Source organism: Cyclopterus lumpus, chromosome 8, assembly GCF_009769545.1.
Source record: "Cyclopterus lumpus isolate fCycLum1 chromosome 8, fCycLum1.pri, whole genome shotgun sequence".
Lineage (NCBI taxonomy): Eukaryota > Metazoa > Chordata > Actinopteri > Perciformes > Cyclopteridae > Cyclopterus > Cyclopterus lumpus.
The window spans coordinates 20,641,346-20,693,788 of NC_046973.1; the positions used below are offsets into that span (position 1 = coordinate 20,641,346).

Below are 52,443 nucleotides of genomic sequence, written 5' to 3' on the forward strand. Positions count from 1 at the left end.
TCTGAAAACAGGTCTTCAATATAAGACATAAGAGGCAGGTAAGCTTAAATGGTATTATTGGGTGGTTAATTATGCTAAATGTTAACATAATACAAACAATGTTGTTGCATGAGGTCCATTGTGTTTATCCTTGAGGCTCAAAAAACCTCTTTCTTCATAAAGACAATCGTTTTTTTTAAACTTTACACCCTATGCTCACATGTTTGCCAGCTCGTCGTCTCCTTCGTTCTTGTTCTTGTTTATTTGGTGATGAATGTTTGGTAGAGAAATGCCTGTTGAACTTTTCAACGGCTTTATGGTTAAAGGTAGTGCTTAACTTAAACTTTAAGCTCACCTCAATCGCACTCGTGGCTTTTCTGTGATGGAGCGATATGATGAACCCATGCTGATCCCATTTTCATCACACCTATGTCCTTCTCCCCCGCTGCCTCGCCTGCCTGCTTAACGTATCACCGGCCTCTGCTTCCATCCAGCTGACCGCACCACCTTGATGTTGGGGTAGTGCTTAATTCAGGGCGGTTTGAGCATCAAACAATCTGCAAGTCCAAACAACTACGGACACAAAAGGTCACCTGTGACGGTGACGCCTGGCACTATTGTATGGGTGAGATATTATGCACATGCACCTGACAAATTGTTAATGTTTGCATCATAAAAGATGGATTTGGTGAAAGACCACGAAGCGGTTTGATCAGAGGGGTTTTCTACCAGGTGGTGCACTGCATGCAACCCTAGAAACCACATGAAGATGATCGATCCGAAGCTCTTTTTCATGCACAAAACACTCACTGCTGCCGGAATTCCTCCCCGAGGTCCTAAATAATCAAGCTGAGGTTTAACTGAGCGAGTCCAGCAGCTCACATTAAAGCTGCGGCGCATGGACAGAGGAGGCCCTCCCCACCTTCCTCAGGGACACATTGTGAAGTGATGAAAAATACAAAAGGATGGTCACAGGTTTAACGAGACAGAGGAACTCCTCTTGCGCCTCCATTCATCCTCTCTCTCTTTGCTCTCCTCCTCTTTTCTACAGTCGAAAGGTTTCCTCCAGGGCCAGACTCCCACAGAAGTGCAACAACGGTCTCTTTCTTCTTCTTCTTATGTTATCCTCTCTGAAGAGCTTTAGAATTCCCCCTCTTTAATCAAACAGCGTATCAAAATGCAAGAAACAAATGGCAGCAACAGCAATCCATCAACACATTGGAGCCTCATGCATATCTGATGAGGAGTACAGTACGAACAACACAATGCAACAGCGTTCTGATGATCGTGTCCATTTTTTCTTTCAGCTTCTCGCTTTTCTTTTCTTTTTTGTTTTTTACCATAAACCCACTGACTCATCCAACTTTGAAGAATTTCCACACTTACTTTGTTATTAAAAGTATGTTTTCTGATAGACTGCAGCGGCCATGTTGAGTTATTATAATTGAATGTGTGAAACACGTTGATTAAATATCACAAATTCAATCGTAGCCCATAACGAAGTGGGTGATACATAAAACAGCCTGATGTTTCTCTTAATCAAAAGAGATGCGCTGATAAAAGCAACACGCGACTCGTAAAACATGATTGTTTTTAAGTTTATGGGTGCAATTATTACTTCAAGGAATTGTCTGATCTTTTGGGAAAATATGGTAATTCAGCTGTAGACGAAGACATTGTCATCACTCAGGAAGGCACATTTGAAGCGTTGGCTTATATGTTTGACTATATCTTGGTTATGACCACTTGCACGGCAACCAGCAGAGACCAGAAAGTAATTGCAAGAAACAGCATTTTACCCTACAGTTGTGTACTTAATTAAACAAGCTATACAACTTGTGGAATAGTGTGCGTTAGAGCTGCTGGTAGGTTGATTTTGTGACCTACAGGTTAACCGTTGCCCTGCTCCCATAGGCTCTGGCTTACTTAGAGTAATCTTCTTATGCTAACTTTCTCTCAGTATTCTTATTTCCAACAATGTATATTCTCCTCTGTGTACTCTATTTGTGCAGCGAGGCTGTTGTCGGGGAGCTTTTGAGAGGCTCGCGAGGGCTCCGTCCTCCACAGCTCCCTTAAGCACCCGCTAGGGAGCTCTCTCTGAGCCTCTGGCTCTCACCAGTCAGAGGACATGAACCGGGAGGTAGACGTGCATCAGTTAGCATGGAACCACAGGAGATTACTTCATGCCCCTCCTCTCTAAGTGATTAGTTTTTACAATCAGAGAATGCAAATTGGAATTCACCGGCAGGGCCATCAATCACATCCTGGCTGCAACATGTTGCGCAACTCTCGGCACGTGCCAGTAGACATATCGCACAGTCAATCTGCTCTCGCATTAAGATTTCCATCTCGTAGAGGTGCGCGCTGCTTTGTCTCATCATTTGTTTCAGGAGCCGGTCAACAACTCCGTTAGTGTCACCTGTCTTATTTTGCTCAGCAGGAAAACAATCTCAAACTATTGTATGTGGCACATTTGAATGTTTGGTAAGCTGCAATGAGATCGTGAGGCTAAAATAATATTTGAATGTGACGTTTATGGCAAAATAAAAATACAAACCGGACATTATTATAAAATATATAATAATAGTTGAGCTACGCATGGGTTTGTGCTGTTACAGAATAAAACAAGTGATATCTTTATATATTTTGTGGCATTTACACCACAGACTGCTTGACATTGATTATTTCAGACGTTGATTGATCATATTGAGTTCAGCCCAGTTCACACTGTGGCAGTGCATTGTACACTTTCACAGGTACATAACATAGTTTTGACCTGTCTTCATAATTGCTTTAGTTGTGAAAGAACTATGTTTGTCATATAACTTTAAGGAGAATAGCAGTAAAAACAGCCAGGAAGGAGCTGGGATAACTGTATTAATAGTAAAGTATTTATACGATACACTATATTTAGCAGTGTAGTGAGCACACAAGATGATTACCAGAAGAGGAATTTTTTTAAACGTTTATGTTAAACATGTTATGATTATATTTTTTGTATTTTTCTCTTTTCGTTTTGGAATAACTTAATTTTTTCTAATAACATTCTACTAAACTGCTTGCAAATGCCCTGAATGAGTGCTACTGTTAGCTTAACACGCACCATGAACTGTGTGCTACCTAATATTTAAAGGGCCAGTGCGTAGGATTTAGTGGCATCTAGTGGTAAGGTTGCAGATTGCATCCAACCGAATAACCCTTACTCATCCCTCCATGTCCATGTGTGGCAGAGAACTACGGTGGCCTTTAGGTACCAGTTTGTTTTGTCCATTCTTAGAAACATGAAGAGCTCCCTGTGTAGATAGAAATTACTAATTCTAAGGTAACGGAAAGACAACGATTCTTAGTTTCAGGTGATTAAACAGTATTGTAAACATGGTAATGAATATAACGTATCATTTCGGTCAATAAATCCCCCTAAATCCTACATACTGTCCCATAAGTCAATAAAAACAACATTCCCTAAGTTTTAAGTGCTGCCTCCCGGCCTGCATGCCTTTCTCTTCAGATCACGATATCTATGGTTGGATGACCCTTAAAGCTCCGAGTATCCACAGTGAGGTAAAGCGCTCGTGACGTCTTCTTGTTTTGACTCGAGGCGTTCACAAACACAAGGCGCATTGAGTGGAGGAATGCGACGCATAGCATGCAGAAAGCCCAAACGCGCTCTGTCTGATCGGGGATTTATTTATATTTATGTAACCATTGATGAGGAGAGATCTACCATTATTGAATGTTTAACGTCATATCAGATATTTTCCAACCGTGACAGAAGATGAAACATTTTATTTAAAAAAAACTGTCTACTGTTCAACATCCAGTTCCTGTCATCAAGTGACGTGGTGGGTTAATAGCATGGCAGCAACCAGGCTGCCATCAACTGTGCAGGAGAGACCAGTGGGGACAATGACGCGTAATCTGATAAGGAAAAATATTATAATAAAAGCCTGGAGTGAAAAAATAATAATAATTAACTAGTGGGAATTCCTTGTTTTTTGTGTGCACGAATGCACAAACCGACACACACACCATCTCCCCAGCCTGGGTTCACTGAGTTCACTGTGTCCAGAGGTAGATGCAGTCTCGCTCTCACCAAATCAATGCCAAATCAATACAAAAAGAGGGTGATTAATTATGGCCGGCAGCTGTAAAGGGTCCACATACAGTAAGTTGTCACCAGCGATCCCGGGGGTGTCTCTCTTTGGTGCATAGTTCATAACAGGCCACTCGCAATTATGTGCCCACATATATTTAATGCAATCCAAAAATCTAGGGGATGGAACTTAATTCGTGGTTGTCCATGGCGACTCATATCTACGACTGAGGAGGTAATCACCAGTGGTGGTGAAGTTCAGCCATTTAACATTCTGATCAGCCTCACAGAGAAATCTGGCTGTCGCCGTCTAACAGCCGCACAGAGCCGAAGGGAAGAAAGTGTGGCAATTATTTTTGAAGGAGCAGTTCCAGTCCGACAGCTGTGAAGTCAACTTTGAACAAGAAATCTCCAGAGAAATAATGTCGTGATTTCCCTCGTTTGTATTTCCGTGCGCTCCGGATGGCTCCTCACTTCGAACAGACATCCGGTGAAGAGTCCTTAATTGAGTCCTCAATCCTTCACTAACGTCGGTCACAACTTTGGCTACCGGAGAGACAATAAAAAGAGAAACTAATTAATAGACAATTCATCACCTGTCCAATAAAGATGATTGGTGGTTTAATGGCGCAATTAGGCAGAAGCAGAGAAACGACATCTATCATAATTAGTGCAAGTGGTCTTTTAATGAAAATGAGTAATATGGCAGAGAAGATATGTGTTTGTCCGGGTGGTTAACTTTACCCTCTACTATTATATCACAAGCTGTGAATCACAAGCCAACTTCAGTCTTGTAAATAGACAAATTAGTAGCGCGCTTTGGCTCAACTGCTGCGGTTACAAAGCAGAGCGTGGATGTAATTAGTGATAACCTTATTAGTTGTATAAGTCAACAACTGTTATATTCAGGGAGGGGAAACACACCCAAGGGGCAGGTTACTCACGGACCACGGTCACACTTTGGTTTGAAAAGTCTGGTTTTAACTTTAATAGGCCTTCATCCGGAAGACATGACCCACAAAGCTCTGCAGAACGAGGCCCGATGGACTCGTCTTCAGAACCGGAAGTAAAACAATCGTGATGTTCAATGATCTCGGATCGGAAATCCTTTGGTGGCTCATCGTAATAATTAGAATATATCAGTATACAATTCAGTTTTATTTCCACTGAAATAATTCCACAAGTATAAAATGAACAGAAACACATATATTATTTATATTTATTTATTTAACTGCTCATTTCGGCTTGCTGTAGATTTGTTTTGGGTTTTTCTGCTAAATATATTGGTCCCATTTATTTTCTCGTTTATTTTGATTCTTAGTTTAACTTTAAGCTCCCGTACCGATATCACCAAATGTAACTATGCACTTTATGGAAATGTAAATGAATCTTTTCGGAATAATTTAGAGAATACGTCACATAATAACCCAAAAGCAGTTCTTAAGAAAAGTAAAGCCCCCAGTCTTTATAAACATAACTGGTGAACAGCAGATGGCAGCAACACTACCTACAAGCCTTTTAGAGTCTCTCCACCAGGAACAAGGAAGGGGGAGAAGAAGGAAGAGGAGGAGGAAGAGGAAGAGGAGGAGGAAGCAGTAGAGATGTGATCCTTTTAAAAGGAGGGACTGAGGCAACTACAGGACACAGTGTCATATGTTCTGAGCTGTGAATATAATCAGGTCCACTACATTGTTCAGGTTTGTACTTTTAAACTTTGTCTTGTGTTGTTTGGTGTGAAACTGAAGCCTCCAGCTGTTAGCTAACTAAATGCTTCTGTTCCAGTCACTTGAATCCTAGAGTCTCCATCTAACCTCGCTCCTGTCTTCCTCATGTCCTGCAGTCCGAAGCGGTTGAAGATGCAGCACAGCGGCAACAACAGCGCGACAGACTTCCAGAAGCTGTGGGGGAGATGGAACGGCCTCGTGAGCCGCTTTTATGATGACCCCAAGGTGACAAGAGACTATACCTGCACCTGTCCAAAGAATCGTTCTTTATTTAAACGTGTACATGTTTGCTTTTCTGTGTTTCCTGTCTGAGAATGACCGCTGCATCCTGTCTTTCTCCCTTTCGCAGGTCGCATGGCTGATGGACACGAGAATCGGGCAGTACCTGGGCAGCCAACCGGTCTTAGCTCTGACAGGGTTGATGTTTAGTGCCATGGCTGCACTGCCGGTGGGACTTTTCCTCTCTTTTGCTCTCGTGACCATCGTCATGTCGGCTGTCGGTTTTATTTTCTTTGAAGGTATGTGTGTAATGGTGTCAAAAACAATGTTCTACCTTCTACCATTTAAAAAAAAAAAAAAAAAAAAAAAAAGGTTATTTTTATAAACCCAACCCGTGTTGTTTCCAGTGTTCCTGTTGTTTATAGGAGGGGTGATTCTGATGTGTGTGCTCCCCGGCATCGCCCTCTTCGCTGTCATGGTTGCATTAGTCTCCAATGCGCTTTACGTCACCAGCTCCAACATCTTCAGCCGCTATTATCTCACAAAGGTAATGTGTCATGTCGAAAAGAGAACATTTGACCTCACATGATTTTATTGTGTCCCTGTTTTAACCACACTATCGTCTATACTGAAAAGTGGTAAAATCAAGTCAATGGACACTATTCATCCTCTCTTCTTAAAGGAGAACATAATCTTCACACTTTCATACGCAAAGCAAGTTTATTTATACGGCACATTTTATACACACGCAGCTCAAGGTGCTTTATAATGAGGTTCAGAAAAAAGACAGGAGGAGAAAAAAGGTTTGTTGAAGGTAAAGAAGTCTAAAAAGACACAGGTAGGAAGAGAAAAAGAGTATATCTGTGGGGGCGACTGTGGGTCAGTGGTTAGCATGTCCGTCTTTCAATCAGGGGGTTGGCAGTTCAATCCCCGCCCTAGTCGATGTGTCCTTGAGCAAGACACTTAACCCTGCGTTGCTCCCCGTAGCTGTGTCTACGGTGTGTAATGTAACAAGTGTCTTTGAGTATCTTAAAAAGCGCTATATAAATTAAATGGATTATTATTATTATTTTACAATAAACATAAGAACAATGTATATCATTTTTTTTTTTTAAAAGAAAGGCCAGTGCACATCCAATATATATTGCAATTTCAGCATTAATATCTGTGACATTGTTTCTGTATTGTGTTTATTGTCTGTTGTCCTTCACCTGCCAGGGAGCTGAAGTCCTGGACGACCAGGAAGAGTCCATGAAGAGTGAATGTGAAACAAAGAAACTGAAGGAGACGCAGTAGCTTGATTCTTCTTCTCTCTCCGATGGTCAACTTTCAAATTCGCTGAGCAACCTAAACTCCTGAAGCTCGCGGGATTCAGAGGATTCACAGCCTTGAATGTACCATATTCAGCTAATATTATAAGCGCAAATACTTCCTGATTGTTACTGTATGTCTAAAGCATAAATATTATAAATTCATATTTTTTTGTGTCATTATCTTTATACATATGAAATGTCTACAACAGCCAAAGCATGGAATGACTCATCTTTCAACTGCCTCAATGGTCAAATTCAGAAGATTTATGTAAATCGAATCTGTACTACGTAACCTGCACTATGGATTCATCTCGAAATGGCATCTCATTTCAAGTAATTGAGTGAAAGTGTTGACTCATGGCTGAACAGTGTGATTAAGCCATGTACTATTCCATTTTCTACATTCATTTTTCAGTCTGAAAATGTGTGGCTTGATTATGCTCATCTGATCTGATGTTTATGCCTATTAGGCCAAAATAAATGCACAATAAAACAACCAAAGACGTGCTTAAGTCATGATGTTGTGGACTAATTGATGAGATAATGTAATCAACAGATCTGTAAAACTTCTCTCCATAGACACCACTTCAAATCCTGTGTTCATTTAGAAGTTTCTTGGAAAAAAAAGTCATTTGGCATGAAGAAAAGCTTACAAATTGACTATTGAACCAAGAAATCTTGAAGAGCAGCCCTAAAAAATAAAACCGTTACATGTTTACCGTTGCCTTTAAAAGCACAATATTGTATATTTATAGCTTTGAATAAATGTTTCTCAGAATTCACATCTGTGCTGGTCTTTTGTCCAAAAAGAGATGGAGATATAAAATGCAATCTGTTGTATGGCACAACAGATTGTTGTATTACGACTGTACATTTGTCCTCATAAAAGATCCGTGTGTGTCAGAAGGAACTTATTGCAATTATAAGTGTACTTGACTTTGTTCTGTGTACCATTTATTTAATAGTATAAGAGCCACAAAGGACATTTTTCTGTACTTTTACTACTTTAGGTACATTTTCCTGATTATAGTTGCATACTTTTACTGAAGTAACATTTTCAAAGCAGGACTTCTATAGTGTGGTATTTATACTTTAATTTAGGTGAAGCATCTCAATACTTCCTTCATCACTGTCCATAGCCCTAGTGGTCAAAAACTAAATAATGTGCCTTAAAAAATAAAAGGTGTGCTTCTATTGTCGCATGGTTTCAATAATCAAACAGCAACGGAGGGTGATTCTCATAAAACCTTTAATGGAGGTGATATCATGCAAGAGAAAAGAAAAGACATAAAAAGTGGAAATAATTCTTTAGGAATGACTAGTTTGCATTAGAAAAAAAAACAATAAAGTTTTCAAGAGGCCTTTAAATGTTATAGAAATGCACCCATTGAACACCACTCGGTTACAGACCAGCACCATGTCAAATCCGTTTGATTAGACATACAGTCCACACTTGAAATGTGACAACCAGCTGAAGCATTTTAATGCCAAATATCATTTAGCGATTCCTTATTGCTTTACTCTCGACTTCATTGAGATTTCAGCCTTGAGATAACCGTTTGAAGGTGTTGCTGAGTTTTGGAAATGGGGTTTTCAACCAGGCAGAAACAAAGTTTGTGCTCGATCGACATCAGAAATGTGATGTTTTTTTTTACATTAAAGCTGTCAAACAATTGATGCATTATATACACCCTTCAACACAGTAAGCAGAGGGGGAAAAAGATCAATAAACACACGAGAAGGTTTCATCCCAAATGAGATATCCACCATTTGAAAACACTAATATCTATGTCCAACTGATTGCTGACATTAAATGAATTCATTTCATGAGATGAAACTACAAAATGTTTCAGATTGATAGTTAAAATGTTGTTCAGGGCAATTTTAGAAAGCGATGCATTTACAAAATGCATGCGTGTTGGCGTTTAACTGTTGCTGTTGGCATCTTTACATATTCCGGGAGACGGTACATGTAGAACAGTATATGCAGACTAAAAATCAAAAAAGTAAAAAGAAATACTGTGAGAAAGTGTACATAATCTTCATCAGGCACATTACCTCTTTATCGCACTCTTTAATAAGACTGTACATTTGTGCATTTCATTACCAAGTCAAACAAGGTACTTTTCAGAGTCAACCCTATTTGTAACATTATAAAAAGAAAATTAAATTTCACCTCAGATGTAAAAAAAAAAAAAAAAAAGAAAGAAAGAAAGAAAAAAGCCTTTTCTCCTATTTTGAACAGCAATGAAAAGAAGTTTAAGGCAAGATGCTGAACGCAGAAATTCAAAAGGTGGACCAGCTGGGTTTTTGTTCAGCTCTGGTGTTTGTTGGCATTTACCAGATCCATCAAGAAGACTAGTGTTTTTACCCCCGATAGGTGGCTCTCTGTCTCAGGCATCTTTTGTTGAAGGTCACGAGATGTCATCTCCACACCCCTCAAAGTCAGCTGGGAGTCTCCATCTCCGTCTGCATGTTTTACGCCGGCAGGCTCAGCTTCTTGCCTTTCAACACTGAGGAGATGGAGAGAGAGAGACAGTCAGAAAGCATCCCATAGATGATTCACACCGCTTTGCTTTAAACGGGTCGGCAGTGCCAGAGTTTTTAAAAGGGAACTCGTTGATTTGTGTTCAGAGGTTATAAAAACCACACAAAAGGAGTGCTTAAGACAGAATGTACCCACAGGAGACATAACACAGAGACATGCTGTTTTTTATGATGTCGAGTGAATAGAACGAGACACTCGAGGAGGAAAAAGGAGACAGAAAACGTTTGTCTCCAGTGTGTTATGCATATTCATTTTTTTGCTTTACAACATTAAACAAATGGCAACTTCTCTTTTATTTTAAATGTTTTATTTGAAGTCTGATGTTTTTTTTTTTTTTAGGTGACATTTTTATGCTGCCGTCTTGACCAGGAAAAAAGATGCAGAATCTAAATTGGAAATGTTTCTAGTAAACTGACATCAAAGACCTTCACTAATTTCTTTCCATCGAGTTCCATAAGACGACCCAAAGACCTTTTGGGGGCCAGAAGGAACTGAATTTGTACTCTAGTTGGCTTTTTTCCATTATATACATTTGTATATCTTGTAGAATCGTTGTATTTGTTGTTTTAATGGCCAATGTTAACCTAGTTTTGGGCAACACTGTAGAAACATTTGGCTCTAGTAACTGACATCCAAGTTTTTCTAAACAAAGTAGTGTGAAGAGCGCATGACTAGTGAAGGAAAGGTCTTTCTTGACGTTACTCACAAGCAATGTATTTCTAATTACAAAAAACTAAAAAAATCCAAAGCCGTGGCTTTAAATTGATTTTATTTTAAGTTCAACCGATGCGAATTTGAGGCGACATCAGTCCGAGTTTGTGCGTACTTCCAAACTGTATATGAGCACACATTCCTCTGTGGTTTTCTGGGACAGTGTTTCCCAGCTTAGCTACTGCGGACCGACCGTAATACAAAGAGGGAACTTTTCAATAAAAAGACCACTCGATTCAGCAAGCTAAACCGCTAAAGCCACAAATTAGCTTCAGCTGAACTTTAGGAATGACGTTTTGCTGTAGAGCTCCTTCATCGAAGGCACTCTAGGAAAGAGTAGTTCAGTGAAAACTGGAAAAAGTATTACATCATCCAATAATTCCGTCAACACATAAAAGGCATTTCAGCCCCACTGCTCCGTGATTCACTCCTGAACCCCGGCCTCATGAAATTCATAGAGCCGTACACTCCTGCTACGACTCTAGCATCAGTCACTCTGGTACCGCCAACCCCAAGGTCCTCTTGTTCACAATACCTTGAGTCCTCCCTCCACACAGCCCTCTCCTGGTTCACATCCTACCTCTCCAACTGCCAACAGTTGATTAGTATCAATAAATTACAATACAAATAAACAGCCGCAGTCTCTCAAGGTGTCCTCCAAAATTTGGTACTCGGCCACCTGCTCATTCAACATCATACGCCACCACGGTCCTCATTTCTACTGCTATGCTGACGACACCAAGCTCTACGTCTCTGCCAAATACCCTCTCCACCATCACCAACTGCTCTCCCAGAGATCACATGACCCCAGTCCTTCAAAACCTCCATTGGCTCCCCATGCAGCAAATAATACAGTTCAAGAGTCTCCTCGTCCCCTCCAAAGTCCTTCCCAACCCTAAACTCCTTCTTACCTTTCTGACCTCCTCTGTCAAGCATCGGACCGGTGGTAACAGGGACCCTTCTCTATTACTGCCCCCTCCCTCTGGAACTTTCTCCCCCAGCATTCTCCACCACTTTAAAAATCATTTATTTAAAATCGTCTTTTAATCTGTAATGCTAAGTTATGTAGGTTGTTGTTTTGTTTCGTAACGTTATGTCATCTATCTGCCTTGTTCATATTGTTAATGCTTTTATTGTTTCTGTTTAACATTTAAAATGCCTTTAAGTACCTTTTAAAGCGCTATACAACTAAAATGTATTGTTATTATTATCATTGTGTGCTGTGTTAAGATAGACTTAAAAAGCTTTTTACTGTCGCAGAATAAGGAAACATTAATTGGTCACTACACCTTATTTCATGTGTATAACAAATGTCCCTATTTGTTCTCCATGTATTGTCTGATAATTACTCTCCTATTTCTTTAGTTTTAGTTATATAATGACAAGGAAACTCACCTTTGGTGACATAAAGGTAGAAGAAGTCACAGTAGAGGACAGTCTGGACCAAACCGGCCACGATGGCGATCATGTCAAAGAAGCCTTCGAAGTAGAAACGCCAGATCCAGTTGAAAAGATAGAGGGCTCGATACAGGCCCAGGCAGAACAGGTAGTGGGTGGTGATCGTCTCTGCCTCGCCAGTCTTGCTGATCATGAAGAGCTGCGGCAGGATTGCCACCGACTCCAGGTAGATGGAGAACGTCCACAGGATCTGTTGAAAATGTATATCGTTCATACTAAAGTAAGATAAGACGTTTACAAGAGGACGTTTCTCATTGTGGTGAGCTCTTGTGTGACAACGATGCGAGAGGTCTAACCCACCTCCAGGAGAGCGAAGTCGTGGTTGATGAGAACAGCGAGACCCCCGACGGGAACAACCAGGAACTCCACTCTGAAGCTGTCATGGTTGCCATCGTAGGTGGCCCTGAACTTCACGTAGATCAGGTAGACTGTGGCATACGCACAACCGATGTAGATCACCTGGTGAACAAAGCAGAGCAGCCTGTCTTTGAAGGCGCTGGCGAGGGCCGCATGAAAGGCTGCTGGTCAGCGCTGAGGCGTGACTGGGGTCTTACCTTCATGCTTGTGTTATAGAGGGAGATGAAGGAGGTGAGCAGATCCAAGTAGCGCGTGGTGAACACGATAGCAAACAGGATTTGGCTCTTTCCAGAGATACCTTGAACACAGACATAAAGCAGAGTTAACATTCATGTTGAACCAGCAGCAACTTCAGAGCAGCTTCACAAGTAGTTTGGATGAAAACGTGAATCATAAAAGCGTTCCCTGTTGAACAGTGACATCTACTGGAAACATGATGAATATGTAGCCGGAAAATCAGCAGTCTCAGTCCTTTTGGACTTGTTTTTATAGGCATAAATAGTAAAAATGCATGTATAGTGTACTTTATTTAGAGTCATCTTACTTACGTTATTAACTAATGCTATCTTAGAGAAATAGCACCAACCAGTTTAACAGATTGGCAGGCCTAACAGCCACTGAAGAGCATAGATTTGTGTTCCTTCACTTACGCAGTACATTAGACATAACAAGGAGTCCTGCGAATACAAGGCGGCGAGGGCCAAACAGCCTCATAGAACATCTTGTTGGTCTCAAGCAGAGATGGACATCCCTCACTCATCTTCCCCATACCTTTACTATGCCTAAACATAACAGTGCTTACCTTGGAAATAAGGTCAACATGCTTTAAGAGACCCTGAGTGGCAGAGCGGTGGTCACAGAGCACAACACGCCTTAGCGAAAAGGTTCCTGGTTCGAACATGCCAGCGTCTCCGTGTGGAGTTGTATATCTATGCGTCTATGTGGCTTCTGTCTCCTCCCACAGTGTCAAGAGATGCATGGAAGGCAAATTGGAAACTCAAAATGAAATGCATCGATTGAGCCGATTTTGTCAGCCCTGCGACTTTCCAAAACGTACCCCTGATTCTCAGCCTCATTCATGCAGGTCCTGGTCGATCTAGAGGTCACTGGATCTGTGCGTGTACCCGTCTCTCTGCCTATGCTGTGTACGTATAATCTGAGTCCTATCAGTGCTTGGGAACACTTTGACGTTGATCAATATCTCATCTGATACACATCCTTCATGCATGTGTGCACTTTAATATTCCTAATATTACCATTCTGTTTCTCCATTGTGTAATTGCACTATTTCTATCTACGACACACAATATATATATATATATATATATATATATATTGCATGAGAGCTTTTTGGTAATTGAACCGTGTGGCCCAATTACTGCACTTCAAAAGTAGGATCCACTAGTGTGTCCTCTTGACTACACACCACAAATACTTATTACACGTGTGCTTCAAGGTGCAGTTTACCATTAATGAATATAAAGAGACAGAGAGAACTAAGCATGGTAAAAGGAAAAGCATCTCCTTTAGTTTACCATTAATGAATATAAAGAGACACAGAGAACTAAGCATGGTAAAAGGAAAAGCATCTCCTTTAGTTTACCATTAATAAATATAAAGAGACAGAGAGAACTAAGCATGGTAAAAGGAAAAGCATCTCCTTTAGTTTACCATTAATAAATATAAAGAGACACAGAGAACTAAGCATGGTAAAAGGAAAAGCATCTCCTTTAGTTTACCATTAATAAATATAAAGAGACACAGAGAACTAAGCATGGTAAAAGGAAAAGCATCTCCTTTAGCAGCGTGCTCTGCAGCGCCTCCTAGAACGCCACGTCAGAAGCCAGACCAAACTAATCGAGCAGCGAACCTCAGACTAACAGAGCAGGAGCGAATGGATGGGTGGTGTGTAGAGAAAGAAAAAGCGAACACCAAAAGAGAAGGAAGGAATCCCCCCCTAAGAAAACCTACTGAGCAGCATGCAGCTCGGTTTAGCGACCACGGTTAGGGCTAAATAACTCATACTGGCAATCCCAACAACGTTAACATTAGATGATGCGAAGCTATAGATACTTGCCGATTTCAATATTTAAATAAACCCATTTGTAGTCAAAGTAGCACGTAGTCTGCTGCTATAAGTGATAGCTGCTGTTATCAGCAGTTAGCCCGCTGGCTGCTAACGCTAATAGCCGTAGACTCTAATGAATGAGTGGGGAAGCATTAGCATGAAGCTAACTTTAGCATGGAGCTTGCTTGGTTAAGAGAGAACGCTAAAACGACCTTTTTCGCGAATTAAAGAAGGGCAAAGTGAATCGGCAACGTTCGTAAAGTAACAACGAGGCGTGTGTAATGTAAGTTATAGCTTTGGCTCACCTGCACACGACCTGCTTTTCCATATTTTGAGCAGCAGGATGATGATAGCAGCCAGATGAGAGAGGTCTCCTGTCAGCCTGAAGATGTTCATGGTTGCAGGGTGAGACTAGCAGAGACTAGCTGTGCGGCTAACGCAGATGCCTCTTTTACTCCTTCGAAGTAGATCTCCGTATGAACGCTTCTCCTCTTTAATTCAGCAGCGAGCCGGTCTGCGGGCTTCACCGGGGGTTGAGAACATGGCGAGAGTGCAGGTCGACGTGGAAGGGGGCGTGACCAAACGCACAGCGGGATTGTGATTGGTCCCTCGATGTGATCGACAGCACGAGGAGTTCCGCTCCAACAAGTTGGACGGAAAAGGAGCAACATCTTGATCCCGCGTGCGAATGAGGCGGAGCCCGTTGCATCAAACGACCAAGATACAACTACACGTCGTTGGGTTGTTATTACCAATGTGTTATAACAGCTATGTAATGTTGAAGCGGGTTGAGGATGAGTTCATTTTACAGCAACATATTACATATCGGTTGGTTACATCTGAAACTATTCTCAATATTCCCCTGCAGAGGTCGTACAAAGCAAGTGAACTGACAATGTAATCAATGTCATAGTATTTCTTAATGCTCTGTTTTGTACCCCGTCGGGTGACTGCATGTTTATTACTTTATATTATCAACATCAGAGCCCTAATGCAAAGTGGGGTCCTATAGGCGATAGGGGCCCCTTAAAGTCCCAGGTCCCTTTTACCTCCTTTATGGTTGCTGACCTTATTTTGAGTGAACAACATCATGTATAGTCTCGGCTATATCACCGTTCCTCCACATTGCATATTGCTTTCTGAATTTCCTCCTTTCCTAGATTACTTCAACGCAAGGGGATGATGGTTCACTTCTAACTACTTCTTACAGAAAAAAATGTCATATTTGGAGATAACAGGCGGATTTATATGGACACAAAAATGCATTCTGACCACACATTCATCTGTAAATCTACTTGCACCTGATATCATATATGTCATTTGACTATAAACACAATTAAATGCCTCATGTTTATGATTGTTCAGTTGCAAAGGATAGGAAAATAAGTAGGAACAAAGTCTAGAGGAAGTGCAATATACCCACTTCCCATGTTGTCATGCAAGTACTAATGTGATCATTCACAAGCTGCCAAGCCTCAGACATGGACCGGATGGTTTGGTTCTCTCTCCTGCTCAGCTACCTGCCAGTAACTGGTAAGATGTCATTCTTAGCATCATGTACATTAGACTTTTAGGGAATCAGGTTTTTCTTTTTTGGGAATTCATTTTTCCACATAAGCAATACGAATTAGGCATCGCAGCTTCTTTTCAACGGTAGCTTTGTGGTTTCTCTGAAACACTTTGGGCAAGAAGATGAATGTTTAATCGGTTGAATGTCTCGTCTATTCATTCCAGAGAACAAGCAAAAAGATGAGAGCTGCTTATCGCAGCCAAACGGAGTCATGTGGCAGCTGAGCGGAGAAAGTGCCGTTCTCAAGTGTTCCGTCAATTCAGATTGTTCAGCCAAAGGCCTGCAGTACGAGTGGTTCGCCTTCAGGAGAAACGTCCATCTTCGTCTCCGCCCGAGTAACGAGTCTCTGAAGTACAGTCTGGACGGAGCATCTTTACACATTAAGTCACTTCACGTTAATGACAGCGGGATCTACCACTGTGCTGCAGTATCGAGTGGAGAGCCGGCACCTGGCGCCCAACATGTAGGGTTGGGCACAACTCTTGTCGTGAGGGGTAAGAGTGTACAATTACAGGTGAGGCACAGATGTGCGAATTGGGAGAGACAGCTGTTCTTTTGTTTTTCAGAACAATTTAAAACAATGGTGAGGCACATTCTGTGGGTATCGTGTGTCCTCTTGGCCACCTACAGCTTGGCCATATTGATACTAATGATAAAGAAGGTAAATGACTTTCACGTAATTAGTTTCAAATGTTGTGCATTGTTAAGATCTGTCGAAGTTCACACAAACAAGGCTGAATAGTGAAAATGTAATGTTGTGAAATGTGTGTTCCTCTTTGTTCCAGTACGGCTGCAATATGAGCGTCTGCGGAAGTGTGCTCAACACCAACAAGGTTGGAGAAATCAGATTTTCTTAACAATTTGTGTTTGATGTGTTCACGAAACGGTGGAAAAAGGCAACAGAAGCAAAAAGAGGAAGAGGAACCAACGGCAGAAAAAGGCTCTTACAGCAACTCTTACAGCAGCTTTTCTTAACACCCAGAAAAAAAAGCACTCTTCAAATATCTCTGGTTTATAACAAATTTCTTTTCAACTTTCTAAACAGAAAAACTCAGTGAAAAGAACACAGTTTCGTGATGTGCTGCAAGAAATGTACAGCAAAAGGAACTTGGGCAATAGCAAAAAAACTGAGAGCAGGAACCGTTCTCAAGCCGAGGTAAATGATGTTGCAGCACGTTCGATTTAGTCTACAGAAAGATTGAGTAAGCGTGGCACTTCTGCATAGCTTGTGTTACAGCATGTACGTCGTCTTGCCATCATTTTCATCTAGAATGTAATCTCGTTGCAGGCTGCAAGCACGGAGTTCAAGAACTCAACTGATGACGTCTATCAAAATGTGTTATAAAAGGATATTTAATGACAGTCTCAGACCTCCATCTTCCGGACTGAGAGGACATTGTAATGCCATGAAACACCTGAGAGACGACGCCGTTATGTGACAGAGAAAGTGAGAGAATCATCAAAGGCTGCAACTAAATCGTGTGCTTGCTCTCCTTTTTCTCACGAAGTGAGACATAACAACCACAACACTTTTTTTCCTTTTTCTCACACAGCTCCCTCTTAAGGCATTAGTTGTTTAATTTATGTTCTGTTGATTGTAATTAATGTGGGAGAACTTTCAACCTTTTTGAAAACCCGAGACAGTGTGAAAAGAAATAAAGAAAATCCAGTTCAATCCAGTCACATGATTTTAATTTCTCAATTTAATTTCTTCTATATATTTGTGATGGTAACACATCCGATAGAAAAACAATTTAAATTTACGGGAATAGAAAGTAGCACACGTAATTAATATTTTCAGGAAACACAGATCACGTGGAAATTGGAAAGTGGAAATGTGCAACAGTGCAAATAAGGCTCTTAGAAGACAACAACAAATCCCTTCAAAAGATTCATAATGGTTGATAGCAGGTTATCAACATTGCATCACAAACTCGTCTCAACATTCTGATAATAGTTGCGTACAAAACACATTGTTCAGCCAAATCACTGGAAATAAAACACAACATTTCAAATCAGAAGAATGTGTATCATAAGATCATTTTTAAACAATGTAATGACATTAGAGGCACATGTAAGCTCTCCTCAAGTATTGGTTATAATTTACAGAGACACACAGGTCTGTAGAGCCCCACATATCAAGAAAAGAAATGCAGGTCAGAGCATCACGTTGAATTACTTTATTCTGGAGCAAGGCAGGAATTAAATCTGCAACTGTTAATGTTGTATATATTTACAACAAAAAAGTCACTGAAGTCATACAACCAAAAATCCACCCTGAAACACAAAAGTCCTTGATTGAACTAAATATATATTTGTACTTAATCCTTGTAACGATGTGCTCCTATATAGGAGGTAATCTTGGACCTTTTCCTTTGAAGCCCGGCACATTGAAGTTAGCCGTCGACGTACTTTGTGTCGACTGTGTGACTGTTGCGTATGGAAAACGGCCTCCAAGCGAGGGCTTGCAGAGCAGCGACGCACATGGGCACCAGGCACACCAAGTAGAACATGACGCTGTGGAGACTCTCGGAGGCGCTGCAAACAAGGAGACATTGTGGTTGTTTGTTCAGTGTAGGCGTCACCAGTTCACGTGTCGTCATGACAACAATGTGAAACTGTAGAACAACCTCAGCATGTTCGGCAGATGATAAAGAGAGATAATGTGTTTCTAAATGTTTTTAGTAAAGTGAATATCAGGCCTTCTGTAAGCTTTTACATACTTGCCTGTTGGTTTTTTATTTTTTTTTTCTGACTCAAAAGAAAAATGTTTAATGGGCTCCTGAATTTATATTACAGGTGACCTTTGAAATAAAAGGCTTGGTTAGTGACATTTCTGTTGAAAATAAACTTGATGTCACTTTAAAAGTCACGTGTACGCTCGTAGATTTATTACACTTTGCTGTTGTTAAAGTTAAAGTCATCAATCACCATAACATGTTGCTGGTTCTACCTTCAATCCAAATGTTTATCTGAATAAATTTACAACAAAAAATAACAGCTACAAGCTGCAATCATTAAAATAAAGGATTTTTTAAAAAAGGACCACACTCACTAAGATACTTTACATGATGTTCATTTTCCAGAGGATAATAAAGGTTTATAGATTGGCTTCCCACTGCTGCTTCCAGGGAGAAACTGACTCATTTTCCTTTGAAACTCAATTGAAAGGTTCATTTTGAAACCGTTGGCTCTGGCGGTGATAATTCCTTCTGTTCATGCTGGCTGTGAAGAGATCAATTGCTGACGTGGTCCCAAAGTGTAAAAGATGACACAATCAACAGTCCTCATGCTGCACACAAATATGTTCCAAAGTATATCTGAAGTTTGTATGAGGCTTGAGCAGTTTGAGTTGGACCAATCATGAAGGGGTATAGCTTCTAATCGTACACAATTCTCTGGAATGTATCAATAACAAGTGCAAAAGGAAAGGATCTCTTATTAGCCAGTATGAACAGGGGGAATGATTACAGGGAGCAAAACCAGTTACAGTATTCATATGGGCACCGGACCACTTCTAAGAGTAATATTTTACATCAGAATATGCCTAAGCCTAAGGGAGCAAACTAATATAACTTGTTACTGAATTAGTACTACAACAGAATGGTTACCATCAACAATCCAGAAAAATAACTGCTTGAATGTGTTTGTTGTTGTTGTTTGACCTTTAAAAGTTGAGAAGAAGCAAGAAACCCTCTGTACCTTTCATTTGAGTCCCGGGCAGCGTCCTTCAGCTGTTCATATCCACACTGGTTGAGGATGTTGAGCACTATCATTGGGGCTAGAGACTGAGCCGGTTTAGTGAACAGAGCATTCGTCCCAAAGACCATGGAGGAGAGAGGGGAACTGTAGAGGAGGCAAAATACAATATACTATAGCAACAGTCGAATAACAGGAGCAGGTTTGATTGTAAATCAATAACAACACCATGGATTGGCTTCATTAGATATATAATTTATAAGTTACAAAAGTGTGCTAATTTCATGTTTATTGTCTGATGGCGTGCCGTAAATGTGTGTGAGGAATGACTGAGTTTGTGGAAGTATGCTGATCAATATATTCGTTTTACCTGCGCTTGTACTTCTGCATGTCTGTGTCAATGATGTCAGCCAAAGGCAAGCTAAAAAGGCTGAAGGCTGCTTGGATCATGACCCTGCGTAGAAGATAAGAGTGAAGGTATAACTCAATCAAAGTGCAGTGATAATAAACTAAAATCGTGTGAGACCAACAGTTGCATGACCTCTTACATGCTAACGGTGAGATAAAATGCCATGAAATAGTAGTGCTGAGGACCGAGTGCGAGCATGACGGCTGCCATTCCAGCTTCCATGTAGAAGGTGAAGAGGATTATCCGGAAGTAGCCAAGATCCTGGAGCAGTTTCTGACAGCTCAATACTAACAGCTGGGATGGAGACAACGGGTCAGGAACCGCACACAATTATGAGAAGCAGTTTATAAAGTATGACAAACATGTTCCTGCTGTTGCATTCAGGTGATTGTACAGAGCTCTGAGATTGAGAGTGGGCTCTGTTGTAGGTATCAGTCAGTCCTTTGAGGTAATGGGAGGACAAAAGGACACACAAGGTGAGGGACAATACCTGTGGACAGATGAATCCCGCTCCGTACATGATGCTCTTGGCCAGTGATGGAAGCACATCTGGAGGAATCAGGTGCTCAGCAAATATCATGGTAAAATTATTGAAGAAAGCCAACAGGAAAACCTGGAAGAAGTTCATGCACACAAAATGCAGGAAGTCCCGGTTGCTCAGAATTTGCCACGTCAAAGTTCTTAACATGGAGAAGGAAAAGCCTGATTGATGGGAAGCCGTATCAGGAGACCGCTGTGTCTGCTGCGCAGGTCCTTTGTTATCAAAGCGGCTCTCACTGTGGAGGCCCGTGTAGAGCATGCAGACGCAGCTCAGGACAGCGATCAGCACTGTGAAGGCTTGGAAGGACGCAAAGTCCTCCATGTTTCTGGACAACACACCACAGAAGAGGACACTGGAGGAGCCAAGGAGAGACGCCACCTGGGAAATACAAGGTGGGGGATATGAGAGGGATTACCCTGTTGGCAAACAGAGGAAAGCAAGTGGAAGTGTTTGGTCTACAAAGTCCTCACCTGGCTGTACTTCACAAGTCTTAGTCGGCTCTGGTGGTGGCTGGATATCTCTGCAAACAGTGCGCATTGTGCCAGCAGCACAAACGTTAACATGGCGTCAAAAGCACACAGCGCCACGGTCAAGTGCACGCCGATCAACCAGTCACCGGGGGCGTAGGTCTGCCATGGGAACCAGGCTAGAAGAAAAGCCAGTGAGTAGAGGGGAGCACCATACAGGATGGAGAGACGCCTCTGGGAGCAGCAGGCCACCCTGGCATTATCTTGCAGGTAGCCAAAAAGAGGGTCATTGATTGCATTCCACACCATGTACACCACCTGTGGAGAGATAGTTGTAAATGTTTCAAGTTGTGCTCTATTAACGGATGAGTTGTTACTGAAGCTCGTTCTAGCTTCTCAAATGTGAGCATTTCTTTTTGTAAACTGACTATCTTTGAGTTCGACAGCTGGCCAGATGAAAGACATAAAACCACAACTTGTATCGACTATCACAGAATCAGAATAATCTTTAATGGCCACGTAGGTGTGCACACACACACACAAGTCATTTGACTTCATTTGATAAGGACTACTGTGTTCAGATATAAATATATATAATGGAAAACGTATTTCAATCTCTCTCTCTCAGCTTTCCAGAGTAGCTCCCCTGGTTAGACTGGCTCCTGTCACCACTGCAGTGGCTGTTAATGTGACTAAAACAACGAATGATCCATAATAAACTGGAACAAAAGAGATACACCAGCTTACTAACGAGATAATATACTCACTTGTGATTGGTGGAACACTCCCTCTGATATCTTGTACTTATTGAGAAAGAGTTTGACATAGTAGAAGTTAAATATGTTATTGATCATGCCAGATCCCAGTGTTGTCATACAATAAGCCACAGCTGCAGGGTTGAGCCCGCAGTGTCGGACCACGTCCATTCTCCCCGCAGCCAGGTGTCTCCAGGTAACGAGGCTACCTGTTGTCTCGCATTGCTACAAATGATCCGGCGCCGAGCTCCTTCCGGACGTCTCGTTTACATGACGTCACGATGGGTTATTAAGTCGCTTCTTGTTGTTATTAAAAAACGACTTCGAGTTGAATCGTGTCTCACTTCGCGGAGCAAAACAAACGTCTGATTGGTCGGGAAGAGTTCTTTGGTTCAATTTGCTGCCGCGTGATTCGTCGAATGGAATTGTCTGTCAACGGAAGCAGGAAGTGAAGACAACGGGACTTTTTTTTCTTTTTTTTTTTTTTTTCTCCCACCAAATATTCAACAAGTTCTACTTTCTGTTCGAACTTGTTTTTTAATCGTGTTGAACACGATTTAAATATCCGGTTAGAATAAAGAGGTTTCAAAAAGCTTTATCTGCCACCTGCCGGATGCTGGAGTGCATTTGCCACGTTGCTGTACAACAGACCCAACTTAACGCCTTACGCACGCACGCACGCGCACGCACCCGGAGGATGTAGTTCATATTCCTCCACACGCGGAGGTGGACGGCGGACAACGTCTGACTGCTCCTCTCGGCACACACACACGCACACACACACGTGCGCGCGCACACACACACCTGCAGACAGACGTCTCCTGCGCCTGAACGATGTTAACCGACGTGATTTTGGAGGAAGAATTTGACAAGAATGGAGAGTCGTGGTACGACCCACGGGACCTTGAACGGGGTAAGAGCTGCTCGGATCAGGTCGCACCCTGAACTCTGACCCGGTGGGCTGATGGGTTGTTATGTGCTAGTTGGTGATTGTGTGTTTTCTCTACATGACACGAGCTCTAATTGGCTCGAAGATGAAATGATATAGAAGTCTGTCATCTGTACTTGTGATGCATAGTCACACTGAGGGAGTTGAAGGCTGTGGCCAAGGTAGTTGTTTGTTTTCTGAAACACTTCTCATGTCCAAGAACGTGGGTTTGAGATGAAGAGGCAGAGTTCTAGGTGGAGTACTTTATTAATGCATACGACACTTTGCAATTACAGCAGTGATGCACGAATTAAAAAGGGAGGAAATGAATATGGCCATCATATTAAGAAATAACTAGAACCTGGCTGCTTCCATACATTAAAGGATTATTTGTAAATCTAATATAAATTGTGTGTGTGTGTGTGTGTGTGTGTCACAGGTAGAGGTTACAATACAGAGATGTGAGATAAATAAGATTTAAATACAACCACATCGTTGGAATGTTGAAAAAGTGCAAGAGAGCAGCGGAGAGGATTGGAAAGAGTATTCAGAAAAATTATAGAATTTGACTTAAGTCGATTTAAATCAAATAATAATAACTATCTGTCAAGAGGAAGAAAAAAAGCCACACATTTGCTAGTGCTAGCTTTGTGTGAGAATCTGATAATTCTGTTTGGCATGCATGAAAATAAATTGAATGTTTATGTTTTGGTCTGAATAGTGTATTCAAACAAGCAATTTGAATACACCACCTATGCAGCTGGTCAATTCAGCCATTTCTTACTATGTTCCAGCAGTTAGGAAACAATAACTCAGTCAAGAAATTAATCGGCAGATGAATCAACTTTCAAAATAATTATCAGTTGGATACATAATTAACTACTATAATAAAAACATCCATAAGTGTACAAGTAAATGACCACGTGAGCAGACTGTCCAAGTTGTAGGAAGACATTTTTATGTTTTAAAGAGGAGCTTAATAAAACCGTTTGTGCAGCATCCTCCTCTCTGCTAACAACTCTAAGGACTTCAGAGTAGGGCTCACGGTTGGTATTCGGTTGCCACTTGACATGATTGATTAAATAAAACACCCGGCCATACACTGCTTATTGCGTGAAACCTGTTTAGTTTCATTGCATTGTTGTTAAAGCGGTCCCACGTTAGACACGCTTCACTTCGGCTCAGAGGGATTCAACAATGTTGCTGGACAATATCCAGACTTTTAAGAGCATTTAGTGGGAGAAGGAAGCGTTCACAAGCGCAAAGCATGGCTTAGATTCCTCTGTGCGCGAGACCAAGAGATGTGTGCACCCTTCACACGTCTACCTCTACCCGTTGCCTGTGTTTGGGCATTGAATCGGTCTTCTGTCGTGTGTTTACATGTTTTCATTCTTTCGATCTTCCATCGTGTGTTTACATGTTTTCATTCTTTCGATCTTCCGTCGTGTGTTGACATGTTTTCATTCTTTCGGTCTTCCGTCGTGTGTTTACATGTTTTCATTCTTTCGATCTTCCATCGTGTGTTTACATGTTTTCATTCTTTCGATCTTCCGTCGTGTGTTTACATGTTTTCATTCTTTCGGTCTTCTGTCGTGTGTTTACATGTTTTCATTCTTTCGGTCTTCCGTCGTGTGTTTACATGTTTTCATTCTTTCGGTCTTCCGTCGTGTGTTTACATGTTTTCATTCTTTCGGTCTTCTGTCGTGTGTTTACATGTTTTCATTCTTTCGGTCTTCCGTCGTGTGTTTACATGTTTTCATTCTTTCGGTCTTCTGTCGTGTGTTTACATGTTTTCATTCTTTCGGTCTTCCGTCGTGTGTTTACATGTTTTCATTCTTTCGGTCTTCCGTCGTGTGTTTACATGTTTTCATTCTTTCGGTCTTCCGTCGTGTGTTTACATGTTTTCATTCTTTCGGTCTTCTGTCGTGTGTTTACATGTTTTCATTCTTTCGGTCTTCCGTCGTGTGTTTACATGTTTTCCTGTGTTTTGACAGATCTCCACTTGGCAGCGGAGTTTGGGAAAACCCTCCTGGACAGGAACCATGAGCTGGAGCAGGCCCTGCAGCAGATGTACTCCACCAACCAGGAGCAGCTGCAGGAGATCGAGGTGATGAATGTGGGAACTAACCCAGAGTTCTTGGGGCTCCAGCTGCGCTGAACTCGCTCTGAGGGACCAGTTTGTGAGCAAGCCATATCCATTTCACCATGCAAAACATGTGTGTATGCAGTTTATCCTCCAATGGGAGATTCGTTGAGTAAAGGCCACGTTGAGAAATCTGAAAAACTTCCCTCCCGGAAAGGGAAGGGACGTTTCTTTGTGAATTTCCTATTGAAGGGGAGAGAGAGAGCTAATCCTGACGAGCCGCAGTGCAGCCTCCTGGCAGGATGTTCGTCTACCTAATTATAGGAAAACTTTCACCAGAGTATTTGTCACCTTCTACTTGGACACTGTTCAAGTAAGCAAGATCTTAAGGTTTTGCTACAGAATCTTTATACTCTGGTAGTCATGTCAGTCTACTTCAATACAGCACAGCATGGATGTTGCTTTCCCTGCGAGTTTTCAGGTAACTCTTATAAATAAACACTATTAGGTCTGTTGTTTCAGTGCTCAGACATTGAATGTTGGAGCATACAGACGGTGCTGAATGATCTATTTGCGTTTGAGCACATGGCATTAAGATAAGAGCCTTAATTTGTTTCTGGTAGTTAGAGGGGCTGTAGCTTGAGGATTTATTGAGGTTGATATGGTAATCCCCATTCGTCTCTTTGACCCTCACCCTCATGCAGTGTCCACCACAGGTCCTACCCACTAAAGACAGCCTCTAGGATACACGGTTGCATTCTCTATCAGAGAAAAGTAATTTAGTTGAAAGAAGAGATGGGGCTATGCAGAAACATCTTTAAAGAAGCCTTTGTTGGTTAGATAATAAAATGTATTGGCCTGGGATATAAAACCACACGTAAAGGTGTTCACACATGTCTTTCTTTTCTATGGGTCACTTGTAAAGAGGTTTTAAATGACTAAACGGCTTCAAATGTCTTATTCTTTTTTTTTTTGTCCAATAGCTCAGAACCATAAACATATTCAGTCTGCAATTATAGACTACATGCACATCCCGTTTATTAAAGAACCTTCGTCCTTTCCCTCCCTGATTCACCAGCACCTGAACAAGCAGGTGGACCTGCTGCGTCAGATGAACGACCAGCACGCCAAAGTGTACGAGCAGCTAGACGTGGCCGCCAGGGATCTGGAGCAAGGCAACCTGAGACTAGTGCAGGACCGCCGCCTGGCCCAGCAGAAGATCCACAGGTCCGTCTACCAGCTATTAGGGAATTTGTCTTTAAAATGATATTTAACATGATGAGATATTAATTAATTGATTGAGTGCAGAACCTCAGAACCACATTCTTCTTTCCCCGTCAGTCTAACAGAGACTATTGAAGGCCTTCAGACCTACATGGAGGACCTGCAGACCCAGGTGGAGGAGCTAAAGACTGCCCAGGCCGAGCGAAACAAACGAGAGCTGGCGGAGCAGCGACGCCACCTCGGAGCCCAGAGTGTGTCCTGCCTCAAAGAGCTGTATGACTTACACCATGACAGGTATTCCATATGTGTGTGTGAGTCGTTGCACATATTCTGGTGGACGGTGCTAATATCAGAACCACAGGATGAGACAGAGGGACTATTTCCAGACATGGTAGTCAGTCGTTCACCAACAACATATTCAGGTGTATCTGTCTGTAACCTCAGTGCTCTGCTGTCTCAGCCCCTCGTGTGCTGACTGGACACCTTCAGGTGACCCAGAGCCCGACCAGACGTCCCCCTTTAGATATAATCCAGAGGAGGAGGAAGTTAATCCTCGAATATTGTCAGCCACGTACAAACATACACACACCTGTTGCCATTTGTTTGATGTGCTTTGGAGAGGCCAGAGGTGTACTTTATTGTTTGTAGATCAACAATTGTTAACCTAAAATGTAGGAGTTTCTGTATATATGTACACAGACAATGAGTTTGTTTCAACAGTGGAAACAATAAAGCAAGAGGTAAATACTGCTTAAATTGCTGCATAATACATGCATTAACCCTTTAATCACATTTAGTTTCCTTGATCTGACCCTTTATGATAAATAAATGCATTACTGCATTAAAAGCATTGATTGACTTGTTTTTGTTTACCCCAAAAGAATATCATGTGAGGGTGAATTAGTAGAAAGACAAAACCCTACAAATCACTCTATATTAGACACTAATGATTAAGGTTTTAGGTTTTTAATCAAATAAACTGTAAAAGTAGGCCAAAGTAAAAAATGATACCGCCAGTGTAAATTTAAATGCAACTTTTCAAGTATTGTGATCGCTGTGTTTGTTTAAAAGTGGTACTTTCACACATCGATTGACATTTCCCTGTCCTGGCTCAGGCACCTCGACCACGATGGTCTGCATGTGGATGGACTCTGGACCCTGCGGGGCTCTTTCTATGACCGAGACAGGTGCCAAGGACCCGGAGGAGGGAGACGCGGCTCTCCAGCGCTCCGTCCAGACCATTCAGAGCCAGATAGCTGTGGAGCGGAGCCGCAGGGAGGCCGCGGAGCGCGAGAGGGAGTTGACGTCCAGGGAGAACCGAGGGCTGGAGGAGCGGCTGGCCTCGCTGGCCGGCTGCACAGCCAGGCAGAAGGAGCTGGAGGCCCAGGTGGAGCAGCTGCGGCTCCTGTGGCGCGCCGACTGCGCCAACAGGTAGGCCTGACTTGGATACAAACTAGATTAAAATGGTCAAAATATTGTTGGCTCTCGTTTAAATGACTGATACAGCATTTGCCGTACAGCACAATAATTATTCCTCAAAATACTTGATTTATGCCTCCCCCAGTATCAGAAGACCGGAGCTGCTGTTGCCTGATAAAGTGTTCTTCGCCTCAGAAGACCGACCGAGCCCCGGGCTGGACGAGATCGAGGAGAAGGTAGAAAAGGACGAGGAGCCGAGACAATACGTCCGGCAGAGGTCGAACAGTGACAGCGTTTTGAGAGCGGCGAGCACAGACGAGATGCGCCGCGGTCACGAGCAGCTGTGTATAAGGCGAACGGAGGCGGTGAAACAGAGGGGCATCTCTCTGCTCAACGAGGTGGATGCACAGTACAGCGCGCTGCAGGTGCTGTATCCATTTTTATTTTGTTAATTAGAGGGTTTGTTGCATCGTGCGATTTAAATTGTTTATTTAGCTGGTAATAATAGACTGGAAGCCGCAGTTTAATGAAAAAACGTGTGCACTTCCAGGTGAAATATGACGAGCTGCTGCGGCGGTGCCAGCAGGCGGACGGGCCGAGCCTTAAAGCCGCGCAGACGCCCGGCGGGCCCCATGCGAGCAGCCGGACCCGCCGCCGCCGGTCCTCTGCTGCTCTGTGTGACCCGACTGGGGTTCTGGCCGGCCAGCAGCCCGAGTACAGAGCTCTCTTCGAGGAGATTTTCACCTGCATCCAAAAGACCAAAGTTGACCTCGGCAACAACCGAAGTCCAGTCGAGGACGCCGGCTCTGCCTGAACGTTGTATTATTCATGAACCAGAGACTTGCACTAGTTTGGCTGTCAATGCTTTTTGACAAAGGAAACTTAAAGGTTGCTTTGCTATAAAAAAAAGAAATATCCAGAGGGTGCGGATGCAATATCTTTGACAATTTACAATCATTTTGATACATCTTTTGTTAGTCAGCACTGTTCCTTTTATTCCGTCCTTATCAAAAAATGATGTGTTACAAAAAGAAAAGCAGCTGTGTGATTTGAAATAATATTACATTCTAAAGTTCATCAAGAAATTTAAAAAAAATTAAAACTATAAATGAAAGAGTTATTGTATTGGGAGATATTTATAGTAAGAATAATATATACTATCAGATCCTACTACAGTAATCTGTGTGTATGTTAAGCCTGTGACCACACATGGGACGTTGTTTGTGTGATGACATAAGTTGAGATGTGGTATGACAGGAATGTTCTAATAGGATGAAAAACTGGAGCTTTGTAATAACTAAAGGAGTTTATGATAATTAGCTTAACAGCTAACGTAAGTTGGTTTTATAAGTTGTCAATAGTTGGTTCCCCAGTTGAAGGTCATTGGCGTGTCACCGGAAAAATATCAGTGGACACTGGAGTACTGTCTTTATTTCAGGAAGAACAGCTCTGCACTTTTTATGACTGAATCACAATTTATTTATTTTAAAGAAGATTAAAATATATTTATTTTCTTTGTTATTAGAGCAAGATTGGTCTGCTGAGTCAGTAATACTACACTGAGGTGCTTATTTAATATACTGGGGCACGTTATGGAAAAACAATACAGAAGCAAATGGAGAAAAAAGAAAAATATTCCCTTGTTTACTAACAATTTTCCTTATTCTGACATTTCCTGCTCTTGATGTAGAACTGAAATTGTGTTGATTGAGTTGCCACGAGCAACGGAAACACTTTGCTTTCTCTTTCCATGTGAAAGAAGATTCTTAATTGACAATACTGATGTACTAAAATACAGTTGAGTATAGTATCTGCGATTTTGAAGCTGTGAAACTTTTCTTCTAACTGGTTATTAAAAACATTGATGAGTATATTGAGTTTTCACTGTGTCTAACATCTAAAACACCAACTCGTGATCAGTGCATCCGAAAGCTGATTTGTGGCCGCTGTAGCAAGACAGTGTGTGTGTGTGTGTGTGTGTGTGTGTGTGTAGAGGTGTTTCAACCTGTCCTCCCTGCAATGTGTTAGAAACCAAAACGCAGCAGCAGAGAAGCATTTCTTCTCCTACAGAACCCAGAAGAATCCTCATTCTCCAAGTCCTCCATCACAAGGCAAAACCCTGAGGTCCAAGCAAACAATTAATGGGGCTTTGTCCCTTTTCATAATTAGGTTTTGCATAACTGAGATTTCCCCATCATGCTTTCAAATCCAATAAACCTCCATACAAGGGGATTGCATACCAGCCGAAATGGGACACAAGCAGACGTCTTATGAAGGCATCAGCACAGCAACCATGAGAGGGCTGGCCAAGAACAACACAAATATTAATTAAGATGCGCAGTAGCAAGGAAACTGGATTCATTGGATCTTTAGATGAAAGCCCATCGGCATGCACGTGGCGGTGAACAGCGTGTGATGTGTGTGTACATTATTGGCATATGGATATTATATATATATATATACTAAACGGTATGACTGTACCGTGATGAAACACCTCAATGTTAATATTGACACTTATAAATCTGAATTTCATGGTTGAAAAATGGCTCAAAACGCCATCTACCATGCTGTAAAAGGCTGGGACCAAATCAGGTGCCAGCTGTCTTCTGGGAACACGTGACCACGCTGAGCGAGACTCTTTAATACGAGTAATGTCAAAGAATATGGTGAGTCCACCATTAGACTGCGGAGTGTAACAACGAGCCTACTTTGCAGTATTTGAATAACTTGGCAAGGAGAAAACTGGCCTACACACGTGGGCTTTGTTGTTGTTGTCATTTAGGGTTATTATATCAAAATATGTATTCAAATGTAAAAAATCTAATCCCCGATATAAACTAAATCACTTCACAGGAACAGGGTGAATAAATTGCTACATCACACAAATGGTGCTCAGAGGTAGCGTGGCCGAGTGGTCTAAGGCGCTGGATTTAGGCTCCAGTCATTTCGATGGCGTGGGTTCGAATCCCACCGCTGCCAGATTTCTGTTATTTTTTATTTTTTTTTAATATGCACAAACTGAGTCTGGGACACTCGTGTACTCGGTTGCGTGACGCGTCACACAAACGTGTTACATTTCACGTTGCTGCTACAGATTATTCGTAGTCTATGTTATTATTACAAAGCACTGGAAAAAAACCACCTTTGAGCGCCCTCTTGTGGCAGCCTGCGAGCAAAGAAACAAAAGTGATATGCAGGATCTGTATTCTCTGTAATATCACTTCAAATTATACTTTTCACTTAAGTAGAAGAAAGATTTATTATAGGCATTCATTGTTACTGCTATTTCTAAATGTGTATACAATTACTAATTGAAACGATGTGTAAATCAAAACAAATCATCATCATAGAACCTGGAAACATGCTTTAAATACAATCATTGACATTTTAATATTTGTTTTACAAACATAGCAACTTAAAACGGCAACCTAGAGAAATCAATAACATTTACACAACTCTAATACTTTTCAGCAGACACATATACCAACATCAAAAAGACGGGAGAAATTATTACATAACCTGATCTGCTGGATTTCATAAATAAGTAACATGTGGCGAGAATACATCATCAAACATTTAATTACCGAACTATCTCGAGACAGTTTATTGAACCGCTTTCCATCAAGTGCTTTTAATTGTGTCGTTTGGAGACACCGTGCAGAACAGCATCAGGAGCAGCAGGCTGAGGCCCAGCAGCAGCATGACGAGGAGGTGCCGGGGCAGCCGGGAGGTCCAGGAGACGCGGAAAAGAGCCGATCTGGAGCGAGGCCGTCTGGACTTCAGGTACTGGTCCACAGAGTCCACCAGGCTGTAGGCCTTCGGACTGTAACCCAGCTCTCGACGGGCCTTGTCAATCTTGAAGGTGTGGCTCACGGCTATGCTCCTCACCTGCAGTGGAAGATGTTTATGTTAGATGTACGAATGTGAGTCTAGAGACTCCACACGCTGCTGCAGAGAAGTCCAGGCGGAAAGACCCCGGTAAAGGTCGTACCTTCGGGGGCGAATGGTTCACGTTAAGCTCGATTTGGACCACTTGGTTTTACATTGTGATCGCCTGTGACTGACGGAGGCCTCCGGTTACTGCGTCTTCTCACCGCTCGGGGATAAGGTGTCCGCATGTGAAGTGACGGAAGAGTTCAAGCAGACGTCAGTGAGACGAGAAGAGTTCCTTAAAGCTATTTCCCATTTTTCCATCCTTCCAGATGACGTGAACCTGCTTCAATCAGCAAATACCTCTTACAAAAGATCTCCTGAGCATGACTCGAAATTAACAAACATAACTTAAAGAGGTTATATAGGGCATTTGTTGGGGACTATTTTCAGCTGCGTATTGAGACGGCGATGTAAAAAATAAACTACAGTGGTCATGTTCATCCTTATTAAGAAACACGTCTCCTTGTTTTTAGTTGAGACAACAATGAAGCCTTATGGCACGTCGGGAATAAGATATATCAGACTCGACTACACAGACAATACGTGTTAGTAGAATCAATTCATCGTTGCTTTTGGTCTTTTTATTGGACTTGTTGATAATTGGTAAGATATATCACCAGACTTCTCCCTTAATGACCAGTTGTACTGGAGCTTGATGCAGCTCTCTGCAGTGTCTTGAACTTCCTGTTCTGACCCTCGGCAGTTTATGTTTTATTCACAGGACAATCATGGATCCCCGGGCCAGCAGCTGTCTGACAGACTGAGCTCCAGGTGCAGGCCCACAGGCTCAGCTTTGGTTTCTGCCTCATCACACATTCATGAGGACCTTACAGGCCGGGACGGAGGCTCCTCAAGATGCATCGTAAAGGTCTCCCCTGGTAGGATTACTGCAAACATCCCTCATCCTGATGCTCCTTCTTTGTTTTTAATAGCAGTATAGACCAGCAGATAGTATTAAAGTGCTTGCAGCGACTATGAGAACATTGGGAATATGTTACATGCCAATATCATGAATGAATTAAAGGCTTTCTTTGGTTTTTCATCATTTATGCACAAGAGGTATAGCATCAGACAAGGGAGGGGGAGAGCGAGGGGTGCCTGATAGGAAAATACTCGCCCTAATGAAGTCTGTCGTCACTGTTGTGGGAGAGACTTGAACAAGAATCTACTCATGAGAGAGCAGGTAACCCGTCTCCAACCTCCGGGTCTGAAGAGTGAAGCCAATGTGGAAGTGCCTTAAACCTGCATTCTATCTAATAGACAGCAGGGGGCGACTCCTCTGGGGTGGGCCTCCTCTACTTCTTACTTGATTCCCCAGTAAACATTGTACACATGCCTTTATGGTCTCACTTAGTGAAATAGATGATGAAGCAGTGTATGCTTTAGGGTGTGACTAGCTTGTTGTCACCCTGATCCAAAAAGCACCTCACATATTAAATTCACATCAGCTGAAAGAGCTTATTGGAGAAGTTGAGTGTAATCGAAGAGAAGAAGAAAGAAAAGTTTGAAAAGAGACAGAAGAGGTAGAAAGAAGTATAATTACCTCACTTCTGGTGAAGAGCAGGGGCACTCCTATCACAGGTCTCAGAACTACATGCAAATATTCCACCAGGATGGCTGAAAATAGAAGAAAATATACAACAAGCAGTTAGTGTAAGAACATCCCACAAAATGTGCCTCCTGAAATATAAGGGATTTTAAAAGGTGTACTACTTTAAGAGAAAGGGAGACGAGCTACCTGCTGAATAGACGAGTGAAACCGGCAGGTGTATCAACGGTCTGCTGTAGCCGAGCTTTTCAAACTGCAACGGTGACATGAAACACTGTAAATGAACTGTAAATATCCAGGAAAGTTTAACGGATTATGGAGGAGATAGTCTAATATTTTGGTGTCAACATTTCCCACGAAAAAGGCCAAACAATTTTCTAATTTTCCCACTCAGCCTCCGGCCCATTCATTCCCATTCAAAGCACATGGCAGAACACCTCATCATTTAACTCACCAAAGGTGTCAACCACTCAAATAGATTAACGGAAACTCCGTCATTAATGAAATAGGCCTGTCCACTCTGCAAGAGAAAACAAAAACAATGGGAAAACTGTACATTATGTTTATTTAAACTGCACCCAGTCATCATTCATCTGTAACAGCTTATCCTGAATGTTATGGGTCGTGAGGGGCTCATTATCTTTAAATATAACCAATAATCAGTTCATCTGTCTGTCTGCCTGCCTGTCTGATCGCCTGCCTGCCTGCCTGTCCGTCTGTCTGCCTGCCTGTCTGTCTGTCTGCCTGCCTGTCTGTCTGTCTGCCTGCCTGTCTGTCTGTCTGCCTGCCTGTCTGATCGCCTGCCTGTCTGTCCGTCTGTCTGCCTGTCTGTCTGTCTGTCTGTCTGCCTGCCTGTCTGTCTGTCTGTCTGTCTGTCTGTCTGTCTGTCTGACTCACAGCGACACAGCTCCTCTGCAGTGCGAGAGCCTCGGCTGCCAGCGTGTGGGCCAGCACCAGGTTGTCTACATGTACCCAGTTCATCCTGGCCTGGGGGTCCCCAAACCTGAAGCTGAACAACCGGCGCTCCACATTCACCTGAGAGAGAGAGAGAGAGAGAAAGAGAGAAAGAGAGAGAGAGAGAGAGAGAGAGAGAGAGAGAGAGAGAGAGAGAGTTCAGTGGCTAACATCATTCCCTTCCACTCATGTGTGTTTTCTCGTGTGTTTTAAAGAGTGAAAATGAAGAGCACGCCTAAGAGACGTTACCGTTGTGTGTTCACGGCAGAGTTCGGCAACAGGAAATAGGCAAGCGGAACATTTAATAGTAATAGTGTGAGCACACGTAATAGAGTTCTTCAGGGAAGACGTTGCAATGATTCCCGTGACGGAAATCCAACTGTAGTATAAACATATTTGAATGATTCTGGGGTTGTGTAATTGTTCTTGTATGTTGGGCTCCTGGTGGATTTATACGTTGATAGATTGACATAAAGCTGAGTGTGTGCAGAAGAAAAGGGAACTAAGTGGGGTATGAGGACGGTTTAAAAGGTGCAAAACAAAAACAAACCACAAAATGACCAAAACCACAATCAACCTGGCTCCACACTCTTTAAAATAAGGGTTCCAAAACGGGTTCTTTCTGAATGCCTGAGGTTCTACCTAGAACCCTTTTCTTTCAGGGGTTCTTTGTAAGGCTAAGAGTTCCATAAAGAACCCTTTTTGGGTAAAAGAAAGCTTTAGGTAAAACCCTGACACTGGGTTCTAGGTGGAACCCATAGAACCCCTAGAACTGGGTTCTAGGTGGAACCCATAGAACCCCTAGAACTGGGTTCTAGGTGGAACCCATAGTACCCACCTTTCTGTGTGGAAATTGTGCCACCAGAAATCTTTCTAAAAGTTTCTAGCATTGAACCCAAAGAGGATTCTCCTATGAGAACCCAAAACACATGTATTTCTAAGAGCGCATATTTAAAACTGTTTTCATACTAATAATAATAAACTCAAACTTGTCGAGCATAATTAATTATAGTTGACTAATGGGTGCACGAGGTATAAAAAGTGAAGTTGGCCCAGAACATAAACACCAGCCTGCCCTTCAGCCTCTGTAACTGGACGCCTGTTGCATCAATAATGTAATAACTCTGAAGAGGCTTCACATACGGCAAGATGTGCCAACATAAAACAAACTTCAACATATGACAATGTGTGTTATCGAAGGTCTCTCACCATCACTCTGTGGAGGTGCCTCCTCTCCTCCGGTCCGTAGATGCCACAGGGCCGCAGGATGCAGGTCCGAAGCAGACCTCCACCTTCACATGAGAGGAATTAAACCTTCACCGAATAACTGCTATTTAGCAACAGGGTTACAAGCTGAAACCATTGTCTACTCTTTCAATGCATTGTATTTTATAAGCGTGTCAAATATTTGTCTCAAAAGTAGATAACAACTATCAAATAACACCTCAAAATACCATTTAAAGCTTGGGTCCTCAGTATATGTTTGGTATTATTGGGCAAAAGGTTTGTATGTTTTTAATGCTCATAATACAGGGCCTCCCCAGCACTGATGTGTCTTCACGTGGAGGCAGAAACATGCACTTTGACACAGCTCGTAGCTCTAAGCTTAATTTAATTTATAATCACTGATGGGGTGTCGGGTTACATTGGAGGAGGAAATGTGACGCTTCACGCATGTAAAGAATCTAGAGGAACTCGAACCTCCATGAAAATGTATTCTAAAAAATGGTAAAACGTTAACGTGACTCCAAACTGTAACTGTGTGACACGGGTTGACCGTCCCGCACCTTTCAGGGAGCCTCCGTTGGCCGAGAGGACCATCTGCTCTGCAATCGCTTTGGTTCTGGAGTAGTGGTCGATGTGCTGCAGCAGAAAGAAACATGTTAGTGTACATGTGTTATGTTGGGGCGTGTCACACCTTCTGGTCTTCGGTTGGGTTCTTCGTTCTAAGTTCTGGTGACACGCCAGTGGATCAGAGGAGTTCCTCCGTGTAAAAGCACACGTAAAGTAAAAGTTTAACGTAAACGTTTACTCAAAGTACCAAAAGCAAGAGGGGCTTATTTTAGAATAATGTGACTATGTTATTGGATTACACATTGTGACACATTCATGTGTACATCCCTTTAATGTACATGTGGGGCCGGTTGATTATTAGGTGCATTACAGTAAAAACAGCAATACAATATCTTCATCTGACAAAAGTAAAATATATATATAACATAAATGCATTAAGTAGCATAAAATGGAAACACTCAATTAATGTGCAGGTACCTGAACATTTGCACTCGTTTTATAATTTTATAATATAATTTCGTTACATTCCAGCCGTGTTTGTTTGGTAATCTTTTATTTTCTCACTCCGTCGGGGGGCACGCACGGCACCGAGGCCTCGTCTCCCTCCTCAATGGGTTCCCCAGCAAACACCACGTTGATGGTGCTGGTGTACACCAGCCTGGGGATGCTCCTCTCCTGACACACTGACAGATCATTACACGTCAGGGTGTTTCATGGGCGGTTGCACATTAAGAATACACTTTTATTCTTTTTGGAATATCAAATTAATGCTTTGCAGGCATGATAGGCATCAACAATTACAAATATCTCCGCTCCAATATTTACGTTTTAGCTAAGTGAGCTTTAAAAATCTTTATTATGTCTACATTTTTATTATATTCAGAACTCGTGAAATGTAGTCATTGCAGAGTATCTGAGACTATGATTAATAAGGTAATTTGTTCATGAATCCTTACCATTTATGATGTTATTGGTCCCTCCGACATTGACTGACTCCACCTGCTCTTTCCTCAGCTGGCAGAAAGAGAGAACAATAACAATAACAATAATAAAGAATACACAGCCCTTATTTTCACCTCTCGCTTCGTACTAACATAACATAATTATAAATTATTGAATTATAATTGAATTGTATAATGATTGTATAATAATTGTATTATAATTGAATAGTCTGCGTACAAGTTGACACATTTGTCATGTAAGAAGAATGCGTGGAATAAAAAAATTGCCATTTTGTAGGAACGCAATGATAATTTGGTGGAGCGCAAAATGTATTATGATCGTTATTATCAGCAGAGCGATGACCAATAACACAAATGTAAAACAAGGCTGCATCAATGTGTCTCTCTGAGGGAAAGTATCAGTTTCTAAGTGAAAGATTCAATGAATTACAATTAAAACAAACTTTAATTTGCCACTGAAGACAATAAAGTACACTTGCCCTTCATCATCCCATGAAGACGCTCACAGCGTAAGAAGGTATGAAGGAGAAGTCACCTGTTCTGGTCCGGACATGCCGGAAGACGCCGTGTGGAATATGCAGTCGACCCCTTCGCACACTTTATAGAGGGAAGAATAGTCCCGGATGTCACTCTGTAAGAAAGAAATGAATTAATGCCAACTCTGAGGACACTTATCTTAATGAGTTAGACTGCTTTTAAACCCTTCTATATGCTATTAGCACATTTATCGTGTAAATTAATTGGATTTTGATAAATGGACATTATATAAAAAGCACTTTACAATTTGAGCCTCTCCTTCACACACACACACACACACACACACACCATCTGGTGTTCGGTGTCACTCCAAGGACACTTCCACCCTGTGATCAGTGGGCGGCCGTCTCTGCCTCCTGAGCCTCATGTGGATTCTCAACATCAGAAGCTGTGACAAGTTGAGAGCTTTGCAGAGTCAGAGTCAGAGTGTGTGTGAGTCGATATCCATCCCACGAGAGGCCGGTTGTAATTAAGGTAAGTGTGCCGTGAGGCCTGCAGGTGAAACCTGAATCAAGTCAGCAGCTGGCACTCTGAGGGGATCACTCCCCCGTGTCTGCTTCCAGCCAGATAACCACAAGACGCCCAGGAAAAGAAAAACAGATTCTCCATGTTTTATGGAACGTAAAAGTAAAGATATCCTCAAATATCCAAGCAGGAATGCATTATTGTTTACTGCAAGATGTCAGACAGACTTTGAATTCATTGATATTTGGTTTTGTTTATTTGCATTAAATGTGTATGTTGTGGCAAAAACAAAGACAGCATGTATTGGGCCTTTGATATGAGGTCTAATTATGAACCATTATATTAGGCACATGTCCTAATATGTCTATGCTACACATTTAAAAGAAAGAGCAGTGAAGGGCAAAATGACACAAAACACAGCTGTATGACTGAAGAACAATCACACTCTTATTATTATTATCATTGACTGGAACTAGATTGGGGCAAAGTTATGATAAAAATGCAATAAACAGGTCCTTCTTCACTGTCCCGTACCTGATAGAAGATGGCTCCATCGGGGATGTCACATGGAAGCTTGTTCATGTCTAGAAGCACCACCGACATCCCCTGACTGGCCAGTTCTCTGCCCAGCCTGAAGCCAAAGTATCCCCCTCCTCCTGTCACCACCACCTTCCCAGTGGAGCCGCCTCGGGCCAGAGCCGCCTCCTCTCCCAGTCGGGTCACCGCACACTCCGGGTTGCCGCATCCGGCCGCCATGGCTCCGCGCACCCTGTGGCGGCCGGCCACTGTGGGGCTGGAGGCCGGGGCCGGGTGGTTGACCCACGCTTGGTGGCAGAGGTTGGGGATGTGGGGCCCACTAGCCTGCAGGCGACAAAGGGGGGCACTGTGGCAGGCGAGCTGCTTCACCTGGCAGAGAGATCCTCCACTCTCACTCATGTTGGGACCGCACAGCTCCATGGATCTCCTGATGCTGGAGGAGGGAGCATATTTATGATTCATTAGTATCAGTTTGACCTTTCACAGCCTCGGGCCCCAATCCAGGGATTCCGGCCCCCCAGGAGAATGGACTTTCATGTTTTTAAATGTTTTTTATCCGCCTGACAAATGCACTCACATGCACCACCTATTCAACTGCCCCCCCCCCCCCACAGGCATTTTACCCCACAATGCCTGTTGAGGGGTAACATTAGGAACACTGGAGAACATGGTGAAATGAACACAATGCCAGAATTCCATTTTTGTATATTAAACAATTGAATAACAGCATTTGATCAAATCTGACTTTTAATTGAATACATACATTTGGTTGTGCAAACCCACAATTAACTCATTAAACTCTATTAATAATAACCTGATGGACGGATGTATACAACTTAAACTCATATGTCACACTCTCTACAAAATAAACACATATACAAAACTCATCAGTGAGCCAAAAGTGTATCTATTGCTCCGTTGTACTATAAGACAGGAAAAAGGCTACAAATCCTATAACTTCTGTCATATTAACAAAACCTCCACTGTTGTTTTCTCCAAAATGACTCAAATAAAACAACATTTAACATACGAAGTGATGATTCAACAATACGGGGATCAGATTGCCATCACGTGGACACTCTACATTTACAATGAACATACCTTAATAGTCCTTTCGACCTCTCACATCCATACCTGTGGCCGTTGACTCATGAGACTCCCGGTCTAGACCTTCCCTTTCCTCTCGTGGTGCCTGCTGGTGCGTCACGTCTCTCACCTGCAGCTTTACCTGAGGACTCTCCTCCCGTGATGTCTGGAGGCAGCACGCAGCCCGGCTGCAGGGAGGATCACGTTTCCAGAAGCCACCTCTCCTTTGAGCGTCCAACTCAGGGAATGTAAAGCCCTGGTTCTTGGCAATAATAAATCACAGCCTACTTTATTAACAGTTGGATTGTATATTCAGTGTAATAGATATTCCGATATGAAACTATAGAAATTAATAATCTTTTTGCCATTCCAAATACTCTACAACCATGGACAGGTAAGACAACCGGCCCCTGGACGCAGCCCCCCCTCCCCCCCACAGCCGCCTTGTAGTCACTCTGTAGTTGCTTTACACGACTTTGTGGTTGTTTGACTTTCCACCACTAAATGTTTTACTGTCCCTTCATACGGAGGCTTCCTTCCCACTCGGGCGCCTATAGACCATTTACAATCAGCTGTTAATCTTATCCAAATAGGAAATATAGAACAGTAAGTCAGAGATTTCTAAATGAAAGGCTTAATTAGGCTGCAGTGTAAGTCTAAGCATCTATAGGATGGGGCCGGAGGAAACACCAGTCTGTCTTCTTGAGGTCAAGCTGATGATTCAAACCATGTCCAAATCCAGTGATTTCTCTTTTTAGGCAAATCTGCTGTGGAAGAAAACACAAGGTCGTTAATGAAAGCGCTCTATAGCTAACAACGGGCCAGCTGAACAGCAGCAGTCACTTCCAGAGTGTTTGGCGAGCACAGAAATAGACGCTTCATGTTTTATTTAGCAGACAGACTCAAACCTGAGCTGACAGTTAAAGGCACCGGATGAAATTAAAGAGGGGGCAATAAATCTTCAGCAGCTGCCAAATGACTGGAGCTCATGAGGATGGAGGCAATTTTGACCAAAAAAAAGGGTTGAATTATTAGTTTAGTTTTAGTTTTTTGATCGTTTTGTTTATTTTGTACATCACGTGTTCATTTAATTCCAATCCCAGAGGTCGTTGTGTAGAAGCCTCGGTTTGGGGTTTTGTATTCATCCTCCCTATAAATCTATCAGCACATTTAGCTACAATGTTACTATCAAATCTACTTCTGAAGCACTAACAGTGCAACAATGTTTACCTGCGGGGGGGTACAGAGCGAGCTAGTGGGGCACGCTCACGTGCACGCTCACGTGCACTAACAGGCATGCACAGCCATGAACACAAAGCACAGAGAAGCTCATTTTACATACTTTGCTCAAATGTTTTGTCTTTATTTTTCCAAATGGATGAATAATCTTTCATTGTTAGGCCCAATAACTATATTAATAATCGTGGTTATTGATGTGCTTGTGATTCAGGTTCGGTCTGCATGGCTTCACTATAAAACTAAAACACTAATCAAATCCTAACCGCCTTCTTTCGTCTGCTGCTCATTTGTTATTTCAGCACTCGGTGTAATAAAAGGATTGAGTTACTCTCTCATTAAAAGCTGCAAAGAACACCCATGAATCACAGTCTGCAGGGAGGCTTCACCTTGTCCCACCCAACCCGTGTGACCTGCTGCAGCGGGGGGGGGGGGGGGGGGGGGGGGGGGGGGGGGGGGGGGGGGGCCCATGTGAACATCACTCTGTGGACCAGAACTAAGATGGATCTGCCTGTGATGAGCTGCCAGGTCACAGTGTGGTGCCCTGAGCTACTGCAATGATCAAAGGAGGCATGTGGAACACAGAGAATTGTCTCCTGAACATAAAAAAAAAGATTCACGATAAGCTAATAGCCAACTTAAGATTGATTTTTTTTATTGTATTCAAGTTTCAGTTTTTACAGGTACTTTGAATCATTATTATTATTATGTTGCATACAAGCAAGCACATGCAATGCTCAGTGACTAATAGAGAATATTCTGAAATATATTATTATTAATTATTTGGGTCTTGATATCACAACATCAGCTATATATATACATATATATATACATATGTATGTATATACATATATATGTATATACATATACATATATATGTATACATATATATGTATATACATATACATATATATATGTATACACATATACATATACATATATATGTATACACATATATATATATATATATATATATATATATATATATACACATTTGGGAGAAAATTAAAATACCCATTATTGGAGAAAATAAAGCACGAATTAGAGTCTCGTTTTTTCTAGATCAGTGGTTCTCAACCTTAATTAAAAATAATGATTTAAAAAATATTCAATAAAATATAAGTGTAAGTTCATTAACTGAATTGTATATATTCTATATTAAATCAGACACTGATGGCACAGCCAACAATGCTGGTTAGGGGTCCTTGGAACCACAGATCTAGATCACGATATGACCGATGGACAGCAGGGGGCGCCAAACTACAGCATTTGAAACACTGCAGATTAGTTGGAGGTCAAAGATGGTTTAATTCTCTCTTATTCCAGCTGACTACAATCCGTGTACCAGGATTAGTTCAAATGTAATGCTTCATCTTCAGTTCTCTGGTAGCACAGACGTGTTTCATGCTGTGATTCCGGATGTTTCTAAACCAAGAGGAGAGATCATGCGCCCATGGGCTTCATTCTTTCATAAATCAAAGAAGCAAAGGCTGATGATGACTTATTGAATTATACTATAAACTCTTGTAAACTCCACATTCATAAGAATGAAAGTTAGTGTACAAAAGAAACTCCCAAAATCCAGTGAAACCTTCAATAGATACATCTATATTCTCATCTACCTTCATGGCAGATAGAGTAAAACCCCAAAAAAGGAAATACTTTGGATGCAGCAAACTCCCGTTTGACACCGGATGACAGAGCCTCAGTCCTTATTCACACAGCGTCAGGCTGAAACCTGTCAAAGAAAAGGGAAAAGATACCAAAGACAAAGAAAAATGTGCTCTTGAAGAAACTGACAAGAAATGCAGAAAAAAACGAGACAAAATGCCTTTTACAAACCACAAAAAAATGGCCTAACCCTCAGTGTCACGCTGTCATAGCCAATGAAAAATGCCACATAATGACGTTATCCATTATGCCTTTGAACTATAGTCAAGATACAAATAGAGCAATTACCCAACATCCTTGCTGTTAATATCCTTCAATGAACGTTATTGCACAATTCTGTTCATGTTGGCAGGTCTATCTTTTTGTTGAAATTAGTAATGGAAGTGGATTAGTCATCTCACTTAATGCTCATTTTAAGAAGCGGGAGCTCTGAGGTCACACTCGTGGAACAAAAGAAAGGCAGCCTGACAAGCTAATGCACTAAATCAATTAGTTTGACTTCATGTGTAAGAATCCCGACATCACTTGTGTGATAAAGTGTGACAGTGAGAGGAGGATGAGAGGCAGAGGAGGGATTGTCTTCATCAGGAACCGAAGAGTCTGAAGCAAAAGGCTCTGCAGCAGAACTTAAGTTAACTTGTTAAGAAGGTGTAACGTGTCTATCATCAGAAGGTCGCCAACGGGGTCACGACTCAGACTGGCTGTCAGCTCCAGACTCTGAGAACCATTATGTACAAATCTAGACTGATAGACCGCCATCGCCATCCGTCAAGAGTCACGCTGCTATCATGGCTGGAAAAAAGCATCCAGAAAAGGCTGCATTACTCTTTTATTATAATTGTCATTTAATACTAGAGGCGGATGTGGTGGAAACTCTGTGGATTTGTCTACATTTACTGTGTTTACACAGACAAACACACACACTCCAGCACACTAAAGACACACACAAGTTGAGTGTGAAAAGACGGCCGCTGAAGACGGGCTCTGATTTGCAGTAAAAATGTCAGTCCTGGCTATCATTTTTCCAAAAGAGGAAGTAATTGAGGGGTTGTATTAATACAGAATCACTGATTTATTGATAAAGGTTAATTAAAGCCTTAAATCCTTGGTGTTCTGCTCTCTTACCTGACCCATGAAATGTAATGAATATAAAAGAGCATCGGGGCTGTCTACACTTCACAAATGAGACGGGAGAAAAGAGAAGACAGGGAAGTGTTCCTCACTGACCTTCAGTCAACCTTAAACAGGAAAGGAAATGACCATCATCCCGTAGCCGTGGGTGACGGGCAGCCGGCCAGAAATGATGAAAATACTCTGAAAGCATAGTCAGTACTCAACAGGTACACTGAAGACGCATTAAATTATTAAGTCAGTTAATATATTAAAAGTTGAAGTCAAAAACACTGGATTAATTACACTGGTCTCTAGAATCCACCCCCTCCAGTTTGGTAAAGTTGTCTTTCTGTTAAAAACTTTAACCCAAAGCTGAAATAACCGCGGTGACACTCGTCAGGTTTCTTTATTCAAACTTGTGATGAGCGATGAGAACTTCATCCAACTCGTGGAGCCTATATACTGGAAACATGATAAATGCAGTTCTCTTCTTCTCTATCAATTATACTATTCTATAATAACCAACTTTGGCTCTTTACTCAATCCCTTACAAATCAGTGGCATGTTTGTCTTTGCTAAAACTTGCTTTTGATGTTTGACAGAAACTGGCAAAAATCTTGACAGCGCAGGTGTTGAATTGTTTTAACCTTTTAACTTTTAAAACCACTGAATGAAGCTTGCTTTGTTTCCTGCCTCGCTCTGAGAGACAAAGGAGAAAGCGATTGAGAAAGTGGCAGACAAGCCCATAATTCCTTTAAATGAGGGGGGGGGGGGGGGGGGGTCACCGAAAGGAGTCAAAACAGTAGCTTAGTAACAGAGAATATGATGGAAGGATCTCTTCATTCGTAGATGCCTTAGTTCAGCTTCTTTCTGGCAGTCAGAGGGATGTTTGGTCAGAATACTTTGCTCTCTTAATCAACATGAAGAGCAGCACAGTGCACATATTGTCAGACAGACAGTTTTTACTCTCAGCCCAGTCAGAGGCTTAGAAGAAATCGATATTTGGCAGTTACCCTTCAATCCATCGCCCCAGAGCCCGAGCAGCGAGCACCTCGAAGCGAAGGACAGGAGAGGAGAGAACATTAAAGATACGTAATAATTAAAGGGTGAAAAGAATGCATGTGCACATGTTTTATAATGGCAGAGAAAGAGTAGGAGAGGACAAGAAGATTACACCTCTTTTATTATCACAATGATTGCAACGCCCTCCAGCCGACCTCGACAGAGGCCGTCAGTCTGGCTCCGCCCTCCATTACACAGGGGCATCCCTACTGTTACGTAACGCACCACAGAGGGTCTTATGAGTCGGAGTTGAGTTACTTTTCACTCATATATTCAAACCAGGAGCACATTTATCATTCAGCATCCACTGTGAAAAAAAACAATGACAATATTTCCTTTGTGTATTCGTTTGTGACACAGAGGTCTTTTCATGATAGCTGCTGCAGTCCCAGCATGCACCGGTGCAGTCCCAGCATGCACCGGTGCAGCCGGCCACAGTGTGTGCAGTGCTGCTGAGGGCCGAAGAGGAGAGAGCAGTGACAGATACAGGGGTGTAAAAAGAGAGACAGAGTGTTTGGTGTTTTACTGCTACTCAGTTTGTATGCTAAGCTAAGCTAATCAACATCTGGCTGCGGCTTTGTACTTAAAGGGATAGTTGGGTTGTAAAATGTTACTTATCCAGTCAGTGCATCATTTTGAGAAGCTGACAGGGGAACCAGCACGGGGCTGACGGTACAAAGTCAACATTAAGTGTAAGCTATATTTGAATATTTCCTTATGGGGAAAGCTTGTGAGATGTATTTTATTCCACCATGTCAGCAAAGTCAACACTGAACAGTGCAGCTTAATGACTCAGCTCCCAATTGGACGAGCTATTTCGGGCCCACTTCCAGCCAGAATTGTCCTAAAAGTGTTGCAGACGCAGCTTGTGAGATGTCATGTTTAAAATGTCGAAAATAATTGCAATGTGTATTTCATTGCCATGGCCTTGTAGCCATGCACATGTAGCTCTGAATTGTAGCCTGCTATAAGCCCACGCACTGGAATCGACTATGTGGATCCCATCTCGAAATGTCATGCACTTCACAGCTTGAGACGTGCATGACATCACATCATGTTATGCATAACAGAAAGTAATTATTGCTTTCTATCTTCCCTCTTGGCTAAAACAAAGTTACATTTTGGCTGTCGGTGCACGTTTAGTAGACATGTATGGTTAGTAGACAGCTGACCACAGCCCATGTTGCACAGCCATCAATGAGAAGGACTACACGTGTGTCTAGGCACCAAAATAAGGGCTATCGGGTTATTTGTACAGGATGTCTTTCTGCCACAATTAAGAAGAGCCTGTCAACAATGACTTTGTGTTTTCCCACTTGGCAGATATGACTTCCTGGATCTGAAGTAGAAATTAGAAATGAGGGAGCATTTCAGACAGCCCCATCTTTTTCATTTATTTATCATGTTTTTTTTAATTTATTTTCCATGATTTAATATGTTAAGTTGTTTAAAATGTTCTTGTTTGTAATTTTTACGATGAATTATATATATTTATATATATTCTATTGAACAGCAATGTACAATAAAATGTATGTTTAAGACTCTTTTTGTGATATTTCTGAAAATCTTGCTGGCCATGTGATTTCTGTCTCGCTAGACAATACAGAAGACAATGAACCAAACTATTATGTAATGTTTGCAACGCTCAACATGTTGAAATGCATTCAACAGGATACAGAAGCCTACATTATCATATGAGTGTGTGTGTGTGTGTGAGTGTGTGTGTGTGTGCGTGTGTTTGCACACACATTTAAGCCTCTCTCGCGTCTCGCCCCTCTTCGTTCAGGCACAGACTGTTCTCACATGTACCCACACATTCCCCAATGACTCATCTGCAATAACACAAGAGGCATATCAGAATAGACATTAATACCCTGGTGAAAATAAACAGCGGGGCCCAGCAGAAATAAACACCGGTCAGCTAGCTTGGTCTGCGGGCCGTGAGACTGCAGAGCCCGCAGCCTCTGCTCCACCTCCTGCTGTTACGACAACATACCGAGCACATCCACTGACTGACCAGCTCTTCGGGATACCACAAGGTTGTCTGATGAATAATGGGTGCTTTCACCAGGGCAAAACAATTGAAGAGATATATATATATATATATATATATATATATATATATATATATATATATATATATATCAGCAGTAACATCTGGTGCACGATGACTGACGGAGGGGATTTGTCTGATTGGACTCATGTGGGGTAAAAGGTAAACTGTGGGCTACCTGGGTTTATCTTCCACTAAACAATATATTTAAAGAGCACACTCACTGACAGATAAGGATTTGAAGGAAAACATCTTAACCCGTGGTCCTCTTCCTATGTTCCTCAGCAGAATGAGCGATAAGACTGTGGCATGCAGAACAGGTGGAGCGAGACCTTGACTCAGGGATTGCTTTTGCACAATTGATTGTTTCAGTGATCACGCCGATACTTAAATTGAGCCGGAGAACAGTGGGCGTGTTGTAAATGTGTCCGTTGGTATTCGATCAATGAACAGCAGATATGACGGCGTTAAAGGGCACCTGATATCGGTCAAAGTATTATGTTCCTTTCCAATGTTAACATACAGTATTAAATTGTATCTAAATGATCAAATCTGACTCATGTCCAGCGTCACATTCCGTTAAAGCGACCGTCACTCAAAGTCTGATATAACACCACGAGGTGTTGTTGGAGGTTCATTTTCAGGTCTTCCTGCCAGGGACACGAAACCCAGAAAACGACACAACAGCTCGACAGATTCAGACGGAGGAAGAAGAACTCTCTTTTCGATCACCTGCTAGCTTACAATCAGTGAACGATGCTGACTCGACAATACATGTAATGAGCATCTGGGTCATATGAATAACTGATAATTGACCCTCCACAGAAGATTGGACTGGACATTTCCTCTCCAGATGCTTCACTCACACAGAAAATAAAAAATTCACACTTCAAACACTCCATAATGAATTAGACAATGTGTAAATATAGACAGCGACTGTTGTCTGGCCCGTTCCAGTTCAGTTAAACAGGCAGGATGCGATGTGACTGCAGCGAACACACCAGTCACAGGTGCACTCACAGAGCAGCAGCTGTGTTTACTGTGTGTGTGTAGGTGTGTGTGTGCGTGTGTGTGTAGGTGTGTGTGTGTGTGTGTGTGCGTGTGTGCGTACACTCGGGTACACCTAAGTGATAGCGAATGTCATCGCATTTTGGTGTTGATGGTGCGGCGATAACATGAGTTTGTGTTTATTATGTGTAGACTTGTGGTATATCCAGGTGTTTGACTCTTACTGTCAGACAAGCAGCAACGCGGGCATGGAGACGGAGATGGAGATGAGATGGAGACGGAGACGGAGATGAGATGGAGACGGAGATGAGATGGAGACGGAGACGGAGACGGAGACGGAGATAGAGACGGAGATGAGATGGAGATGGAGACGGAGACGGAGACGGAGACGGAGATGAGATGGAGACGGAGACGGAGACGGAGACGGAGATAGAGACGGAGATGAGATGGAGATGGAGACGGAGACGGAGACGGAGACGGAGACGGAGACGGAGATGAGATGGAGACGGAGACGGAGACGGAGACGGAGACGGAGACGGAGACGGAGACGGAGATGGAGACGGAGATGGAGACGGAGACGAAGACTGAGATGGAGACGGAGACGGAGACGGAGATGAGATGGAGACGGAGACGGAGATGAGATGGAGATGGAGATGGAGATGAGATGGAGACGGAGACGGAGACGGAGACGGAGATGGAGACGGAGATGGAGATGGAGACGGAATGGAGATGGAGAGTGAGAGTGAGATGGAGATGAAGATGGAGAGAGACATTGTTCACAGCACTTATACAGTATATGTGACTGTAAACACTGTGTGCAATAAACTGGGTAATTAAAAGTATATATTATAATATTGTGTATTTAAATATATATACATCATAAGATGTGAACTGGCACAGTAAACCAAATCTCCAAAATAAGTTTTTCTCAACGTTAAAAGAAAAACATTGTCTGGACCAATAAAGAATATCTAGATTTTATTTTTATTTTAATAACAGCTGCGAGGTGGAGAACTCTGAATCAATATGGTATTTTATAGTTTAGTAATAAACATTCATTAATGCATGTCATTAAAAACTGACCCCTGTGATGTTTGAACTTCACTGTGCTGAAGAGGGGAACATTTCTCTGTGCTCATCTTACATGAGGTTGACTTGGGGATGTGCAGACAGCGCTGTGTCACAACGACTTTATATGCCAATCGAGGTCCAGTATGCAACCTGTCACACAATCGTGATATGAAAACTTTAAATCTGCCGTGCACATACTCTTAGAATGGAGGTTTGTGTTGTAGAGAAAACACGAATCACGATTGAAAGCAGAGTATTTTCATGATGAATGAAAACATGTCTGGAGGGCATCTTTAATAAAATGGTGCCTCGTAAATTAGTAGAACGCCACAGTTAGATAGATGGATAGAAAGATAGATGAATAGATGGATAGATGGATAGAAAGATAGATGGATAGAAAGATAGATGGATAGAAAGATAGATGGATAGATGGATAGAAAGATAGATGGATAGATGGATAGAAAGATAGATGGATAGATGGTAGATGGGTGGGTAGATAGAAAGATAGATGGATGGATAGATTGATAGATGGGTAGATGGGTAGATGGATAGAAAGATAGATGGATAGATGGATAGAAAGATAGATGGATAGATGGATAGAAAGATAGATGGATAGATGGATAGAAAGATAGATGGATTGATAGATAGAAAGATAGATGGATAGAAAGATAGAAAGATAGAAGGATAGATGGATAGAAAGATAGAAAGATAGATGGATAGATGGATAGATGGATAGAAAGATAGAAAGATAGATGGATAGAAAGATAGAAAGATAGATGGATAGATGGATAGAAAGATAGATGGATAGATGGATAGAAAGATAGAAAGATAGAAAGATAGAAAGATAGAAAGATAGATGGATAGAAAGATAGATGGATAGATGGATAGAAAGATAGAAAGATAGATGGTAGATGGGTAGAAAGATAGATGGATAGAAAGATAGAAAGATAGATGGTAGATGGGTAGATAGATAGATGGATAGAAAGATAGATGGATAGAAAGATAGATAGAGATAGAAAGATAAATGGATAGATGGAAAGATGGAAAGATAGAACGATAGATGGGTAGATGGGTGGGTAGATAGATAGATGATAGATAGAAAGATGGGTAGATGGATAGAAAGATAGATAGATGGATAAATGGATAGATAGATAGATAGATGGATAGATAGATGGGTAGATGGATAGATGGATAGATAGAAAGATAGATGGGTAGATGAGCAGGTTCTCAGGTGGAGCACAGAAAGCTGGAGCAGCCTCTCACAAGAACAGATGGCGGCCATATTTCCATCTAAATGCGCTTGGCAGCGTGTCGACACAATAATCCATTTTGGCGGGCGGGGCGCCGCACACTGTAAACCATGAACACACATTTGCTATATAAAATATAGGAATATGTGCTGATGCAGATCATTTTCCCCCAAATAACATTAATAATGGCGATGACAAGAAAAAAGACCCTTGGCTGGAATTGACAAATGATGAGTCAGTCCTCCAGAGAAGCTCTTCTCCTTCTTCTTGGATGTCTTCTATTGACTGAGTCCTTTGGATGGCAGACTATTCCACTTAATTAGAAAGGGATCATTGCTTGATGAGGTCTCATTAAACATATGAAACATCAGCCAATAGAAGTTATAACTCTTCATTATGCGCTGCAGTCTGATAACTTTCCTAATTAAACCATGTTTTGGTCTGGATAGTGAAGCACTTATTTGTCCAGTTTATTTCCATCCAACAAACTGCATTATATGCAACAGTCATTTAAAATGTATAAACAAAATATGGATATCGTGGATGGTTTCATAGCTGATCACCTACTTCATCTCGAATGCACATTCCTTTCTCACCTGGTTTGATATAACCAGAGAAATGTCTCACCTCCATCTGGTCTCAGAGAGAACTGCTCTGGGATCTGTCAGTGTTCATCAACCCTCCAATAACTCACTCTTAAGCATCTGCCGGCCATCAGGGGGGCCGACAAAATGCAGTCTCTAGTCTCATCTGTGAGCCCCCCAGTGCATGTGCAGGGTGATAAGACAGAGAAGACACTGCAGGAGCATCAAGTGTAACTAATACGACATAAAACATGTCCTCTGTGTTGAAGAAAAGGTCGAGACGAGGAGCGCTTTGTCCTTTAAGTTGCGGTAAGACTGCTTCATACAGAGATAAACCGTAATGACTAACGGCGTTGTGAAAGGTTTCTATTTTCTTCTGATTATTCAATCACTGTGCAGCTCTTTTCATTTAGTTTCTTTCAATTTCTGTTTTATATTGAAGACGTGCACTCCTTGTTTAATTGCCTTTCCTCTTTCTATGTTTATTGTGACTAAAATATGAGAAACCTACTTGGCGGTAAACCATCATATATGTATTAAAAGTAAAAAAAAAAAAGGATAAGAATAAAGAAAAATGATGTACAAGGAGCTTTTTTCTGTAGTTCTGCTTACGTCCTCAGAGAGCAGAGTGCTGTTTGGACTGATGGGATCCACTCAGCCAAAATACTGTGAACCTTCTGAAACCCTAAATGGAAACACTGCTCGGGCTCAACTCCACGCTGCAGGTCACCGAGAGGCTAATGGAGGTGACGTCCTGAGAGGAGCCGTCTCTTCTTCAGCTGCACACCGACAGACAGCGAGAATCTGACAAACGAAAGCGACTCGTCCAGCAGAATGTGACAAACAGGAATATAAATGGTAGACTTGTCTGTTTTCTTGAGGAGTCCCACGTGTGAACTGTTGGAGAGCATGAGAACCAATACACGGTGCCAATGCTGCAGAGAAAGAACTAAAAACTCAAAGATTTTAAAAGGTTTTTTTGTCTTCAGCTGGAGACGTAGAGCAGGTTTCATGAGCCTTTAAAAAGGAACAGGTCGGCATTTAGCCAACTGTGTCATTTGCTTAAGAAAAGAAAAGAGAAATCCTTAAAAACGATCATTTTGAAGGTTGACTTGCCGGAAGCTACGACCAGTGAATTTCCTTCAGAAACAGACACGATAATTCAGTCTCACAAGGTCAACATAAAGGTTTCAAGTCCTCCGAGAACGTTGACGGCCTTTCAAAGTCAAACGCTTGTACGCTTAGTGTACAACCTCAAAACGATGACGCGCATCATTAGTCGTCTGAGAAACTAAGGTTAGACATTGTGAAGGAAAATGTTAACTGTGCGACTTAAACGCCTCAAAATGATTGACTTTGATACGACCACTCAGCCCAGACAATACCATTCTGAAAATAGATTTCAAGGCCACTAAAAAGCGTTTAGCAGATGCACTCTGGGAACACGGTTGGCCCTTCCACTGATGCATCCTGGGAGGCTGCCCTTGAAGCCGGTTAGTGGTCGTCTTCTCAGATTTAATGAATTAGAAGGACATTTGAGTGACATCGTGCAGAGGTAGCATGTGAAGGAGAATTCCTCCAATTGAATGATCTGCTTATCATCTAAGGTATTGATTAGATGCATACTGCATGTCTCCTTAAGCACAATACATCTCACACACACATTGTTTTTCTCTTTTTATTCAGTGATAAATAATTTCCTATGATCATAGGCTTTATGTGAAGACATCCGATCAAGGCAAGAGACAAATTAGAGGGCACATGTTGCCGCCGTTGGAAAATAATAGCAGAAACAAAAAACAATGAGGTAAGAAGTTCTCTTTTTTTATACATTTGTGGTGCTTCTAGTTCTGTTACTTATACTGTTGAATGCACAGTGCTTCCTAATACAGCCTGCCTTGTGTGTGTCTGTACATTATTAAACAAAAACAGGGCATGACACTGAACCGACCATCACAGGGAGGGCACTGCAGTCTTTAGACCGAGAGGAAGAAGAGCGGAGCAGGAAATACT

At 42.0% G+C, this 52,443-nt stretch overlaps 6 protein-coding genes and 1 non-coding gene across 9 annotated transcripts; 4 read left to right on the forward strand and 3 right to left on the reverse strand.

Moving 5' to 3' along the window:
* Positions 1–5,648: 5,648 nt before the first annotated feature.
* On the forward strand, positions 5,649–8,036 carry LOC117735193 (lipid droplet assembly factor 1-like). 2 transcript variants are annotated; one of them, XM_034539679.1, is made up of 5 exons: positions 5,649–5,769; positions 5,855–6,021; positions 6,146–6,314; positions 6,423–6,562; positions 7,234–8,036. In XM_034539679.1, exons 2-5 carry the CDS (start codon positions 5,902–5,904, stop codon positions 7,309–7,311), a joined length of 507 nt encoding a protein of 168 aa, XP_034395570.1. In that variant the 5' UTR covers positions 5,649–5,769; positions 5,855–5,901; the 3' UTR covers positions 7,312–8,036. The 2 variants fall into 2 exon arrangements, with proteins under 2 accessions (XP_034395570.1, XP_034395571.1); XM_034539680.1 differs by having other exon boundaries at positions 5,913–6,021.
* A 523-nt stretch (positions 8,037–8,559) lies between these two features.
* Positions 8,560–15,046, reverse strand: LOC117734578 (ER lumen protein-retaining receptor 2). Its single transcript, XM_034538726.1, has 5 exons — positions 14,776–15,046; positions 12,600–12,700; positions 12,346–12,504; positions 11,983–12,235; positions 8,560–9,841 (listed from the first exon to the last, which is right to left on the reverse strand). Exons 1-5 carry the CDS (start codon positions 14,864–14,866, stop codon positions 9,807–9,809), a joined length of 639 nt encoding a protein of 212 aa, XP_034394617.1. The 5' UTR covers positions 14,867–15,046; the 3' UTR covers positions 8,560–9,806.
* An 829-nt stretch (positions 15,047–15,875) lies between these two features.
* Positions 15,876–17,723, forward strand: si:ch211-139g16.8 (immunoglobulin superfamily member 6). 2 transcript variants are annotated; one of them, XM_034538724.1, is made up of 6 exons: positions 15,876–16,003; positions 16,205–16,534; positions 16,607–16,701; positions 16,826–16,873; positions 17,086–17,196; positions 17,329–17,723. In XM_034538724.1, exons 1-6 carry the CDS (start codon positions 15,952–15,954, stop codon positions 17,383–17,385), a joined length of 693 nt encoding a protein of 230 aa, XP_034394615.1. In that variant the 5' UTR covers positions 15,876–15,951; the 3' UTR covers positions 17,386–17,723. The 2 variants fall into 2 exon arrangements, with proteins under 2 accessions (XP_034394615.1, XP_034394616.1); XM_034538725.1 differs by lacking the exon at positions 16,607–16,701 and having other exon boundaries at positions 16,205–16,554.
* A 2-nt stretch (positions 17,724–17,725) lies between these two features.
* mfsd13al (major facilitator superfamily domain containing 13a-like) lies at positions 17,726–22,305 on the reverse strand. Its single transcript, XM_034538723.1, has 7 exons — positions 21,924–22,305; positions 21,160–21,474; positions 20,639–21,067; positions 20,288–20,442; positions 20,110–20,193; positions 19,743–19,886; positions 17,726–18,578 (listed from the first exon to the last, which is right to left on the reverse strand). Exons 1-7 carry the CDS (start codon positions 22,080–22,082, stop codon positions 18,437–18,439), a joined length of 1,428 nt encoding a protein of 475 aa, XP_034394614.1. The 5' UTR covers positions 22,083–22,305; the 3' UTR covers positions 17,726–18,436.
* Positions 22,306–22,395: 90 nt separating this feature from the next.
* Positions 22,396–29,442, forward strand: cdr2a (cerebellar degeneration-related protein 2a). The gene is given in 8 exon segments (XM_034540327.1): positions 22,396–22,824; positions 24,834–24,946; positions 26,001–26,149; positions 26,264–26,440; positions 27,262–27,337; positions 27,339–27,577; positions 27,711–27,990; positions 28,116–29,442. Coding segments are annotated over 8 exon segments (1,377 nt in total). The 5' UTR covers positions 22,396–22,745; the 3' UTR covers positions 28,380–29,442.
* Positions 29,443–30,462: 1,020 nt separating this feature from the next.
* Positions 30,463–30,544, forward strand: trnal-uag. The gene has a single exon. It is a non-coding gene; the product is annotated as a tRNA-Leu (tRNA).
* Positions 30,545–31,001: 457 nt separating this feature from the next.
* sdr42e2 (short chain dehydrogenase/reductase family 42E, member 2) lies at positions 31,002–38,758 on the reverse strand. The gene is made up of 11 exons (XM_034540196.1): positions 38,294–38,758; positions 37,293–37,388; positions 36,752–36,809; positions 36,360–36,478; positions 35,789–35,864; positions 35,211–35,293; positions 33,945–34,082; positions 33,502–33,567; positions 33,237–33,300; positions 33,042–33,115; positions 31,002–31,453 (listed from the first exon to the last, which is right to left on the reverse strand). Exons 1-11 carry the CDS (start codon positions 38,756–38,758, stop codon positions 31,187–31,189), a joined length of 1,506 nt encoding a protein of 501 aa, XP_034396087.1. The 3' UTR covers positions 31,002–31,186.
* Positions 38,759–52,443: the final 13,685 nt, after the last annotated feature.

Coding starts and splice junctions, on each gene's coding strand:
- LOC117735193 (XM_034539679.1), top strand. CDS start 5,902: ATGTCCTGCAGTCCGAAGCGGTTGAAGATGCAGCACAGCGGCAACAAC. Junction 6,022..6,145: donor GCTTTTATGATGACCCCAAG/GTGACAAGAGAC, acceptor TCCCTTTCGCAG/GTCGCATGGCTGATGGACAC. Junction 6,315..6,422: donor CGGTTTTATTTTCTTTGAAG/GTATGTGTGTAA, acceptor TGTTGTTTCCAG/TGTTCCTGTTGTTTATAGGA.
- LOC117734578 (XM_034538726.1), bottom strand. CDS start 14,866: ATGAACATCTTCAGGCTGACAGGAGACCTCTCTCATCTGGCTGCTATC. Junction 12,701..14,775: donor GAAAAGCAGGTCGTGTGCAG/GTGAGCCAAAGC, acceptor TCTGTGTTCAAG/GTATCTCTGGAAAGAGCCAA. Junction 9,842..11,982: donor CTACCTTTATGTCACCAAAG/GTGAGTTTCCTT, acceptor CCATCTCCTCAG/TGTTGAAAGGCAAGAAGCTG.
- si:ch211-139g16.8 (XM_034538724.1), top strand. CDS start 15,952: ATGGACCGGATGGTTTGGTTCTCTCTCCTGCTCAGCTACCTGCCAGTA. Junction 16,702..16,825: donor TGATACTAATGATAAAGAAG/GTAAATGACTTT, acceptor TCTTTGTTCCAG/TACGGCTGCAATATGAGCGT. Junction 17,197..17,328: donor GGAACCGTTCTCAAGCCGAG/GTAAATGATGTT, acceptor ATCTCGTTGCAG/GCTGCAAGCACGGAGTTCAA.
- mfsd13al (XM_034538723.1), bottom strand. CDS start 22,082: ATGGACGTGGTCCGACACTGCGGGCTCAACCCTGCAGCTGTGGCTTAT. Junction 20,443..20,638: donor CGGGATTCATCTGTCCACAG/GTATTGTCCCTC, acceptor TCTCCATCCCAG/CTGTTAGTATTGAGCTGTCA. Junction 19,887..20,109: donor ATGCAGAAGTACAAGCGCAG/GTAAAACGAATA, acceptor CCTCCTCTACAG/TTCCCCTCTCTCCTCCATGG.
- sdr42e2 (XM_034540196.1), bottom strand. CDS start 38,758: ATGAATCATAAATATGCTCCCTCCTCCAGCATCAGGAGATCCATGGAG. Junction 34,083..35,210: donor GGCACCTCCACAGAGTGATG/GTGAGAGACCTT, acceptor TCTCTCTCTCAG/GTGAATGTGGAGCGCCGGTT. Junction 33,301..33,501: donor TTGAGTGGTTGACACCTTTG/GTGAGTTAAATG, acceptor TCACCGTTGCAG/TTTGAAAAGCTCGGCTACAG.